Genomic DNA, 72,089 nt, shown 5'->3' with positions numbered 1-72,089 from the left:
CACAAAAATGTAGGTTTTTCTGAATTTATCCGAAAATATGGGAAATTATCGGATATTATTCAGATATAAACCCAAATTCATACCACCTTTGATATAAACATGATAAATAATGAATAAATTTTGAAAATAAACTTGAAAATTCGAAATTGCGGTCAAAATGACCAAAATACCCCTGATGACCTTGAAATTAGGGTTTTCTGAAAGAATTTTTGTAAATTTTGGAATTTTGAAAATCAAATGAAATAAATCAAATATAATATGATAAAATATGATGATATGCATGAAATTTTGGAGAATTAGAAATTGAAATTTCGAAATTCAGGTCAAAATGACCAAAATACCCCCGATAACAAGACTATGGCCTTGAAACCTGGGTTTTCTGAAATAAATTTTGTAAAATTGAAAAATATGAAATCCAAATGACATTGAAATTAATCCTAATATGATTATACATGCTCATGTACATGATAAAAACCCTAAAATGGCAAAAATATCATAAAATATCGAATTTAACTTGATTTTCGCTTGATGTTCGCTTTTGAATTTAAAGATAAACTAACACATGGAGCAAATGAACTTGGAATTAAGCCAAATTTAGCATAGACACCTAGAATATCCCTAAAAACAGAATGGAGCTCAAAATTTCTTTTTTTTTGTATTTTTAAATATGGAAATTCAAGTAAAAACCCTAAATTTTGTGATTTTTGCCTAAAATGTTGATTCTAAAGGGGATTTAGGATATCAAACTTCCATAAAAATTTCCAAAATTTTATGGAGTGACATAGAACAGTAAGAAAAGGATTTTTGCCTTTTACACTTTCTGGTTTTGACCTATAGTCAGAGCTGTATAGTTTCGGCAAGTCGGGTCGGAATTCGGCGACTCTAGGATTTAGGGGAAACAGACAGGTTTCGGTAGAAAACATAGGAAAAATGGCAGACAGATGGGAAAAAATCTGAAATTGTGGGAAAATGTCCCTAACAAACATAGGAAGATTTACTATTTTTACAGAATTGGGATTCCGTTTATGGTTTAGAAATGTGCACACTGTTATCAGAGACCCAAATCTCTGGTTTTTCGGGATATTGAAATCTGTCAGACAGAAAATAAAATTTCGGGAAAAATAGTGAAACAGTTCCAAAAATTCCCCAATTTTGAGAAATGACAGAAAAACATGTTAGGAACAACTTTCATGTCGAAAGTTTTTGCGGAAGGGCTATGGATTGGGTGGAGTTGGTGCATTAGGGTCTGTCTATACCCTAATAAAGGAAAATCGAGATTTTCCCAGGGAGTTGGGAAATCCGATTTTTTACAGAGGTCAAAACTACTTGTAAAAACCTAAAAATTTCTAGATCACTAGTAGATTCAATTATGAATCTACTGTGATTTTTGTAGAATGATCCGGATCTCCCACAAGGGTAGTACCGGAGATTCTTGTCTGCTAAAGCACAAACTAGAATTTCAGAGAAACAGAAAACCCGAACAAATTCAAATTTTGGCAAAAGATCATAGACAAATAATAACATCTATCATAAAATTTTCAATATTTTGGAATGAAAATCTTTACATGAAATCATAACTGGACTACATGCCTAAATGAAAAACCTATAAACTAACAAGATATGCATTAATGAACTAATGAAATATACCTAATGAAATAAATCAAAAGCAATACCTAAATTATACCATTTATATGAAAACAAAACAAAGGAAAAGCATGGAGGCAAAATATTGATTTGATATAGCCATTGAAATGAGGGGTTCAATCCATTGGCTGGATGAATCCTCTCATTTATGTATGCATTATCATGAAAAGTAAAAGAAAAAAAAAACAAGCAAACTCTCATTGTTTCCTATCATCTAGCATCACCAAAAGGGTCTTATTTCGATAGATTATAAAGAGGCAAACCATACGGCACGTGGAATGATAGACACAAACATGAATAGGCCTTACCTTGGGAGCAGTTGCAGCTATGGAGACCTGGAACGCTGGTTGGCGTCTGCAAGTGTTGGAACGGTTGCTGAAACTTTTGCTGATGAAGATTTGAAATCTTGGACTTGAAGGGGCTGCAAGAGGGATCTGGGCGTGAGAATGGCAATAGGGCGGCACTGTTGGTGAGCTGGAGCGATGGTAGCAATGGCTGCTGTGGGAGCCTTTGGAAGAGGTGGCACCGACTGGAGCTATGGCTTGAGGGAGGCTGCTGCACCAATGAAAGAGGGAGCTTCCTTGGAGGTTCTTGTTGAAGATGTGGCCTGAAGAGGGTCTGCTTCAAAGGAGATGGCTGTGAAGGTCTTGCTGTTGGGCGTGGATCTTCAAAGGGGAAGCTGGCTGGGCGTGGAGGAGGAGGCCTGCAATTGGAGATGACCGGAGGTGGCTGGCAGTGGTGGTGTTGAAAGGCTGCTGTTGGTACTCCCCTTGTGGTAGCTGTATGGTGGTAGGTGGCTGTAGAGAGGTTGGAAGGCTGTTGTGGCTGTAGCAGCCAAGGAGAGAAGAAGATAGCTAAAGGGAGAGAGAGAGAGAAAAAGAGAGGCGTGAGATGAGATTTCTTGGCAGTCGTATGGCTCTTTTTTCTTTTTGCATGGAACTTAGGTTTTGATTTTCATCAAAACCTAAGTTTCTATTATTATCTAAAGAGCCATACGTGAATGGCTATGGCTCTGGAAAAAGAAGGAAGAAAGGAAGTGAAGAAGGAAAGAAAGAAGGAAGAAGAAAAGGAAGAAAAAGAAAGAAAGGGAAAAAGAAAGGAAAGAAAGAAAAGGAGGGAAAAAGGAAAAGGGAAAGAAAAAATGAGAAAAAAATGGAAAGTGGGGCTGGAGGCTAGGGTGACCACCTTGTGGGTCCCACCTCTCTAAAATGCAAAATAAATAAATAAATAAAATGAACAAATAAAAGAAAATTGAAAGGAATAAAAGTTTTTTTTTTTAATAAAACAGAAATGTAAATGAGTGGGTCATCTCAGAGCGGGTCCAAAATCTACTTTTGAAATTTATTTTGATGATTAGAGGGGTAAAATAGTCTTTTCAGAAAATTTCCATGCGAAACGAGCTATTTTTGGTAGTTTTTAAAACGAGCTCGGATTTTGAAGTTCAATACCCCATCGCGAAGCAAATCCAGTGTAGAATTTAAAAACTTGATTTTGAAAGAAATCCATATTGTTTTTCTCAAGAAAATATTTCCAAACAAAACGAGCTATTTTTGGCAGTTTTTGAAACGAGCTCGGATTTTAAAGTTCAATACCCCATCGCGAAGCAAATCCAGTGTAGAATTCAAAAATTTGAGTTTGAAATAAATCCAGATTATTTTTCTTGAGAAAATATTTCCAAATTTAGACTCTTGGGGGTAAAAATGTCAATTTTGAAAAACCCGAGGTTTGAAATTGATTTCTGAAAACTTTTAAAACTCAATCTGGATTGAAATTTATAAAACTGGAGTTCTGGACTTCGAAAAAGAAATGAAATGTGATGAAATGTTATGAAATGCTAAGAAATGATATGAAATGATGAGAAATGACATGCGAAATGCAGACCATGAATGAAGAATTTTAGATGTTAGACCTCGATTAGCAGCTGTACCAGTTTAAAAAGCATTAAAATTGATAAAATTTGCAAAATAGCTCGAGAAATGGTTTTCGGGACTCTACTGAATCAGAGTGACACTAAAAATTGGGGTTCGAGCTGGATTGAACTGATATGAGCTAGATTGAGCTGGGTTTTAGAGTTTCAGAGCTCAAATGAACTCACCAGACACTGATTCAACTGACCTTTTCAACTAAATTTTCAAGAAAAACTGTCATTTTTAAAGAAATGGTATAGAATGGTCACTGGAGCGAAGTGAATTACGAATATGAACTGGGTTTGAGCTAAAACAAAGGTTAGTAATACTGACATGAACTGAAATCAAAGCTCAAACACTGGCTCGACTGACTGAACTCAGCTCAGTTTCAGCTGAAAGAGCTGAAATGGACTAAAATGGGCTCTTGGACACTTGGAAATGGTTTTGAACTGAAACTGGAGCGTTTGAACTCCTGGTGAGCTCAAGTTAGACTTTGGGGAATATGACTGACTGAGAATGACTGACTCGGAGACAATTGGCTTGGATTTGAGCAAGAAATAAGCTCATTTTTTAGGAAATGATCCCATTTTGACAGGAATGATCAGAAATGAAAATGACTTTCTCACTGTGAGCTCAAATGAATTTGAAATGACTGATATTCTAAATGTTCTTAACTAACCAATGAGCTTAGTTGACTCCGACTGACTGGGGTTCGGGATGACCTAGGGGTAAAATGGTAATTTTCCTAATGAAAATGGGTAAAATGGTAATTTTCTGAAACTAACTCAGGGTTTGACTCCTACACTGACCTAACAGGGTTGGCATAGCACGAGGAGGGTTATTTGAGAATGGATGTGGAAAATTTGGGGTGTTTACAGATGCCCCTCTTTGCTACTAAGTCGGCTTGAAGACGAGCTTAGTGGCAAAGAAAAATACACCAAATTTTGGCCATAAAAATGCCCCAGTTTGAAGGATCTGACTGGGTATGAAGAAATTAGCCCTGATGAAAATGGTAGATATGAAGTGAAGAATAAAGAAGAAAATTTTACTTCAAAAGGAAGTGAGATTCAAGTTTTGCCCTTAACCTGGATGGGACGAAAAATACATCCTATAGAAACGAAGCTCAGGTTTGACCCTTAATCTGACCGGGGAATGAAATACCTCATCAAAGGAGGCTCAGGTTTGTACCCTTATCCTGATTGGGAGGAAAATGAAATACCTCATCAAAGGAGGCTCAGGTTTGTACCCTTATCCTGATTGGGAGGAAAATGAAATACCTCATCAAAGGAGGCTCAGGTTTGTACCCTTATCCTGATTGGGCGGAAAATGAATGGAATCCTCGAAGGAAGAAACCATGATGGAACCTTCGGATTTCCGCACAATGAGTCTGATAGGGGTTTTGCAAAAGGATGAAATTGGGGTCCCTAAAGCTTGAAAAGGGGTTTGATTTTGGGCGCCTCATTGCTGAGACTAAATAACTTTTGAAATTGGTGACCTTTTGCGAGAAAATGATTGGTGGCTTAACCTCAAGCCGAAATTGGACTGTCTATGGTGGGACAGTGGGGGCACAGGAAAGTGTGCGAATCTGAGAGCCCATGCGCTCAGATTATACCAATAGAAGGGAAGGAATCTTGAAAACTCCTGTTATCAAGTCCTTAAAAGGGATAACAACTGATGTCAGGATCCGCCAAAGATGAACCTCAAGCTCTTGCTTCACGCCAGGATAGCTAGAAAATATTGTCAAAATGTTGAAAATTATTGTTGATTCAAAATAATTTAAAATGATGCACATTGTTTTGAAAATATTCCCTCTTTTCTACTTGAAGTATTACCTTCGACTGGGCTTAACTTCGTAGAATCAAGATTCGAATTCAAATTTCTTGCAATTGACTTTCTTTCAAGGAGGCTATCAATTTCCTTGATATGAATAGAAAAGAGATTATTCTTGATATTGTGAAAGCACTTGGTGAAGGAATATTGATAATAGAATTTCACAAATTTTAAAAAAGATTCTTGACAGATTCGGCAGTCTGATATCCTGGGATTCTTTTCTCATGATGATCTTTCTGCCCACTTTTTTTTTCTTTTGGCAGAATTAGAGCTCTCTTAGGCTTTTGTGGATTTTATTACATCATCCTTCATTTTGGAGATGTCCTGACTTTTCTCTCTTTTTTTTTTGGAAGGGTACGTCACAAACTCCTTCATCTTGGAGATGTTTTGATCTTTCTTTTCTCTCAGGGATTATATTGACAGTTATTGGCTCTTTGCTTGAAAATCTCTTGATGATAGCGGAAATTAAATATCTTTTAGGGTTTGTCGGGAGGCTCATCGCAGTCGCCTTCATCTTGACGGTGCTCTGAACTTTCCCTGGAATGATCTGTCACAAACTCCGTCATCTTGGAGATGATTCAAATCTTCTTTGGCCCCGGGGGTCTACTCGCCTAATTTGCCTTCATCTTGATGACAATTGAGAGATCCTTTTTTGCAGATATTTAATTGCAGCTTAGGTGATTGAGGAGATATAGGGATTTAATGGATTTTTCTGTATCACCTAGGATATTTCGACTGCTTTATTTTCCAAGAATGATCTTTAAAAATGTGCCATTGACTGCGATCAATACCGATCACTTATGGCTTTGCAACAACATTGAATTTCCTTTTGCTGGCCATATCGAGGATTTATTCTTCATCCTTTTGGTTGGCCAATAGAAAGAATTTGAATTTTGAATCCTTTTTCACGAAAGCTTTGACCTTTCGGAAATAATACTGAAGGTATTCTGAGGTAATGTTTTTGTGCAATAAAGATTTTGAAATCAACAAATATTTAATGACAAATTGGCAAAATTTTCTTGAAATCCTTTGTGAAAGCGAGCATTTGAAGCACAACGCAACACATCCATGACCGAAATTTTCTTCTCCTTTCCCCAAAGGAGAAGATTCAGAAATGGGAAATAGAAATTACTCCTCTCTTCCTTGAAGAGGAGGTGTTTGCAAAACGAACTTTTGAAGAGAAATTAAGCTTTCGTCAAAACTTCCTAACATTAGGCTTCTCTTATGGAAAGGGGGTCAGTAATGGTGAGGTCAGTGAATTGGTCATGAAGGAACGAGTCCATCACACTCTCCCCGAAAAGAGGGTCCTTCACGATGAAATGGCCTAGTATGAAATTGTGGTCACAAGGAAAGCGAACTTCCGTCGAAGCTCTCCCTGAACTAAGGGTTCCTTGTATGAAATTGGAATTTTGTTTTGCAAACGGTTCACATAGACACGAGTCCCTTCAAACTCTCCCTGAAAAGGGGCTAGGTGAACAAAGGATAGCGAGCGAAAATAACGAGCTCCCTTGAACTCTCCCTATACAAAGGGTCTCTTGCAAGAGGAAATGACTGAAATGGGTATTGGGTGACCAAAAGGGTCGAAATTGGAAATTTGAAATTTTGAAATTTTGAAAATTTGAAATTTGATATTTGAAATTGGAAATTGGAAGTTTGGAATTTGGAAATTGGAAATTGGAAATTGGAAATTGGAAATTGGAAATTGGAAATTGGAAATTGGAAATTGATTGACCCGAAGGTCGAAATTGGAAATTAATTGACCCGAAGGTCGAAATTGGAATTTTGGAGATTGAAAAATTGGGAATTGGAAATTTGAAATCTGAAATTTGGTATTTGAAATTAGAAATTGAGTGACCCAAAGGTCAAAATTAGAGATTTGGAAATTGGGTGGCCCGAGGGCCGAATTGGTAATTGGATGGCCTGAGAGCCGACATTGGTGATTGGATGGCCTGAGGGCAGACATTAGAATTTGATTGACCAGAAGGTCAAAGTTGGGATTGGAAATTGAAAATTTGGAAATTGGATGACCTGGAAGTCGAAATTGAGAATTGGCAATTGGTTGACATGGAGGTTGAAATTGGAAATTGGTTTACTCGAAACAATATGGGTTCACTAGGAATTCAGCCTAAGAATGACATTGGTTCTATTGAGAACGACATTGGTTCACTGGGAACAACATGGGTTCAATAGGGATTCAGCCTAAGAACTATCAATTCCATAGAAATTTAACCTAGGGATCACATCGGTTCAGCAGAAGTTCAACCTACGAACTATCAATTCCATAGGGATTTAACCTAAGGACCATAGTTTAAGAAGAAAGGATTCAACTTGTGAGCTTTGAATGGACCAGATGCTAAACTGGGTTTTGAGGGAAGATTCGAATCGGAATTCAAATCTTCAAGGAAAAACTAAATTAATTGGGTTTTGAAAGAAAATTCAAGTCGGAACTTGGATCTTCTAGACCCATTACTAAATTGTAGAAAAGTTTGAGTAGGAGTTCAAACCTTTAAAGGAAAGCCAAGCGAATTAGATTTGGAAGAAAATTCAAGTCGGAACTCTAATTTTCTAAACCGATTCCAGGCATTTGAATTGGATTTGGAAGAAAATTTGAGTCGGAACTCTAATTTTCTAGACCAATTCAGAAGGAAAAGAAAACTTGGGTCGGAACTCGAATCTTCGAAGGAAAACTAGATCCATTGTGGAAGGAAAAGAAATTCGAGTCGGAACTCGAATCCTGAAGGAAAAGTAGATCACTTTGGAAGGAAAAGAAATTCAAGTCGGAACTCGAATCCTGAAGAAAAGGTAGATTAATTAGAAGGAAAGAAAATTCGAGTCGGAACTCGAATCTCGAAGGAAAACTAGACCGGTTAGAAGGAAAGGAAATTCGAGTCGGAACTCAAATCCCAAAGGAAAACTAGACTAATTAGAAGGAAAGAAAATTCGAGTCAGAACTCGAATCTTGAAGGAAAACTAGACCGGTTAGAAGGAAAGGAAATTCGAGTCGAAACTCAAATCCCAAAGAAAACTAGACTAGCATGGATTAGGTTTGAAAACATTAACCAGTAAACCAGATTTAGCAAGTTTGACCAATAAAAATTGGATTTTGAAAGATGTACCAGTGTGAAGACCGGATTTTGGAAATGAACCAGTATAAGTACTGGATTTTAAAAATGGATCAGTACGAATACTGTTTTTGGAAGAATTACCAGCACGAACACTGGTTTTTGAAAATCTTACCAGCACGAACACTAGATTTTGAAAATTTACCAGCACGAACACTAGATTTAGAAAATTTTACCAGCACAAACACTGGTTTTTGAAAATCTTACCAGCACGAACACTGGATTTTTGAAAATTTACCCAACTGATTCTGATGAGAGATTTTCAATCTTCATCCTCACGATGACTTAGACAACTGTCGGGGTCTTAGGATTTATCCCTTATCCTAAATGGGTAATTCAAGTTTATCCCTTAACCTGAAGGGGAAATGAATATGATGCATATGTATGCGAATGAATGCATGCAAATGCAAATGAATGCAAATGTATGCAAATGAATGCAAAATGATGTAAATGGATGCACATGCATGCAAAATGAGAGATTTGTTTGATCCTACCTGCATACAAGATGTTTTGAAAACAATTTTCAAAATAATGCCCCAGTGTAACTGGGAAAGAAGAATTTGACCATTGTTGAAGAAAGTATATTGAGGAATTACAAAGGATGGAATAGAGGATTTAAGTATAGAAAATTTTTAAATGTTAAGCATTGATGGGGTCTGATAATTCCACACCATCGGCATTGATGAGCAGATATGAATTGCGGGGTAATGTTTCCTCGACAACATAGGGCCCTTCCTAATTCAGCGACCATTTGCCACCCGGGCGGTGCTTGAGATAGGTCGTTGATCTGATCACTAGATCATTGACTCAAAATTTTCTTTCAATGACGGATTTTGCATATTGTTTGGCTATCCTTCGACTGTAACGCCCCAAATTCATCACAAAATTTTGAACCATTTTTTTTTGTTGAAACACACGATAGATTTGGGCTCGTTACAAACAAATAACTGAACAAACCATCATATTGAAAATTCAAGTTCATAGTTTAGGAATCAGTAGAATAAGTCTCAAAACATAACAAAACAGCCCCAAAACCAAATCCCTAGAGCAACACACTCGTCGAGCCTTGTCCAACGCCTCGCCATCAATCAAAACCTGTAACATTTTCAACGGAGAGGTTAGCCTCTCAAAGTACGATAGTAAAGATCAAAGCATATGAAAACATGGCATTAGAGAAATCATTTGTACGTATATAAATATGTTCAATTGCAAATTCATTTTTTTTCCATGTTGTCCCTGGTCCACAAAAGTTAGGGTTGACCATTAGTCAAAAGCCAAGCCATCAATTCCAATAGTCACATACAGAGGACCGCGGTACCCACGGCCGTTGCTCCCACTAGGGCGATCAAATGACCGGGAGGTCCCATAGTGAGCCTTTCAAATTGAGCTCAGTCAGTAGGGCTAGTCACCGGGCTTCCCCGTGTAACTATCCAGGTCCCCCTAGGACAACCGGGCTGGGTGGACCGAGGAGACGCCTTGCTCTCCCAATACAACAAAAATCCCGGAGCCTGGTACCACCTACCCTCTCCGTAGGCAAATAGAAATCCTGACTTATTATACTCCCTCAGGAGGAGTTTCACTTCCCCATTTAGGGTACACGACATATGTACAACTTGGTCCAGGGTACAAGGAATAAGGTGTTTTCACAAACACAAGAGATTTATATTCCCTTTTTTTTTTCGTGCACTTTATCCAAACACCCCCATACAAATAGCCATTGAGATTTTGTTTCAAACTTACTACTTTTATATCTGAACCAGAATGAAACTCTTTCAAATATACAAAACCTGTACCAGAGATTGAAAAACATCAACTTTGGTCATTTTAACATAGACTCGTCAACAACCCAGTCAATCGGTCATAAATAAAAAAAATTGCACCTTTCAAAAACCTTTTTAACAGTTTAAATCTGTCCTAAACAGGATATCTCTTGATAGACTTCTAAAAAGACTATTTTTGCTGAAAATTAGAACTCAGACCCATTCAATATCACTGAGGGACCTGTTAACGGACGTCTCGATGATTCCAGAATGCTAATACATGCCTAAAAATTCCATCGGATCACGGAGATTTGCATGTCACAAGTTGACCCATGTTATATTCCTGTTTATACATGTCTGGCAAAAACCAGTATGTCATTAACCATGTATGACCAGAATCTGGTATGTAATCATGTTATCAATGCCCTGCCATGCTACATCATCTACCACCACATGTGATTGATATAATACCAAACCATCTAATAAGATAATACAAGGTATTGGTATTCACTAATGCACTATTGGTTTTTTTATAACTCACGGCTACACAAGAAATTTATACTCATAAAAAAAAAACGTTATGTCATAATCTGTCTAAACTAGATATCTCTTGGTAACCTCAAAAAAAAAGGCTATACAGATACTTTATTTGTTTTCTGAAATTTAGAAATTTCATTCTTCACTCAGTTTCGTATTCAAGTTTTCATCGAAAACTATATACACATATATAAAACTTGAATCTGGTCCGAAATCATGAAATCAAGCCACTGTTGTGTTAACCATCCACCATCATATATTAGTTACACAGTACTAAGCCATTCCACAACGTTGATAAAATGCTTGCCTTCCCTAATATGTAATAATAATAATATCTATATTTAATACATGTTTGCAACCACTCCTCTGTACAGATTTGCATTATTAGAATACCTACATGACGTCAAACAAGGTAGTCTAACTACACCTAACATCAAACCAAGGTCTTATGTTCTTATTATTTTTTTTTCTATGTTTATGGACATCTGTACCAATGTAGACATATGTGTACAAAGTCACCAACATACTGGAAACACCCACTAGCATCTGGTCCAGTATCCATTAAAGTGTAAGTTCAGATTTCTATTTTTCATTCTTTTGAAAACCAAATGTTTTAAATGAAGATTTAAATTTTCTCAAAAAAAAGAACTCTTGTTCGTATACATGCTACACATAATCATAAACCTCAATCTAAACTGCCGTACCTTATTTTTTTTCTTCCAGATCGAGCTCCGGTTCTTCGATTCCCTATGCAAGAAGATGGCGCACAACCCGTTTCGTTGCACCAGCTCCTCTGTTGATCTCAGATTCTTTTTTTATTTTTCCTCTCTCCTTTCTTTAAAAGCTTGATTGAGGATGAAATTTATTTCCCTTCTCTCCTTTTTTTTCTGTTTCCACGTTACATCCTTTTCACCACTTTCTCTCTCTTCCTTTATGATCACCTTTCCTTTACTTTGTTAATTCTATGAGTCAACCCCATCTTCCAGCCACCTCCTTTCCTTATGCTAGCCATCAATAAAATCTTATTTCATAAAATTTATTGTTGTAAAGAATATAAAATTTCTCTTGTTCTTAACTATAATAGCTCCCTTCCTAAATGTATTTTTTTCAAAACGTGTGCTACTTACCTCCTTAAAATTCAACCTTCTATATTCACCTCCTTAAATTAGGTTTCATTCAATCACTAACCAAATCCAGATTTAATTACTTATTTTTAATGGATCAAACAAGGAAGGAAAGGAATTTACTATTCCAATCATACTGGCCAGAATTATTATCATTATACATATATATATATAGGTATATTTATTACACCCATAAACCTTAAAGATGATTTTACCCCCCCCAATGGTCGATCCATGTAAAAATATATATATATATATATAAATATATATATACATGTGAAAATTCCTAATATGGTTTATGTGAGTTTTACCTCTATCGAGATTCGAACTCCGAGCCTCACCTTTGCTTGTCTCGGTGGTCCACCAAATGGTTGCATCCACTCTTGCTGATAAAACTTCCTTATTAATATAATTAACTTAATTGAGATATAAGCTCACCAAGTCAAGGTCTAGCTCCATGCCTTAACTATCCTCTCAACATCTCGTCGTAACGATTACGCCTCTGCTAAACAATGTACATAAGAACTTAATATTGACAATTAAATTCATAATAAAAATAAAGAAAACCACAATGAACATCGGGTTTTTACATCCTACCCCCCTAAAAAAAAAGTTCGCCCTCGAAATTTGTTACGTACCTCATGCTTTAAACAATTGGGGGTATTTGCTCTTCATGGCATCCTCTGGCTCCCAAGTACACTCAGTCAATCCATGATACTGCCACTCTATCTTAACCAAAGGTACGACCCTTGTGCGCAATACTTGCTCCTTTCTATCTACTATTCGCACCGGTTTTTCATCTATGGATAGGTTCTCCTGAAGTTCCAATTGACCATGTTCGATAATGTGAGAAGGGTCCGGTACATACTTCTTAAGCATGGACACATGAAATACGTTATGTACATGCGAAAATTGTGGTGGTAATGCAATCCGATAGGCTACTTCACCAAACCTTTCTAAAATCTCAAACGGCCCGATAAACCTTGGACTTAACTTCCCTTTCTTTCCGAATCTGAATATACTTTTTGTTGGGGAGACCTTTACAAATACATGGTCTCCAACACTAAAGCTGAGCTCTCTTCGCCTTTGATCTGCGTAACTCTTTTGTCGGCTCTGTGCTGCAAGTAACCTTTTCCTTACCAACTGCACTTGGTCTGTATAGTGTTGTAATACTAAGGGGTTTTCTATTTTACTGTCGCCCAATTCAGTCCAACAAGCAGGTGACCTACAAGGTCTGCCATACAGAGCTTCGAAAGGTGACATTCTTATGCTAGCATGATAACTGTTGTTATATGCAAATTCAGCCAATTTAATGTGCTTATCCCAGTCTCCTTTTCCCTCAAGGGCGCATGCTCTCAACATATCTTCCAGAGTTTGAATGGTTCTTTCAGATTGTTCATCTGTTTGCGGGTGAAATGCAGTGCTCAATTTTAATTTTGTACCCAAAGCCCTTTGCAACTGCTCCCAAAATCGTGAAGTGAACCTCGGATCTCGGTCTGAGATAATAGATTTCGGCACTCCATGGAGTTGCACCACCTCTTCCATATACAAATCCGCCAAACTTGCCAGTGTTTGGGTCATCCTTATAGGGAGAAAATGTGATGACTTGGTTAACCGATCGACTACTACCCATATTGCATCATGTTGACGTTTAGTGCGAGGCAAACCCACCACAAAGTCCATGGTGATATCTTCCCATTTCCACTGTGGAATATCTATTCTTTGCAAAAGGCCTCCCGGCCTTTGGTGTTCTGCCTTCACCTGTTGGCACACTAGACACTTTGCGACATACTCTGCTACCTCTCTTTTCATGCCGGGCCACCAAAAATTCCTCTTGATATTTTGATACATCTTAGTACTTCCTCGATGTATAGTGAACTTAGTCTTATGGGCTTCATCTAGAAGATACCTCTTAGTTTCTTCGTCGGTCGAGACCCACAATCTCTAGTTGAACCAGATAGAACCATCATCATCATCTTGCAAATAAGGAGAGTCCTTCTTCCTACATTCTTCTACCATCTTGGCGTGTTGCGGATCTTCGTTTTGTTTTGCGATGATTCTGTCCAATAATTCATCTCGGATCAGTGCGGTCATAGTCACTTTTCCTTCAATGTTTTGGAACGGCTCCCATTGAGCTACTTCTTCCATCAGTTTCCAAGTTTGCATTAAAATTCCGCAAGCTTTAGCCTTTCTGCTCAGAGCATCCGCCACAACATTTGCTTTTCCCGGGTGGTAGGAAATATTAAATTCATAGTCTTTCAAATACTCTAGCCACCTTCTTTGTCGCATGTTGAGCTCTTTTTGTGAAAATAAATATTTTAAGGACTTATGGTCTGTGAAGACCTCAAACTCTCCTCCATACAAATAATGCCTCCATAACTTTAGAGCAAATACTATCGCACCCAATTCTAGATCATGGGTCGGATAATTCCGTTCATGTGGTTTTAGTTGCCTTGATGCATAAGCGACTACCTTTCCGTTTTGCATCAATACTGCACCATAACCAGTTCCTGATGCATCTGTGTATACCTCAAATCCTTTTGTTCCTGAAGGGAGTGTTAATACAGGTGCTGATGTGAGTTTCTCCTTTAGTGTCTGAAAACTTTTCTGACATTCTTCACTCCAGACGAATTTAACTCATTTTCTTAGCAACTTTGTCATGGGTAAGGCTATTCTGGAGAAGTCTTGAATAAATCTTCTATAGTAGCCAGCTAACCCCAAAAAGCTTCGGATCTCAAACACAGTAGTAGGTTGCTTCCATTGTTGTACAGCCTCCACCTTGCTAGGGTCTACTGCCACACCATCCTTCGATATAGTGTGACCCAAAAAGCTCACTTTACTCAGCCAGAACTCGCACTTGGAGAATTTGGCATACAATTGATTCTTTCTCAACTTTTGCAGAACCATTCTCAGATGCTCCTTATGTTCTTCCTCATTCTTGGAATACACCAATATGTCATCTATAAACACTATAACAAACCAATCTAAATAATCAATAAATACTCTGTTCATTAAATCCATAAATGCAGCAGGTGCATTCGTTAATCCAAATGGCATCACACGGAATTCATAATGGCCATATCTAGTACGGAAGGTTGTCTTCTGAATATCATCTTCTTTTACCAACAACTGGTGATAACCTGATCTCAAGTCAATCTTTGAGAACACCTTAGCTTCTTTGAGTTGATCGAATAGATCTTCGATCCTGGGAAGTGGATACTTATTTTTAATCGTTACTTGGTTAAGCATTCTATAATCTATGCAAAGGCGCATAGACCCATCTTTCTTCTTCACAAATAATACAGGCGCTCCCCAAGGTGACACACTTAGTCGTATGAAGCCTTTGTCTAATAGCTCCTGAATTTGTTTCTTTAGCTCTTCCAGTTCAGCTGGCGCCATACGGTAAGGTGCCCTGGATATTGGTGTTGTTCCGGGTAACACTTCTATTCTAAACTCTACTTCTCTCTTTGGAGGTAATCCAGGTAGATCTTCTAGAAATACCTCGGAAAATTCTCCCACCACTTCTATTTTACTCAAGTCGATCTCCTTATCAAAAGTCACACCAATACTAACTAAGAATGCGGTACATCCACTATTTATATATTTTTCTGCCTTGACAGTTGAGATTACCATTCCATTGTCCAGTCTTCTCCCCATAGCTTGGTACTCAACCGGCTTTGCATTAACTGTAGATAGGATGACCTTCTTCCTTCTACAATCGATGTTTGCATAATGGTGGTATAACCAATCCATTCCGAGGATTACATCATACCCTACCATCTCCATAATTACTAATTGTGCCCGTAAATGGTGTCCCTGTATTTCCACATCAACATCTGGGAGATAGTATTGACAAGCATCTCTATGACCCAAGGGAGTTAGGACATTTAGTGTGTATGGCATTCTTTGTTCCTTGATCTCTAAGTTTTTTGCAAAACAACTGGCTATAAATGAATGTGTAGCCCCAGAATAAAAAAGAACACGAGCTAAGTGTGAGTTTACAGGGCATGTACCTTCTACTAGCTCATTCCCCTTAAGTTCCTCCACCGTGGTGGCATAGACCCGGCCTTTCACTTTATTCTCTGTTGGTCGCCCTCCTGTTGGTTTCTTTTTTTCTGCTTCTTGCTTCTTAGGACATTCCTTGATGAAATGTCTCATTTCTCCACAGAAGAGGCACACTCCTATCTCACGGTAGCACGGCTTGCCTGGATGTGATCTTTTGCATGTCGAGCATAGCTCAGCGGCTTTGTTTGCTGTAGAGTCTGCTTTATTTTTCTTGAACGGCCTCATGGATCACTTCTGTGTTTGAAATTCACTTCTTCTTTTGAAGCCATTTTGGTCTTTGCCCCTCTTTTGGGATTTGAGCCAATCCTCTTCCAATTTTGTCGCCATAGTGATTGCGTCGTCTACGTTTCGCGGTCGACTACTCATGACACGACTTCTCAATCCATCACGAAGTCCCCGAACAAACTTGTTAGCCCTTGCCTCCTCGGTTGTATATGTATTTGGGCAATATCTTTCCAGGCTTCTAAATTTGGCAGCATATTCTTCGATGTTCAATCCTCCTTGTTGCAGATCTAAGAACTCCTGCATCTTCCTTTCTTTAATGTGAGTTGGGTAGAAAGCGTTGTTAAATGCTTCCTTGAACTCGGCCCAAGTCGCCCGTACATTAGCAAATTTCACTGCCTTCACCGTACGCCACCATCGGTCAGCGTCACCTTTCAGGAGGTAGGTCCCAAAGTTGACCTTGCTCCCTTCAGGTACACTCAACACCTCAAATACTCGTTCTACTCGGTACAACCACTCTTCAGCAGCATCACCTGTCATTTCTCCTTTAAACATTGGTGGGTTCATGCTCATGAATTGTTTATAAGTGACAGCTCTAGCTTCACATGGCAGAGTTGTTCGAGGTGTAGCAGATCTTCCTTCCATGCTAGTTCCTATTACAGTTTGCATGAACGTCGCCATTGTGTGCAATGTGTTCATGATGAAAGCTTGTTGTTGGGCAGAATCTTGTGGTGGTGGTTGCGATGGTCCTTGTTCGTCACTCCGGTGGCCTCGGGAATTTCGCTTCCCAGTAGTTGACATGGTATGAGCTCCTCTCGTGCGAACCATCTATACAATTATATTACGCAGGAGTTTGTTATACTTGATGCATTATGACATAGAAACTGTACAAAACCAACTTTCCATTATTAGTCCCATGCTCCCGATCCTATTTGGTGCAAGGGTCCAAGCACTTTCAAAGTTGATTGATAGTTTTTTTTTTTTTTTTTGAAAATTGTCTATCAATAAATTTAGTAATAATTACCTGATAGGTGGATGTCGAACAATTCCTGACGGTGTGTTAGCTCGTAGGTTGCTCTGATACCAACATTGTAACGCCCCAAATTCATCACAAAATTTTGAACCATTTTTTTTTGTTGAAACACACGATAGATTTAGGCTCGTTACAAACAAATAACTGAACAAACCATCATATTGAAAATTCAAGTTCATAGTTTAGGAATCAGTAGAATAAGTCTCAAAACATAACAAAACAGCCCCAAAACCAAATCCCTAGAGCAACACACTCGTCGAGCCTTGTCCAACGCCTCGCCATCAATCAAAACCTGTAACATTTTCAACGGAGAGGTTAGCCTCTCAAAGTACGATAGTAAAGATCAAAGCATATGAAAACATGGCATTAGAGAAATCATTTGTACGTATATAAATATGTTCAATTGCAAATTCATTTTTTTTCCATGTTGTCCCTGGTCCACAAAAGTTAGGGTTGACCATTAGTCAAAAGCCAAGCCATCAATTCCAATAGTCACATACAGAGGACCGCGGTACCCACGGCCGTTGCTCCCACTAGGGCGATCAAATGACCGGGAGGTCCCATAGTGAGCCTTTCAAATTGAGCTCAGTCAGTAGGGCTAGTCACCGGGCTTCCCCGTGTAACTATTCAGGTCCCCCTAGGACAACCGGGCTGGGTGGACCGAGGAGACGCCTTGCTCTCTCAATACAACAAAAATCCCGGAGCCTGGTACCACCTACCCTCTCCGTAGGCAAACAGAAATCCTGACTTATTATACTCCCTCAGGAGGAGTTTCACTTCCCCATTTAGGGTACACGACATATGTACAACTTGGTCCAGGGTACAAGGAATAAGGTGTTTTCACAAACACAAGAGATTTATATTCCCTTTTTTTTTTCGTGCACTTTATCCAAACACCCCCATACAAATAGCCATTGAGATTTTGTTTCAAACTTACTACTTTTATATCTGAACCAGAATGAAACTCTTTCAAATATACAAAACCTGTACCAGAGATTGAAAAACATCAACTTTGGTCATTTTAACATAGACTCGTCAACAACCCAGTCAATCGGTCATAAATAAAAAAAATTGCACCTTTCAAAAACCTTTTTAACAGTTTAAATCTGTCCTAAACAGGATATCTCTTGATAGACTTCTAAAAAGACTATTTTTGCTGAAAATTAGAACTCAGACCCATTCAATATCACTGAGGGACCTGTTAACGGACGTCTCGATGATTCCAGAATGCTAATACATGCCTAAAAATTCCATCGGATCACGGAGATTTGCATGTCACAAGTTGACCCAAGTTATATTCCTGTTTATACAGTCTGGCAAAAACCAGTATGTCATTAACCATGTATGACCAGAATCTGGTATGTAATCATGTTATCAATGCCCTGCCATGCTACATCATCTACCACCACATGTGATTGATATAATACCAAACCATCTAATAAGATAATACAAGGTATTGGTATTCACTAATGCACTATTGGTTTTTTTATAACTCACGGCTACACAAGAAATTTATACTCAAAAAAAAAAAACGTTATGTCATAATCTGTCTAAACTAGATATCTCTTGGTAACCTCAAAAAAAAAGGCTATACAGACACTTTATTTGTTTTCTGAAATTTAGAAATTTCATTCTTCACTCAGTTTCGTATTCAAGTTTTCATCGAAAACTATATACACATATATAAAACTTGAATCTGGTCCGAAATCATGAAATCAAGCCACTGTTGTGTTAACTATCCACCATCATATATTAGTTACACAGTACTAAGCCCTTCCACAACGTTGATAAAATGCTTGCCTTCCCTAATATGTAATAATAATAATATCTATATTTAATACATGTTTGCAACCACTCCTCTGTACAGATTTGCATTATTAGAATACCTACATGACGTCAAACAAGGTAGTCTAACTACACCTAACATCAAACCAAGGTCTTATGTTATTATTTTTTTTTCTATGTTTATGGACATCTGTACCAATGTAGACATATGTGTACAAAGTCACCAACATACTGGAAACACCCACTAGCATCTGGTCCAGTATCCATTAAAGTGTAAGTTCAGATTTCTATTTTTCATTCTTTTGAAAACCAAATGTTTTAAATGAAGATTTAAATTTTCTCAAAAAAAAGAACTCTTGTTCGTATACATGCTACACATAATCATAAACCTCAATCTAAACTGCCGTACCTTATTTTTTTTCTTCCAGATCGAGCTCCGGTTCTTCGATTCCCTATGCAAGAAGATGGCGCACAACCCGTTTCGTTGCACCAGCTCCTCTGTTGATCTCAGATTCTTTTTTTTTTTTTCCTCTCTCCTTTCTTTAAAAGCTTGATTGAGGATGAAATTTATTTCCCTTCTCTCCTTTTTTTTCTGTTTCCACGTTACATCCTTTTCACCACTTTCTCTCTCTTCCTTTATGATCACCTTTCCTTTACTTTGTTAATTCTATGAGTCAACCCCATCTTCCAGCCACCTCCTTTCCTTATGCTAGCCATCAATAAAATCTTATTTCATAAAATTTATTGTTGTAAAGAATATAAAATTTCTCTTGTTCTTAACTATAATAGCTCCCTTCCTAAATGTATTTTTTTCAAAACGTGTGCTACTTACCTCCTTAAAATTCAACCTTCTATATTCACCTCCTTAAATTAGGTTTCATTCAATCACTAACCAAATCCAGATTTAATTACTTATTTTTAATGGATCAAACAAGGAAGGAAAGGAATTTACTATTCCAATCATACTGGCCAGAATTATTATCATTATACATATATATATAGGTATATTTATTACACCCATAAACCTTAAAGATGATTTTACCCCCCCCAATGGTCGATCCATGTAAAAAAAATATATATATATATAAATATATATATACATGTGAAAATTCCTAATATGGTTTATGTGAGTTTTACCTCTATCGAGATTCGAACTCCGAGCCTCACCTTTGCTTGTCTCGGTGGTCCACCAAATGGTTGCATCCACTCTTGCTGATAAAACTTCCTTATTAATATAATTAACTTAATTGAGATATAAGCTCACCAAGTCAAGGTCTAGCTCCATGCCTTAACTATCCTCTCAACATCTCGTCGTAACGATTACGCCTCTGCTAAACAATGTACATAAGAACTTAATATTGACAATTAAATTCATAATAAAAATAAAGAAAACCACAATGAACATCGGGTTTTTACATCGACGATATGATTGAGCGTGCTCTGCTGCTCTGAGTCTTCTTTCATCTAGCAAATCAAGTTGTACTAGCCGTTGTTGCTGATACTGATCAAGAGGTAATTCGAGAAGTGATGCAAATTTCAGAGCAGGTTTCTGAACATATAGAGGCAATACTACTTCGGTTCCGTAGACAAGTTCTGACGGAGTAGCATTAGTTGGAGTTCGAATGGTGGTTCTATACGCCCACAATACATCATGAATCTTCTCATGCCAGTCATGGCCTGTTTCCAAAGTTCGCTCCAGGATTCGAATCAAAATCTTATTGGTGGCATCTGCTTGGCCATTCCCTTGAGGATAATAAGGAACAGAGAAATGATGATGGATTCTGAACTTCGAACAGAAAGTCCTCATTCTCTCATTCTTGAAATGACTGTCATTATCTAACACAATATCATGTGGTATGCCAAAATGACATAGGATATTCTTGTGGATGAATGAGACCACATGTCGACCTTCTACTGTGCGTAGAGTGACTGCTTCTACCCATTTAGTAAAATATTCTGTTGCGGTAAGAAAATATTTGTGGCCATTTGAAGCAGAAGGAGTAATGAGGCCTACAACATCAAAAGCCCACATAGAAAATGGCCATGGCGAAACAACAGATTGCAAATATGTCGTTGGCGCATGAATAGAAGGTGCATGCATCTGGCATTGAACGCACTTCTTCACAAAATGATAGCAATCTTGTTGCATGGTTCTCCAGTAATATCCTGCTCGAATGATTTGTTTGACAAGAGTTTGGTAGCTAACGTGACCACCACAAATGCCTTCATGTGCTTCTTGCACAACTTCTTTGGCTTCTTCTTCATCCAAAGATATGAAATATTCAGAATTGAATCCACGACGATAAAGGATGTTGGCAAGAATAAAATATCGAGCAGACATGCGCTGAATTGCTCCTCTCTTTCTTTGAGAGCTCTGAAGGAAATTCGCCAGTTTCAATGAAATTCTTGATGTCATGATACCAGGGCTTCTTCTTTTGCTCAGCTTGGTTTATCTGCTCTACTGGGACGAAAGCAGGTTGATCAAGTCTGCCAATTTCAAAGGAGCAACAAGATTCTCCGCTCTTGAAAGACATGATGGATCCCAGATTGGCTAAACTGTCTGCAACTTGATTGAAGTCTCTCTTGATATGGAAAAGTTGGAATTCTTCGAAATTGCTGGCAAGAGCTGAGACGATCTTTTGATAAGGAAGTAATTTCTGATCCTTCACTTGCCATTCAGCTAAGACTTGATTGACGACGAGCAAAGAGTCTCCATAAGCATGCACTCTTTTAACATTGAAGTCTTGTAGAATTTTCAGACCTTGTATCAAAGCTTCATACTCGGCCATATTATGAGTGCACTGAAAATCTAATTTGAGAGAAAAGGGGATCATTTCCTTCTCAGGTGTGATCAACAGAGTCCCGATTCCTATGCCTGCCATATTCTTGGAACCGTCAAAGAATAAATTCCAAATTGGAGATTGTTGAACATTGCAGATCCGCTCATCGGGGAAATTATCCTCGGCTTTAACATCCTTTGCTAGAGGGAAATCTGTCAATTGATCTGCAATTGCTTGACCTTTAATAGATTGCTGGGAGACATACTCCAGATCATATTGCATCAATAGGACTTGCCATTTGGCAATCCGTCCGCTGACAAATGGTTGCTCTAGGATGTACTTGAGAGGATTTAATTTGGATAGAATCTTGACTTCAGATGCCAATAGATAGTGTCTCAATTTCTGACACATCCAAACTAGAGCTAGACATGTCTTCTCTATTTGAGAGTATTTCTTCTCATAATCAATGAAGGTTTTGCTCACATAGTAAATGACATGCTCTATCAGACTGCCTTCTTCATATTGCGCCAAGAATCGGCCACAAGCCAATTGATTAACTGAAATGTATAGCAGTAGGGGTTTCCCCAATTCTGGCGGCTTTAACACAGGAGAATTGAGCAAATATTTCTTGATGCGTTCGAACGATTGCTGACACTCTGGTCCCCATTCGAATTTCACTCCTTTTCTGAGCAAATGATTGAAAGACTCACATCTCATGGCCAAATTGGATATGAATCGCCGAATTGATTGCATACGTCCCTGAAGGCTACGCAATTCTTTCAGATTAGTCGGGGGAGACATGTCAATGATAGCTTTGGCCTTAGCGGGATCAACTTCTATCCCTTTTTTGCTGACTAGAAAGCCCAACAGTTTGCCAGATTCGACTCCAAAAACACATTTTTGTGGATTGAGTCTTAGCTTGTAAAGAATGAGCCGCTTGAAAACTTGATTGAGAGCTTCGATGTGATCTTCCTCTTCTTTGGACTTTACCAGAATATCATCGACATAGGCATCCATGATTTTGTGCATCTGATCATGGAAAATGACGACCATAGCACGCTGATAAGTGACTCCAGCATTCTTAAGCCCAAATGGCATGACTGTATAACAAAAAGTGCCCCATGGAGTAGTGAAAGACGTCTTGGACTGATTACGAGCGGCCAACTTGATCTGATTATATCCGGAATATCCGTTCATAAAAGAGAACATAGCATGACCTGTTGTGCTATCAATCAAAAGATCAATATTAGGAAGTGGATAATCATCCTTAGGAGTCGCTTTATTAAGATCTCTGAAGTCGATGCAAATTTGAACTTTACCATTTTTCTTAGGAACAACAACAATATTTGCTAGCCAATCTGGATAGTCAATGGTTCGAATGAACCCTGCTTTGAGTAGGTCTTCCGGACCTTCCTTAACTTGTTGTTCCACTCGAGGATCCATCTTTCTTAGTTTCTGCTTAACCGGCTTGACATCTGGTTTTAGGATGAGACGATGCTCAACCAATTTGGTATCTAGATCTGGCATGTCCTCATACGTCCACGCGAACACTTCTTCATGTTGCTTGAGAAAATGGGTGAGCCCTTCTTTCTCTTCCGGGCACAAACTGCTGCCAATCTTGAGAATTTTAGGATCGTCTTCTGATCCAATATTGATATCCTCAGTTGGATCCTGAACTAAGGATGATGGCTCATCTTATTTCTGAATTGCTGCAAATTCTGGTAATTCTTGAAGAGCTGAATCAAATTCTGCAGTTTCTTCTGACAGCTTTGTAATCTGACTACATTCTGCTCTTATTTTAACCTGATGAATCACTGTTGGCTTCGAGAAGGCCTCTGGATTAAGAACAAGCTTCTTGATAGATCGGGAAGACATTCTAAAAATTAAAGAATAAATCGATTCAGGGAAATCGCCCATCATAACACAAACTGCTTTTATTGAAAAAACAATTGGAAAAATAAAAGAGCAGAATAATGGCAATTTTGTAAAGATTTGATAATGAGAAGTAAAGAGACAAATGGCATCCAGACAGACAAAGGAAATTTGCAACTTTATTTAAAGATTGAATTGATGACAACGGTTGAAATGAAATGGGATATCATCCCAAATGTGGAAACAAAAGAATAGAAATGAAAAGACAAGTAGATGCCCTTAGTGGGTTTCTTTGACAAAAATAGTGCCCTTCTGAGATCTTCTGCCATTAAAGCCCAATTCGGCCCTCTGAGGATAGTGCTGAGAAATTACTGGCTCGAGACGACCATTCCCATTTTTTCCCAGGCCTTGAAAAGGCTGATAACCATGCTTTACTAACAGATCTAATCCCTTTTTGGCCTTCATAAATTGGGAGAACAATGGATGATCTTTGAATGTGCTATAGTCAATTCGTCCTCCAATCTTGAAAAATTGTGGGCCTTTCCATCGAGTCATGGCCACTGTATATGCTGGCTGTTCAGCCGTCTGCAGTATTCCAGAATTTTCTTCAAAGCTGACCTCATCAATGCCCCTAATGCTAGGGATATCAGTAGTGAAAGTGGGCCTAGGAACCATGGGTTGTGCAAGCCTCTGTTTTGGATCCTCGCCCAAGACTGTTGTGATCATTCCACCTTTTGACCATTTGACACACTGATGCAGAGTAGATGGCACAACGTTTGTATTGTGAATCCACGGTCTCTCGAGAAGCAAATTATAGGTGGGTGGCACATTGACCACATGAAAAAGGACAGAGTGGACTGAATAGTCAATGAAAATTTCCAAGAAAATTTTTCCTTTCACCGTTTGGCCATGATTATCGAACCCGTAGATGGTGATTGGGTCCGGGATGTATTCCTCCTCTTTGATGCCCAAAGCTTTGGCTGTCATCTCCAGGCATATATTGAGGTTGCTGCCTCCATCTATCATCACGTGAGGAACCGTCATTCCTCGGGCTCGAATCACAACATACAAAGCATTGTTGTGAAATACATGACGCTTGGGAAGATCTTCATCCGAGAAAGTTATCAGAGCATTTGTCATGGCCTCATTGACTATCTGGGCCATGTCTTCAGGAGTTATGCTCGGTTTCACTTTGATTTTCCGCAACAGATCATTCAACACCTGCTGGTGTTTGGTGGAAGCTTGCGCTAAGTCCAAAATTGAGACATTGGATAATGCAGTTATCGACTTTGGTGTGGATGTCTCACTTTTCTCCGGGGCGCGCTTAATAAAGTGCTTGGGGAGCCATGGCATTCTTTTAGCCACCTCAGGAGATACCCCAGCGGGTTTATCAGATACTTTCATTTTACCAAAAGCTGCAATGAGATCCATTTTGTGAGCTTTGGACTGAGCTTGCTGCAGTACAAGGACCTGATGTTGGACTTGCATATCCTTTTTAGAGCATGGCCTGATATGCTCCTGTGGCTGAAAAGGCTGTTCAGAAATGACTGTTGTAGAATGATGGGGAAAGGGTTTCTTCAGAATATCCATATTTTCATCTTCGGCACCCTCTACCAGAAGATTCTTGTCGATGAGATCCTGAATGATATTTTTGAGAATAAAGCAGTTCTCAGTATTATGTCCCACCATTCTATGAAATTTATAAAATTGATCTTTGTATTTTCCCATGGGAACGGGGGGATCGACCAGCTTCGGCAGTTTGACCATCTCCTTGGTCAACATATATTCGAGCATCGTCTCAAGTGATTGGTCTAGTGGAGTAAATTTCCTGTCATAACTCCACCCTTCATGCTTTACTTTTTCTCGAGGCTTTGGTCCCTACTCTAGTTGAAGTGGCTTATTGTATTGAGGCACTGACTTGCCTTTCTGATCGTTCTTGTTGGAACTTCCTGCCCCATAACAGAAATCTTTGTTCTGCCCCTTACGGTGGTTCCAATTATTATTTCTGACAGAATGAGTGAAGTGAGTCTTTTTCTTCTGCTCAGTTTGGCCGTTGTTCTTAGTGAAGGTGAAACCTTCATAGAAACCATTTTCCATACTCAACTCGAGCCATTCGGCTCGCTTTGTTAGATCAATGAATGTCCTCGATGGTGCAGTAGAAATGAGACCTCTTAGAGGCTATGAGAAGTTACTCAGAATTAGGGACAGAGCATGTCCCTCTGATATGGGGTCCCTCATCTTGTTGCAAGCTGACCTCCAACGGTGAATGAAATCTCGGGCCTTCTCATTTTCTCTCTGTTTGAGGCCACATAGGTGCCTTGACATTGAAGAGGAATCGCTCGATGAACATATTCACCACTTTGTCAAATTCTTTCAGCTCGATAGGATTGACATGTTCTGAATACCATTTTGCTGTTGTTCCCTCCAGACTGCGAGGGAAACAAAGGAAAAGTGCCCAGTTGTCTAGCTTGAATTTGGAGCATTCAGCGAAGAACATGGCGAGATGAGCTTTAGGATCGCCAGAACCATCAAATTTGATAAACTTTCTGAGGAGATTCTCGAGATTATTGTCCCCATCCAAACCATCATAGAAGTCTTCGCTGGTGAAGACTTTCTTGCCCTTGTCGCGGGCCTGCAGGTCTCGAAGCATTCTAACCATATCTTTGAACTGCGGCTGGTCAGAGTCATTGACAGACTGCTCTTTGAATTTGTGGGCTGACCCCTACCCCTGGGTAGATTTGCGGAATGCCTAATGAGTCTCAAACTCTTTATCTGAATCCTCTGTTGATCCCTCTTCATCAGTTGTATCAATATTCTGGGTAGGCTTTTTAGATATCTTCGCGGCTTTCTTGACTGCTCGACCTTTTGTCTTTTGCTTTACCTGTATTTTCTTTGTACTGGCTTCAGCTTGCTCTGCCATCATCTTGGTCATCATCTTCTTGAACATGGCATACATCTAAGGATCAATGCCATCCTCAATCTGCTGCCCTTGATTTTTGCCTGAACGCGGGGAATCCATCTCTTCGTTTGAAGTTGTTGAATACGCGATCCCCTCGACTGATGCAATTTTCTGTCCTGACCTTGTTTGAACCATTAAATGTCATGAATGCTCTCTGCAAGGCAAAATTTAGGGTTAGTCTTTCGAAAGAGATTTTGACTGGAAGAAAGATATTTACCGAGAATTTTGGTAGACAATTGAAAGAATATCCCATTACTAGGGATTGAGTCGTCGCTGGGATTACGATAATTGCGTTGTCATTCCTTTGCAAAGAAAATAAACAACTGAAAATCATGCCTTGTTACCCAGGCGAGGTCGTCAAACCATGAATTGAAGAATTTGCAAGATTTTTATTTATTGAAAGAAAAACATGATTGCATCAATAATAAACTTGGGAAAAAGGGGGCGGACAAACAATTTGCCACCACTCTTTATAACTAGCAGAGATACGAGGACCGGGAAAAAGCAGAAGAGTAACAAAAGAGTCCCAGCCATATCTGGCAGAATGGTATGTCCCAGACCACTGTGCTGATGTAAGGTCGAACTCTGGCACGACTCCTGATAGCAGCCTTATCTCTATGTGCTTCCGTCTCTGAGAAAACTGTCGAACACACCGCTCCAGATGATAGTAAGCACAGAAGAATGGACCAAGCAACTTGAATCTCTTGCCATATGCATAGGTGTATCTGGGAGGCGATAATTCTCGATCAAAATAGTCCCATACCACTTCTTCTTCCTGCAGATAATCGATCATCAATCGATACCGCGCAACTGGAAGAAGCTCCTTGCCGTTGTATCTGAACGAACTAGCTCTGGTCGGCACATGCTAAAGGAACCAAGACTGAAGAGCATAGGTACATCCCTCGACTAGGATGGACTCTCCAAGTGTGAAGCGGGTCAGACCTCTATATAAAAAACCAAGCGCGGCCATGGCTATCAAAAGACGGCTGGTCTGTCGACTTCCCCATCTTCTCAAAAGCTGAACTATCCTGACATCCACATAGTTATGTCCGTCTGGAAAGAAATAAAGTCCCACAGTGCACAAAACCATCGCATGCTGAATTTTCTCTCGAGCTGTTCTGGACAGCGAGCTGACTTCTGCGAATTCTCCATACTGTCGGTAGATCTCGATCAGGCTCACGTACTCATTCTCATTTTCTTCAATCAGTGGCCAAGACTTGCGCCCTGTCATGCGAGCTACGACATCTTTGGGGTCCAGACCCTTGACATTGATCAGAAATTGCTGCTCTAATGGATCTCCAGGCTGACCGGCTGGCTCAGGCAGTCCCATAATCTCTGAAAATTCATCCATCAGTAGTGTCATCTCGCCCCACGGGAACCAGAACGTGCAAGTGCGCGGATTCCACCACTCTGCCAGTGCATGAATCAGATTGTCGTTGACTATCAACTTTCCCACTGCAGATGCCAATTCCAACCCGCAATCGCTCAAGTGGTCCGAAAACATAAGAGAGAAGTTTTTGAACCAGACATAGTACCACCGGGGGAAGAAGGGTCCGGTGCTGAGAGCTCGATGCTCGGGAAGACTTTGTCGCACTTCGTAGGAGATGTGACCCTCAGGAAAAACGAAGTCGAGCTGACTGGATGCCATTGGACTGAAAGATAGGAAAATTGGAATTTAGACATTGGAAAAATACAAGAATTTTGAAAATTGTAGGCAGGATAAAAAGCTAGAAATTCAAAGTCCAGAGGAACGAAAGAATGGTAAATAACCTGGAGTTTTGAAAAAAAAGGTGGATAATTTGAAAAACTCATCCAGGGTTTTTGAGAAAAAGGAGATATTTCATAAAAGATAGAAAATGAGGTATTTTAGAAAATTGTTCGGTATTTTGGAAAAATTGGGAAAAATATGAGAAAATAAGGCGAAAATGAATATCATACATTCAATTACAAACAATTATGCACATACAACAATCCCTAAGAAGCCAACTCTAAATGCATTGATTTTGAAAGAGCTTTAGGACCCTAATCCTGACTCTAGGCTCAGATCCACTGTGTCCAATCCAGTTATGCCGATATACTCGAGCCGAGGCTCAATGTACGTGGCATATAAATTCATCTCCGGTTCTAGGCTTGTGTTTTCCCAACATCCTTGAGCGCCTGCCGATATACATTGGATTATGACCCTTGGTACGTGGCAGGGGGGCGTTAGCCCAAATAAGTGGCCCAGTTGTGAGGCTCTGTCCCGAACTATGGTTCTGGAAGAGAGCCCAGCAACGTGAAGACCGGGTAGACATAGGTGGGGTGGTTTTTGAAATATGATCACATGCAGACAAACAGAGGGCTCTAAGTCCTAAAGAGATAGAATTTTGAATTTTTTTGAAGAAGCAAACATTGTTTTCATACAAGTCCTAGATTGAGGAGTGTTGTATTTCAGACCTAAGTCTATATGAGCATGCATAATTCTCCTCAATATGGTCCTACCAAACCATGCATAATCTATATGTAATCCATGTCAGCTGGGTTCAAGTCTAGGCTCCTACGTTCACATGATATCAGAAATTAAAAGCTGACAGTTCATAGAGCACGATTTTGATAATTAAGCTAAGTCAAAGCACATAATTGATCAGACGAAGACAGGTCCCATCACGGTCGCCAAACCTGTTATCATCGCAAAATTTTTCCCCTCCCTTGCGAGAGAGAAATGAATTTCGCGAGTCAAACTCGACCAAAGTTTTGAAAATGGTTTTTGAAAATTAACTCGCCTCCGTTTTGAAAATTTGCGGGAAAATTCCGTGGAATGGGATCTACCTGTCGGTACGGGGTTCAACCGTTCCTGGCGCCTTTACCAGGGGTAATTGAACCAAGGACCAATTATGTGCTTTAACTTGACTCAAATATCTAAATTATGCTCTATTTTCCTAGAATGCACAGAGAATCAGACTTGTGCTATGAAATTTTGAAAATAATGCAAGTTTGAGAAACATGATGTTTGCTTTGGAAAATTGAAATATGTTGAAAAATGATTGGAAAAGTGCTTGAAATTGGGATTCCTGGGAAAATCATTGAAGTTCATTGGAAATAAGAAATTTGTATTGGAAAGTGATTTCTCAGGAAAACTTGAACTTTGAAAAATCGATTTTGAGATTTGGAATTGCTTTTATGAAAAAATGGATTTGAGAATCTTGAGAAAATCAGAAAATTCATTGGAAAATAATTTTTGAAATGGAAAATGGATTCTCAAGAAAATGGGAACTCTTAGAAAATCGATTTATGAAAACTTGGGATTTTGAAATTTGAGAATTTGAAAACATTGGAAAATATATTGATTTGAATTTGGGAAATGCTTTAAAATGTCATTTGAAAATTTAGAATTCTGAGAAAATCTAATCCTGAGAAACTTGGAAACTCTTGAGAAAACTGATTTTTTTTTAAATTGAAATTGGAAAATGAGTTTGAAAATAATGCAATTTGAATGAAAAGAATGAATGAATATGAATTTGAAGGGGAATTTCGATTGAGGAATTGGGAAATCCTTTTGAAGTTTTGAGAAATGCAGTGCATTTTTGAAGTTAGCCTAAATGTGTAGGCTGAATGTGGCTAATATGAAGATCATAAATCTTGGTTTTCTTCGTATTCTGACTATGGCCATAAATACGAATCCCACCGAGTTTATAAACTCCATAAAAGCTTGTGAATGTGCCATTCGTGTAAATCATAGTGGATTTGAAATAAATGCACATGAATCATACATCAAATATCGAAATTTGCATAAATTAAACTATATGCAATGCAGCCCTATTCTAAGCAAAAAAGTAACTCTTATTCCAAATTATTACATTTGAGGTTACATTGAATTGAAATAAAAAAAATAAAAGCTAAATCTTCTTCCTGAATGTTCCTGCAAAACTAGAAAACAAGGTTAGCACAAAAATGTAGGTTTTTCTGAATTTATCTGAAAATATGGGAAATTATCAGATATTATTCAGATATAAACCCAAATTCATACCCCCTTTGATATAAACATGATAAATAAAGAATAAATTTCGAAAATAAACTTGAAAATTCGAAATTATAGTCAAAATGACCAAAATACCCCTGATGACCTTGAAATTAGGGTTTTCTGAAAGAATTTTTGTAATTTTTTGAATTTTGAAAATCAAATGAAATAAATCAAATATAATATGATAAAATATGATGATATGCATGAAATTTTGGAGAATTAGAAATTGAAATTTCGAAATTTAGGTCAAAATGACCAAAATACCCCCGATAACAAGACTATGGCCTTGAAACCAGGGTTTTCTGAAATAAATTTTGTAAAATTGAAAAATATGAAATGCAAATGACATTGAAATTAATCCTAATATGATTATACATGCTCATGTACATGATAAAAACCCTAAAATGGCGAAAATATCATAAAATATCGAATTTAACTTGATTTTTGCTTGATTTTCGCTTTTGAATTTAAAGATAAACTAACACATGGAGCAAATGAACTTGGAATTAAGCCAAATTTAGCATGGACACCTAGAATATCCCTAAAAATAGAATGGAGCTCAAAATCTATTTTTTTGTATTTTTAAATATAAAAATTCAAGTAAAACCCCTAAATTTTGTGATTTTTGCCTAAAATGTTGATTCTAAAGGGGATTTAGGATATCAAACTTCCATTAAAATTTCCCAAATTTTATGGGGTGACATAGGACAGTAAGGAAAATATTTTTTCCTTTTATATTTTCTGGTTTTGACCTATAGTCAAAGCTGTACAAGTCCGGCAAGTCAGGTCGGAATCCGGCGACTCAAGGATTTAGGGGAAACAGACAGGTTTCGGTAGAAAACATAGGAAAAATGGCAGACAGATGGGAAAAAAGCTGAAATTATGGGAAAATGTCCCTGACAAACATAGAAATATTTACTATTTTTACAGAATTGGGATTCAGGTTACGGTTTAGAAATGTGCATACTGTTATCAGAGACCTGAATCTCTGGTTTTTCGGGATATTGAAATCTGTCAGACAGAAAATAAAATTTCGGGAAAAATACTGAAACAGTTCCACAAATTCCCAAATTTTGAGAAATGACAGAAAAACATGTTAGAAACAACTTTCATGTTGAAAGTGTTTGCGGAAGGGCTATGGATTGGGTGGACTTGGTGCATTAAGGTCTGTCTATACCCTGATAAAGGAAAATCGAGATTTTCCCAAAGAGTTGGGAAATCTGATTTTTTACAGAGATCAAAACTACTTGTAAAAACCTAAAAATTTCCAGATCACTAGAAGATTCAATTATGAATCCACTGTGATTTTTGTAGGATGATCCAGATCTCCCACAAGGGTAGTACCGGAGGTTCTTGTCTGCTAAAGCATAAACTGGAATTTTAGAGAAACAGAAAACCCGATTTAGGGTTTGATTAGTTTAGATGGGTTCCAAAACCCGAAAAAATTCAAATTTTTGGCAAAAGATCATAGACAAATAATAACATCTATCATATAATTTTCAATATTTTGTAATGAAAATCTTTACATGAAATCATAACTGGACTACATGCCTAAATGAAAACCTATAAACTAACAAGATATGCATTAATGAACTAATGAAATATACCTAATGAAATAAATCAAAAGCAATACCTAAATTATACCATTTATATGAAAACAAAACAAAGGAAAAGCATGGAGGCAAAATATTGATTTGATATAGCCATTGAAATGAGGGGTTCAATCCATTGGCTGGATGAATCCTCTCATTTATGTATGCATTATCATGAAAAGTAAAAGAAAAAAAAAAACAAGCAAACTCTCATTGTTTCCTATCATCTAGCATCACCAAAAGGGTCTTATTTCGATAGATTATAAAGAGGCAAACCATACGGCACGTGGAATGATAGACACAAACATGAATAGGCCTTACCTTGGGAGCAGTTGCAGCTATGGAGACCTGAAACGCTGGTTGGCGTCTGCAAGTGTTGGAACGGGTGCTGAAACTTTTGCTGATGAAGATTTGAAATCTTGGACTTGAAGGGGCTGCAAGAGGGATCTGGGCGTGAGAATGGCAATAGGGCGGCACTGTTGGTGAGCTGGAGCGATGGCAGCAATGGCTGCTGTGGGAGCCTTTGGAAGAGGTGGCACCGGCTGGAGCTATGGCTTGAGGGAGGCTGCTGCACCAATGAAAGAGGGAGCTTCCTTGGAGGTTCTTGTTGAAGATGTGGCCTGAAGAGGGTCTGCTTCAAAGGAGATGGCTGTGAAGGTCTTGCTGCTGGGCGTGGATCTTCAAAGGGGAAGCTGGCTGGGCATGGAGGAGGAGGCCTGCAGTTGGAGATGACCAAAGCTGGCTGGCAGTGGTGGTGTTGAAAGGCTGCTGTTGGTACTCCCCTTGTGGTGGCTGTATGGTGGTAGGTGGCTGTAGAGAGGTTGGAAGGCTGTTGTGGCTGTAGCAGCCAAGGAGAGAAGAAGATAGCTAAAGGGAGAGAGAGAGAGAGAAAAAGAGAGGCGTGAGATGGGATTTCTTGGCATCCGTATGGCTCTTTTTTCTTTTTCTATGGAACTTAGGTTTTGATTTTCATCAAAACCTAAGTTTCTATTATTATCTAAAGAGCCATAGGTGAATGGCTATGGCTCTGGAAAAAGAAGGAAGAAAGGAAGTGAAGAAGGAAAGAAAGAAGGAAGAAGAAAAGGAAGAAAAAGAAAGAAAGGGAAAAAGAAAGGAAAGAAAGAAAAGGAGGGAAAAAGGAAAAGGGAAAGAAAAAATGAGAAAAAAACGGAAAGTGGGGCTGGAGGCTAGGGTGACCACCTTGTGGGTCCCACCTCTCTAAAATGCAAAATAAATAAATAAATAAAATGAACAAATAAAAGAAAATTGAAAGGAATAAAAGATTTTTTTTTTAATAAAACAGAAATGTAAATGAGTGGGTCATCTTAGAGCGGGTCCAAAATCTACTTTTGAAATTTATTTTGATGATTAGAGGGGTAAAATAGTCTTTTCAGAAAATTTCCATGCGAAACGAGCTATTTTTGGCAGTTTTTAAAACGAGCTTGGATTTTGAAGTTCAATACCCCATCGAGAAGCAAATCCAGTGTAGAATTTAAAAATTTGATTTTGAAAGAAATCCAGATTGTTTTTCTCAAGAAAATATTTCCAAACAAAACGAGCCATTTTTGGTAGTTTTTGAAACGAGCTCGGATTTTAAAGTTCGATACCCCATCACGAAGCAAATCTAGTGTAGAATTCAAAAATTTGAGTTTGAAATAAATCCAGATTATTTTTCTTGAGAAAATATTTCCAAATTTAGACTCTTGGGGGTAAAAATGTCAATTTTGAAAAACCTGAGGTTTGAAATTGATTTATGAAAACTTTTAAAACTCAATCTGGATTGAAATTTATAAAACTGGAGTTCTGGACTTCGAAAATGAAATGAAATGTGATGAAATGTGATGAAATGTTATGAAATGCTAAGAAATGATATGAAATGATGAGAAATGACATGCGAAATGCAGACCATGAATGAAGAATTTTAGATGTTAGACCCCGATTGGCAGCTGTACTAGTTTAAAAAGCATTAAAATTGATAAAATTTGCAAAATAGCTCAAGAAATGGTTTTCGGGACTCTACTGGGTCAGAGTGACACTGAAAATTGGGGTTCGAGCTGGATTGAACTGATATGAGCTAGATTGAGCTGGGTTTTAGAGTTTCAGAACTCAAATAAACTCACCAGACACTGACTCAACTGACCTTTTCAACTAAATTTTCAAGAAAAACTGTCATTTTTAAAGAAATGGTACAGAATGGTCACTGGAGCGAAGTGAATTACGAATCTGAACTGGGTTTGAGCTAAAACAAAGGTCAGTAATACTGACATGAACTAAAATCAAAGCTCAAACACTGGCTCGACTGACTGAACTCAGCTCAGTTTCAGCTGAAAGAGCTGAAATGGACTAAAATGGGCTCTTGGACACTTGGAAATGGTTTTGAACTGAAACTGGAGCGTTTGAACTCCTGGTGAGCTCAAGTTAGACTTTGGGGAATACGACTGACTGAGAATGACTGACTTAGAGACAATTGGCTTGGATTTGAGCAAGAAATAAGCTCATTTTTAGGAAATGATCCCATTTTGGCAGGAATGATCAGAAATGAAAATGACTTTCTCACTGTGAGCTCAAATGAATTTGAAATGACTGATATTCTAAATGTTCTAAACTAACCAATGAGCTTAGTTGACTCCGACTGACTGGGGTTTGGGATGACCTAGGGGTAAAATGGTAATTTTCCTAATGAAAATGGGTAAAATGGTAATTTTTTGAAACTAACTCAGGGTTTGACTTCTACACTGACCTAACAGGGTTGGCATAGCACGAGGAGGGTTATTTGAGAATGGATGTGGAAAATTTGGGGTGTTTACAACCCTGTCACCCATTCTATATCTAAATAAATACATTGACGTTAGTATGACCACATTTTGCTGCGATTTTATACAAGCATATACTACAACACCTACTGCTAAAACCATTTTTACAATACCCAGTTGCCTCCCATTTTAACACTATAACACATCTTGTCACTAACCCACTTACCTCCATCCCTACACTCCATTCACATTTTTACACCATTACTTGTGCATTACTAATAACACCCCACCTCACAGCACAGGCATGCACCTCTTGCCAGCTGTACCCGGGCATGTTATCACCCCTTTCAGTCACATTTTGTATATCCACATTTTTATATCTTCACAGTCACTCTTACACATGAGCTTTACTGCATTTCCTCTAAGTTTGGAAGTAGAATTCAACTGTTGTAACTAAAATACTGTGTGGACTAATACTGAGTGTTAAACGTTAGCACAGAATATGTTGGCCTTCGGCAGTCAGTATGCGCGTTAGTAAGTTAGTGAATGTTAGCATCAATGAGTCGGTGTCAGTAGAAGATGTCAGCATCGTGTAAGGTAGCTCACCTATGTAGTATATGTTGTTAGTATTATGTATTGGTTCTTGTAAATGTTTATAACTTACATTTTCAGTAATGATACTGATAGGGTATAACATGCACAGTATAAACAAAACTGAATAGTGAAAAGGGTTGGTGTATCAGCAGCATGTCGATAGTAACTCAGTTAGCTTTCGTTAGCATGTCATATGGTGTTGTTTGTGTCAGTATGATGTGTGATGATGTCTACACCCGCGGGTAGGTGGTTAAGACAACCAATATTAGCAGTAAATATGTGTCAGCATTAACAGTCAATAGCTTATTGAAAATTAGCAGTGGGTGTTATTATGGTGTTGATTAGCAGTGTGTATGTTAGCAATGGGCATATATCAATATATCATGTTAGGGTACGATCGGCAGTAGCTGAGAGTGTTAGGTAGCTTTTTATAGTTACTATTTTATATTCCAGTTTTACATCTAAGTCTTGCAGCTAAGTTTAACTTTTTTTTTTTTTTTACATTTGAGTTTTACCATGTTTTGCTGATTGTAGAGTAATGGTTCTCAATGCCCAGTCTCTCTCGTCAACTGCTGATTTTCCATAATAAGTGTTTTACTTTCCTCAATCATTGAACATCTATAGTAATAATTTCAGCCTTTTATAGCATATATTAACACTGGTTCTAGCATATGTTCTGTCCCCGGTATTTACACTATCGCAGGTATCATGATATACACCTTCCCTATTGGTTTGGCATATGTTGTCATACCCAAATTTTCATAGAGCTAGGGTGTCATTCATGTATTCTAAATGTATATTCCCTCAGTTAGCCCTTAGATAGGTGTGTATATATTAATACCTTAGCATGATGTGTCTTTTCTATATTTGGATATTACTAATTTGAATTTTGCAGGAGATGGGTGAGATATGCTTATTTCATTTGGGAATTAGAAACTTTGTAATTTCAAACTTGGTAAAATCTGTAATAACTAGGTGATCAATGAGAATTTACATTTCCTGTATTAGATTAGAATGTATGAGCATTATAAACATCATGGATTGCTTGTTCCATATCATTTTGCTGTCTCTCTTATTTCTCAAATGCTCACAAAATGGCAACACGAATGGCACGTGCACCATTTCGTAAGAGGTAAATTAATCCTAAGTTGATGATTTACATCAACGGCCATAGTCGGGATGTAAACAAAACTTAGGATTTTTATCTTTTACAAAATAACACTGGATCCATTTTCAAAAAAAAAATCATCATATTTTCCTTAAATATTTTCTTCTTTTATCAGAATTTAACTTAAAATTAACACAAAATATATACCAATGGCCATAGTCAAGGTATATTGAGAGTTCATTTCATTTTAAATTCTATAAAAGCACCAAATGTATTTCATTCTTCTCTTGAATTTAAATACAGATTGTTGTATAATACATTCAATGACCATAGTCAAGGATGTATTATATCTTCAATCTTATTTTAATTCATCTAAAGAATGAAATAGCTTTTCAAAAATCCAAATTCAAATTCTTCAAATTCATTCATCATTTAGGATAGAACTGCATCATGTCTTCAAAAATTTCTTTTCCAAAATCCAAGTGACGTAAATATCTTCCTCAATCTATCTTGAGTCCTTATCAAATCTGAGTCATCCTTTCATCTTTCAAAATTCTATTTTATTTTTCAATCTCAAAGTTCAATTTAACTTTGAGATTTCAAAGTCATTTTTTATATTCAAATTCAAATCAGATTTCAAAGTTCAATTTGACTTTGAAATTCCAATCCATTTTATATTCAAAATTCCAATCAAACTCAAAGTTCAATTTAACTTTGAGATTTTTGATTCATCTTCTAAATTCCAAATTCAAACTTCAAAATTCAAGGTCTAATTTGACTTAGAAATTCATTTGTATATTCAAGATTCAAATTCTAAATTTCATTTTTTTAAAAAAGTTCAATTCAAACTTGAAAGTTTATCTTCTGAATTTAACAACTCCAAATCCATTTTAGGATCCAGGATTCAACATTCATATTGGATCTCAGGCTTCAGATCCAATTCTACTTTAGGATCTAGAATCCAATTTTACTTTGGATCTTAGACTTCAGATCCAATTCCATCTTAGGGTCCAGAGTCCAATTCTACATTGGATCTCAGACTTCAGATCCAAATCTATCTTAGGATCCATAACCCAATTCTATATCGGATCTCAGATCTTAAATCCACCCTAAGATCCAATTCCACTTCAAAATCTGGATTTAAAATCCAAGTCCATTTTCATATCTCATTTGAACTCCCTAAATCCATTTCTATTTTTAAATACATTTGATTCTCTCAGATCCATTCTAAGATTCAAATTCAATATCACTTCAAAACTTCATCTTTTTCTCCTAAATCCATGATTAAATTCAAAGTCCATTTCTGACTTTGAAACTTCATTTCCTTTCATTTCAAAGCTTTAAATCATTCTTTCTCGAAGTCAAGATTTATTTTTCCAACTCTGATTTGCTTCAAAAACTTAGAACTTCTCTGATCTATCTCAAGTTCTAAGTCAGATTTAATCATTTCTTCACTCCCTTATCAAATTCATCTCAGAAGCACTTGGATATTTCCAAATCATTTTTTCAAAAAGAGCATACATCCCCGCATTACACAAGCATGATTCTTTGTGCATTTAGATCTTTAGGATAAATTCTTAGATGATATTTAGGCAAAGCAAAAGGCATAGATTCGATCCTTGGTTTGATTACCCCTGGTAAAGGCGCCAGGAACGGTTGAACCTCGTACCGACGAGCGAATCCCGTCTCCCCATTTTCCCGCAAATATTTTCAAAACGGAGGCGAGTTAAATTTCTAAATATTTTCAAATTAAGGTCAAGTGAGACCGCGCAAAAGAGTTTCTCTTCTCTTTTTCTTTCTTTTCTTTTCTCTTCTCTCTCTCTTTTCTGTCTTTTTATTTCTTCTCCCTTCAAAAAGGAGGAAAATATAGGTCAGAAAAGGAAAAGAGAAGGAAGAGAGAGAAACCACAAGAGAGGAAAAATTTTGCGATGATCACAATGGGCTTCGGGCATTTTCGCTCGAATTTGTGCAGCCTTCGCAGAGCGATTTCGAAATGCATCTCTCGCCCACTTATCGCACATTTCATCCCAATAATCTCTCCTGATAGTAATAGGGCCATGGCCTTTCCACTGTAGTGGATCATCTATTACGCCAGATGCTTTTTTTTTTGCAGTCTTCATAGTGTGCAGCATGTCTGCAAATCGATTGGCAGCCACCTTCTGCCACACCTTTCTTGCATCATTTTCTTCTACCGTAGTTGCGAAGCGATTCGAAGCCTACAAATATTTTCAGAAAGTTAGTAGACATTACTTAAAAAAATTAAATATGAAACACATTAACTATGAGGAACAATTGTATACCGTGAATGAGGACCACAATCTGTCTAACACCTCCTTTGGGTACTCTTTCCATTGAGCAACCGGTCCTAGTAGATGTTGAAGAAGTGAATTCCTAATCTCCCGTACTACTTCTTGTGGCTCAAACCTCATGCTGCACATGAATTGTTACACAGTAAATATCAATATAAAATATTTATAAGATATGCAATAATTGAAAATGAAATACTTACGATCGGTTATCGATATACACTATTCGAATGAGTCTTCTTGTGCCAGACTGAGAAGACCATGCTTCCTGTGTTGGCTCCTGACTTGTGTGATCAACTAGTGTAGGTGGGTCGTGTATAGGCGAAACATCATCTGTAAAAAAATACGTTAGAAGTTCTCAGAATGCGCATTTGAACTAATCAAGCATCCAATTAGTTAATCAATATACCTATCACAGGAGCCCGTGAAGATGAAGGTTGGGCCTGGCTACTACTGGATGAGCGACCACTGTAACCTCCACGAACCATATTCTAACAAATAACATATGTCATACAATACAATCAAATAATTCACATCAAGTATTACAATACATTCAAGTCATTCGCATCAAGTATTACAATAATTCAAATCATTCATATCAGGTACTGCAATGCATTCAAGTCATTCACATCAAGCATTGCAATGCATTCAAATCATTCGCATCAAGTATTATAATGCATTCAAATAATTCAAATCATTCACATCAAGTATTGCAATAATTCAAATCATTCATTGCATAAATTACAATACATTCAAATAATTTAAATCATTCACATCAAGTATTGCAATGCATTCGAATCATTCGTTGCATAAATTACAATACATTCAAATACTTCAAATCATTCACATCAAGTATTGCAATGCATTCGAATCATTCGTATCAAGTATTACAATACATTCAAATACTTCAAATCATTCACATCAAGTATTGCAATGCATTCGAATCATTCGTATCAAGTATTACAATACATTCAAATAATTCAAATCATTCACATCAAGTATTACAATGCATTCAAATAATTCGTATCAAGTATTACAATACATTCAAATAAAATTTTTAATCATTCACATCAAGTGTTGCAATACAACTCATGCATTCACATCAAGTATTACAATACATTCAATTAATTCAAATCATTTACATTAAGTATTGCAATGCATTCGAATCATTCGTATCAAGTATTACAATACATTCAGATAAAATTTTTAATCATTCACACCAAGTATTGCAATACAACTCATTCATTCGCATCAAGTATTACAATACATTTAAATAATTCAAATCATTCACATCAAGTACTGCAATGCATTTAAATAGAGGTTTGTAGTACAAGATTTTGCTCACTAGCTTGATAATTCTTCCTCGTCACCAGTTTGACTTTCTTCTTCTTCTTCTTCTTCATTGTTTGCCCATCCACTTGGTACATCATTTGGATCACATTCCTCTATGAATGTTTCATCGGCCAATGGAGATATGACATGCATATCATGCGCAACATCGTGACCATAAGCGAAGTCATAGACATCATCTGATTGATAGTAATCACTGTCTTCAACTAACTCATCTTCCTATAACTGATCATACTCGGGGTATAGTTTAGACTTCACCTTGCAAACTGCCCACCATTCATTTCTATCTGACTTTTTTATACTCGGATATGAAGTATAATAAACTTGTTGAGCTTGCGAGGCTAATATGAATGGTTCATATGTTCCAAACCTGGATTTATGATTCACCTCCACAATGCCTAAAGCTTTGTCGAGTTTTGTTGCAGTTGGATCAAACCAATGACACTTGAATAAAGTTACCCTGTTATTTATGCCTAAGTAAGTCAACTCCATTATTTCCTCTATAACACTGTAGTAATCATGTTCATTTTCACCGTAGCTACTACCCTTGACACACACACCACTATTTATCTTTGATTTGTTTATACCGTAATCTTTTGTATGGAATCGATAACAATTTACGATGTACCCATTGTAGTATTGCACAACTTTGGTCGGACCATTTTCTAAATCACATATTTCTTGATCTTTAACATCACCATGGCGGACCTACGCACAGACATAAACAATGATTGTGATCATGATCAATTAAGTAACTTAGTGTTGTTTATAAATACAAAATTTATGTTAGCTTCTTTACCAACTGTTTCAACCACTCCACAAACTTAGTTTCACGTTCTTTTTATACTTTTGCATCAGTGAGATGTGAAACTTCTCTTTGCAACTCTAGATCAAATCGTCTGCAAACCACAAATACTTATATTACCGAGCCATGTATCCACATATAGAACATAAAAGGATTTATAATTGTATTGCATCTACATATACTTACTCGATGTATGGGTTAATCGCTGAGCAATTAAAAAGAATATAGATGTGTGTTGCGTCTTGCTCTCGATCTGTCAATAGCCTTGATCGGCAACTACCAAATGCATGAACAAGTGGTTGAAATATCGACAGCTTGTCAGCTACAATTACTTGTTCTCTATTATCGTTACGGGGCAGACATGTGTAACGTGTTGGAATATGAGGTTCGAAGTACATAGATGAGAAATTTGAAATCTCTTCTAAAGTGTACGCCTCACAAATAGAGCCTTCTACTCTTGCTTTATTACGAACCTTTTTTTTTAGGTCGAACATGCATCTGACAAGAATATACATTTCAAATTTTAAATATCTGTCATTAAAGAGACAAATATAAAAAAAACATATACCTTTCAAATAAGTACATCCATCGATATTGCACAGGGCCACCAACCCTTAGTTCATATGGCAGATGTATGATCAAATGTTCCATAACATCGAAAAATGTTGGGGGAAATATCTTTTCTAGAAGACAAACAGTGGTGATGACAAAGTCCTCGAGATTCTTTATATCTGATACTACGACCTCTGATGCGCACAATGTTCTGAAAAATACGCTCAACTTAGACAATACCCCCCATATAGGTTTGTCTAACATATCATGGAATGCTAGGGGTATCAATCGTTGCATAAAGATATGACAATCATGGCTCTTCAACCCATATAACTGTCCATCGTCAATCTTCACAGCCCGAGCAATGTTAGAGACATATCCATCTGGAAATCTCAGTTGTCTCAACTATTGATATACATGTTTTATTTGATCAGGTCCGAGCACGTACTTTGCCTTTGGTTTCAGTACTTTGCCATTATACTCTTTGAGTTCCAATTCTGGTCTTTTACATATTAATTTTAAATCCATACGGGCCTTCGGATTATCCCTTGTTTTTCCTTTAACATTCATTATTGTATTGAACACATTATCAAACACATTTTTCTCCATATGCATCACATCCAAATTATGTCATATCAATAGGGTCGGCCAATACGGTAGTTCCCAAAAAATAGATTTCTTTGTCCAATTGTAATCCTTCCCAAATCCACGAAAGGGTGTAGGACATCGGGCATCTGTTAATACATATGGAAAATATCGCAAGCTTCTTAGAATTTCTATGCCAGACAATCTTGAGGATGAACCTTCCGTTTCAGTTGTGCCCGCTTTAAACACATTCTTTTGTCGTCGGAATGGATGGTCGTTGGGTAGAAATCAACGATGGCACTCAAACCAGAAAGGCTTCTTTTCATGCCTCAATCTAAAAGCTTTGGATTCCTCCATGCAGTACGGACAAGCCAACCTCCCATGTGTGCTCCAACCAGATAGCATACCATATGCAGGAAAGTCACTGATTGTCCATAGAACAGCGGCCTTCATGTTGAAAGTTTGTTTTTTGTGGGCATCATACGTGGTAACACCGTCATCCCACAGTACTTTTAGTTCATCAATCAATGGCCTTAGATATACATCAAGATTTTGGTCAGGTGAAGTCGGACCAGGGATCAACAGAGACAAGAAAAGATTTGGACGTTTCATACACAAGCTTGGTGGAAGATTATATGGAGTTACAAATACAGGCCAGCATGAGTATAGAGTTGATCTACCCCCAAATGGATTAAATTCATCTGTACATAGACCGAGTCTAACATTTCGCACTTCCGTTGCGAAGTTCTGATGAGTACGATCAAAGTGCTTCCAAGCTTCAGCGTCAATAGGATGCGTGATCTTGTTTTCATCGTGTCAAACTTTATTTGCATGCCATCTCATGTGTTTAGCTGTCCTTGAAGACATATACAATCATTGCAATCTAGGAGTGATAGGAAACTAGCAGAGCGACTTGTATGAAACTTCTTTTGATCTCGTGCTACCATTGCCTCTTGTCTTTGGCTTGAACCGAGGATGCCCACATGACGGACATGATATGTTGTTTTTCTGCTCCTTGAAATACAACATGCAATGATTTGGACAAGCATCAATCTTTTTGTAACCCATACCTAGAGCGTTGACCATAACTTTTGCACGATAGAAATTTTGTGGCAATTTCTTATCTTTGGGCAGCATACTCTTCACAATCATGCACAAACGGTCAAAACATGATTGACTCAAATTATACTCGGACTTCAAATTCATTAGTTGAAGAACTGCAAACAAGATAGTGTGACTCTCACAACCGTTCCAAAGTGGCTCATCAGCATCTCTAAGTAAATCATAAAATCTACTAGCTGTATCGTTTGGTGATTCTTCATATACGGCAGTTCTTACATCACTAGAACTCATAGCAGAACCCAGTTTTGTTCCTGTGGCATCAAATATCAAATTCGTATATGGATTATCGTGCACCACATTCACCCGTGCATTAAAATCATTTCTAAATTCTTCTTCATGAAACGTCTAGTTCTGATAATCACTCACAAAACCCTTCCTGTATAGGTGATGTCTAACGCTATGAGGTTCTACAAATCGATTATTCTTACAAATCTTGCAAGGACCTAATCTGACTTGTGGGATCCACTATACTGACACTTGCTGTTGCAAATTCAATAAAACTATCAACACCATCCATATATTTATGCGATAACTCATTATCCACTATCCTATGGTACATCCATTCATGATTTGCAGTCATTTTTTTATGATGTTACGAATAATAGCCTAACGAATTAAAGGAGAACAATCAGAATGCTACGATGAAGAACATATCAAATTTATCATGCAATATATGATGTCATACAATAACAAGAATTTTGATGCATGCATTGATAACTTAATATTTTCATGTGCAAACTATTAATGACACGATACAATCATTTGAAACATGCTTTCATTATACAATTTCACATGGAAGTCATAATCAAATTGAAAGTTACATGCAAGCATGGATACAATTACATCAAACATTGCAATACTGTGTAATCATTCATATCAAACAAATGGAAAACATGTACCTGTAGCAAACACACTTCAATATCTCACTAATTACAACCATGCCTAGCATGGACTCCGTACTCCAAAAATAAGAACACTTCAATATTCATACATTAAAATCATGCTCAACATGATCTCCGAACTCCAACAAAGCAACCCTAAATATCAACAACTAAGTGAGTGTGTGAACAATAAAGTGTTACATCTAATAAATTAAATAACATGTGATACGCTTGCATCACTTACTCACCATGAATATTTACCCGATTTGCATTATTTTTGACACTTACTTACCAGAGGTGGCTGAGCACGAGCTGGTTCCGTTGAAAAATTTGCACAAAAAAACACTGTTTTAAAATGAAGTCACCACGAAAAAAAAAACAGTTCTGGCAAGGAGTCGACTCCCCTGCTGTTCCGGCAGTGGGTCGACCCCCTTACAGAACATAGGAGGTTAACCCCCTTACGAAACGTAGGGAGTTAACTGACCCCCTGTTCGGGCAGAGGGTCGACCCCCAGCCTTTCCGCCAGTGAGTTGACCCCCTGCCGGAACAGCAGGGGGTCGCCCCCCTGCCTGAGCAGGAAAGGCTTGACCCCCTGGCTGTTACGGCAGGTGGTTAAACTCCCTGCCGGAAAGGCAGGGGGTTAACCCCCTGCTGTTCCGGCAGGGGGTTAACCCTGTGAACACCCCAAAATTTTCAAAATCTTTTAAATATTCCCTTCTTGCCCCTAAATTCTTTTGAGCAAATGAGTCATTTTTAAATCTAAATTCCAGTTCATTTCTCAAGTTTTACTGAAATTAAATTCATTTTATATATCTAACTTGATTTCGGATCCAGATCCATTGTCAAGATCCAAATCTGAGTCTCGTTGTCCAACTTTTAAATTAAAATTACAGAAATACCAAAAATAGTTTTTAAATAGCTCGGACAGTCCCTCCGACCGCCGTTTGGATCCATCGAACTGTGTTTCTTAATTCGAGGTTTAAAACTCGAACATTTTCTCAAAACCTGGGTCCAAACCCATTCTTCTGATGAAATTTCCCCAAAATAGTCTGAAATTCTCAGAAAAATACTTTTGTAAATATTTCTCAAAAAAATACAAAAAAAATAGTGTTTAATCTTTGTTTTCTCGTAAAATCTTAGATTTTTATTCTAAAAATACAAAAATATGGCAAAACAACACACACAAAAAAAAGGAAAAAAATACAAATATATATAATAGAAAAGAAACAAAAATCGGCTTTTGAAAAACCTCCTTTTGAAAACCCCTTCTAAAACCATTTTTTTGAAAACACTTTTTGAAAAGGACCACCATTTTGAAAATTCTTTAAAAACGGAGTCTCACCCTTTGATAAAAAGCTTTTTAACAAAACTTTTTAGGGTTACAGGAACCCTCTCTCTCTCTCTCGCATACTCTCGGCCATCTAGAAGCCTCTTCCTCCCCTTTGCCGACCTCCCTTCTTCCACTTCTCAAAACCTCTAAGCCCTCCATTGCACGAACCCTTTTCTTCCTCCACCCATCTCTAACCAACACGATTCCCGAATCATCTTCTCCATCTTCAAAAGGGGCACGGAAGGCCTCTTTTCGGGGACCACTTCCTCACCTCCCCATTTTCTCCTTCACCATCCGCCTTCACCCCTCCCCTTTCCTGTACATAACCCTCTCTTTTCTTCACGCATCAACCGCGTTTCACCCCCGCAACCCTCTTCTTCCAGCATCAGACCCGTTTTCACCCTACCACCGCACCTTCTCCTCTCAATCCACCCTTCTCACCTCCCGGGGACCGATTGAAGCAAAGAGACAGAGGTCCGATAGCAGAGCGCCATTCTTCATCTATCATCCACAACCCTTCGGCCACTAGTTCTACGCTTCCCCGATCGTGAAGAAGGTATAGTTTAGCAAACAACCAACAGGAAGAATCATCCTCTTGGATCTCAAGCTCAATCGATTCAAGCCTAGAGCAGAAGAACAATCTTTCAGCAAGGCGTCTCCTCTGTAATCGCCGGAAAGTAACCTAATCCTCTGCAAAAACCTGGTAAGAATCACGCTATATTCTCTTTGTTATTTCTGATTTTTCCATTTTTTTTAGTGCGTCTGTCTTACCCCTTTTTTTTTTGTTAGAGCACTATTGTGGTATCGGCTTGCATGTAGCGAATTCCGATCCCCACATATCGTGCGACATCAACGGAATCTTCAGATTCCTACATCTTCTTTTGCAATTTTTCTTCAGTTTTGGGATTTCTTGTTTTCACTATGCAACTTTCTGATATTTCTGCAATAGATGATGTGAAGATACTGATCGTTTCTTGCGATTCATGTCTTCTAAAAGGGGTATATGTGCCATTCTTGAGTTAAAATTGCTAAATCATTTTGACAATCTATATCTTCTGAAGGCATGCTTCCTTGTGTCTCCTTTCTTCTGCAGTTTTAGGTTTTTGCATTTTACATCTTTCTTTAGCTTTACATTTCCTTTACTATTCATTGGAAGCATATGGCACATCATCGATTTGACTATGGCAGTCTTGACACTACATATATACATTAGTATCACTGTCTACTAAGGCTGCAATGTATCTCACGGCCTTTCCTTTTTTTTTTTTATGGATCATTGCTCAATCCCCTAGATTCATTACCGCTTGTCATCATTTATGTTGCATCATGTGAATCTCTTTTTGGATCTTATTTCTGGCAACCATTTTGATTCGTTCTGACCATTTGATGCCACCCTATGTGTTTTAATGTTTGTCGTGTATTCATCGTCGCTTCATGCTTTCCGATGGGAAACTTATATCCTTAAATGTTGCGGGACAGAATCCATCATGACAGTGTGCTATTGAAAGGGTCACATTATTTGGACATTCCTTTCAGCTGAAGGTTGCTCTTGTTTAATCTGTAAATCACAGAGTGGATGTCAAGCCTGGGGCCTTGTTCCCCCGATAGGGATCAAGTGATCAATTCTTGGAAATTACAGAGGTAATGTTGATCTGGGTATCATTTGCACCAGTCAGTGTTGAAAGAGTGGTTAAATGACATTGTGAATCATGTGCATGATGATCGTTGGAAATTCTGCTGAACAGAGGCTTTCTCCCTAGCCATTCAACTACATTGCTGTGTATCACGGTTCAGTAGTATTATTGGGTGCTATCGGTACATTGAACCCATACAACCTCTCCACAGTAGTATCCACTGTGCTACCCATTCCAGCTCCTTAGATGAGCACAACCTTTTGCTTCTTCGTTTTTTTTTTTATTATTATTATTTCATTTCAGCTAAATTCTCTTATAGATCCATACCATTTAGCAGCATACATTTCACTCTCCCCACAGCACCATCATACCCATATTGTTGTAAATATGATTCAATTGCCTAGAGTAATGTCTGCCACGGTAAGTTGGACAAATGGTGGTCAGTTGCTGTCCCAAATGGGGATCATATGGCTGGCATCGATGGGGACTTCATCTCCACCTCAAGCAGGTGCACCGATTCTCAAAGGGGTTTGTTTTATTAAAGCTACAAAGCATCTAATGGGAAAATTTCTTGACTCATTCACTGTTAATTCATTTAGTACATCACCTTGCATGATATAGTAACCACCTCCATTTTGGCGTTCAGGTTCCTTTGCACTTGCATGGGCACTCATTTGTTTTAATTATTGCAGGAAAAGCCCACCAGAAATTTGTCAGTATGTGTTGCTGAAAGGTCCAATGGGTGATCTTCTGCTTGTCAATCGAAAAGTTTGTTGCAGGACACACACACAAGCAAGTCTGTTTTGTATATTTTTAAACTTTATTTAAGACTTGTATTGCAACAGATATCCATAAACATTTATTTTCAATATACATATTTACACAGCATTTCCTTTGCAGCACCTCGTCAGGACTCTCTTTCCTCTCTTTAGTTTCACCTGTGGCATTAGACATTGTCTATCACTCACAGCATAGCATCATTGCATTTTTTTTACTGCATATTAGCCCAGAATTTCATTTTATGTGGGCTGTGTTCCGACATTTTTCCATTTTGGCCCTACTGGTCATAAGCATCTTACCCATAGTTTCTCGGTGTACAAACCTACAGGTTCTTCATTATCGTCAACAATATATATATATATATATATATATATATATATATATATATATATATATATATTGTGCATAAAACCAAATTGATTCTCCAAAGAAAACGAGAAGGATATTTATAGGCTTGCAAAGATGAGAGATAGGAAATCGAAGGATTTGGGTATGGTTAGATGTATCAAAGATGAAACGCAAAGGGTTTTAGTCAAAGATGAGGAGATTAAGGAGAGATGGAAAGATTATTTTGATAAGCTATTTAATGATAGTCATGCTCAAGATCTTGGAGACTTCTCCATTCCTTTTCATGAGATAAATCGTGACTTCATGCGCAAGATTCAAAAGAAAGAAATTGCAGAGGCTTTGAAGAAAATGAAATCAAGAAGGGCAGTTGGCCCAGATGGTATACCTATCGAGGCTTGGAAATGCTTGGGAGAGAAAGGTTTAGAATGGTTGACAAATCTTTTTAACTTGATTTGGCGAACAAATAAGATGCCTAATGAGTGGAGGAAGAGTACTTTGGTGCCTTTATATAAGAATAAGGGTGATATACAAGATTGCACAAACTATCGTGGTATAAAACTCATGAGTCATACTATGAAACTTTGGGAGAGGGTGATTGAGTCTAGGTTGAGGAAGGTTGTCATGATATCGGAGAATCAATTTGGTTTTATGCCTGGAAGATCAACTATGGAAGCTATACATCTTCTTAGACAACTTATTGAAAGATATAGAGAGAGGAACAAAGATTTGCATATGGTTTTTATTGATTTAGAGAAGGCATACGATAGAGTACCTAGGGACGTTCTCTGGTGGACAATGATGAAGAAAGGTGTTTCTCTCAAGTACATTAGTATAATTAAAGATATGTATGAAGGAGTAGTAACCAATGTCCGCACTTGTGGAGGGGTGACAACCAATTTCCCGATAACGGTTGGGTTACATCAAGGATCTGCTTTAAGCCCTTTCCTATTTGCAATAGTGATGGATGAGCTTACGAGATCAATTCAAGAAAATGTACCGTGGTGTATGTTGTTTGCTGATGATATTGTTTTGATTGATGAGTCTAGAGCTGGGGTTAATGCTAAGTTAGAATTATGGAGACAGACATTGGAAGCTAGAGGTTTTAAGTTGAGTAAGAGTAAGACTGAATATATGGAATGTCGGTTTAGTAAGCAACGAAATAGTGATGGGAGTGTAGTGAAGCTTGGTGAGCAAGATATACCGGTGAATGATTATTTCAAATATTTGGGATCCATCATTCAAAAGTATGGAGAAATTGATGGAGATGTAAATCATAGGATAAAGGTTGGGTGGATGAAATGGAAAAGTGCTACTGGAGTGCTGTGCGATCGTAGAATGCCATTGCGGTTGAAGGGAAAGTTTTATAGGACGACTATTAGACCCGCTTTACTATATGGTACGGAATGTTGGGCTGCCAAGAGACATCATATTCAAAAAATGAGTGTAGCTGAGATGCGGATGCTTAGATGGATGTGTGGAAATACAATAAAAGATAAGATTCGGAACGAAGAGATACGTAAGAAGGTAGGTGTTGCACCCATTGAAAATAAGATGCGAGAGAATCGTTTACGGTGGTTTGGACATATTCGGCGAAGGCCTAATGATGCTCCAGTTAGAAGGTTGGAGAAATGGGAAAATATATTAGTTAAAAGAGGTCGGGGTAGGCCTAGGAAGACTTGGATGGAGATGATAGGAAAGGATATGAATGCTTTGAACCTCACCGAGGACATGGCGTTGGATAGAAATGATTGGAGGAAAAGGATTCATGTGGAAGACCCAAAATGAATTTCTTTTTTGGTTCATATCGCTGACCCCAATTGTTTTGGGATGAAGGCGTAGTTGTTGTTGTTGTTGTATATATATTGTGCAATTATGCTTGCTCCATTTCTTTGGAACTCCTTATGTGAAAGTTGTTGATTCTCAGGAAGGCCGACTGCCTACAAAGGGGTAGATTTCCTATCATTTTACTCTAGGCTTCCTACGTGTTTACATAAACTGGACTGTTAATTTCTGCAACACCAATCGCAGCATCTTGACATTCCGTTTGTCACTCATGTACTACCCGTCCACTACCTTTTGTTTATACCTGCCACAATATGTTAGCTTCTGCACATTGGTCTCTAGTTTTCATCATCTGTCATAATAGTATATGCATATGGATTATTATATTTCTGCATCTCCCTCAGAGCCTGTTTATAGCTCCTTGCTAGTGTGTTATTCATATATCACCTTCCTGCATATATGCCATATTCTCGGATCCACCACCACTTTCACAACCGCAACCTTTCAAACCAGACATGAACCTCCTTTACGCCACTGTCGCACACACTTCAATTTCCATCCGTTGTCAGCCATTGTCTTCACCCACACAGCGAGCATACTCCACCATGGATCCAGCATGAAAGGATTGCAGTGCTATTCCAAATTGCAAGACATAGAGAGCACCCCATGGCCCTTACAACTTCTCTGATGAAGGAAAGGATTTTGTGTTTACAACAAAAGGCTGTCAGATGGACCTACAATAGTGCAAATTATGGAGTACCCTGGTGGCTAAAATGTTGCGTCAGTGGCTGGGCTTGGTTCCAACAAGGAAATCCTAAGAATTAGGTGATAATGTTGCAAATATTCATGGCGCAGCTGGAGGGTTAATTGGCGCCAGTCTTACTCAACTTTCAACTCCACTTCAACTTCACATACAACAAAGATTTTCGTCTGTTCAGCTACCCTCATTTCACAACCCACTTTCATCTTCAGCACACACACTCACCTCCAACACTTTCATAACACCTATAAGCACGACTTCCTTCACAAGCACATGCCACCACTATACAGCATAGTGGTTGTTGACACTTTTCCAGCAAACTAGCAGCCTTCAGCCCCGCTGCTGCACTGCCTTTACAGCTCCTAGCTCCTCCAACTATCCCTCTGCATAATTAGAGTACCACCTACAGGTTGGTCCAACACATATATAGCAGCATTGCAGTGACATCTCCCATCATTATGTCTGAAGTTTCAACTATGACATCTCTTATGATATACATCTCTTGCCTATGCTATACTCTGTTTTGCAGGGAATGAGTGAGAAAATATTGGTTTCCTTCCTGAAATTAGAGATTTATCCTTTCAATTGCAATTCAAAAATTGTAATAGCTGGGCATTAATAAGAGTCTTTCCATTCCAACTTTAGATTAGTATATATGAGCATTGTAAATATCATAAGTTACTTATTTTCATGTTTTTATCTTTTTTTTTCAAAATCTCATAAATGGGAACACGAATGGCACGTGCACCATTTCGTAAGAGGTAAATCAATTCTAAGTTGATGATTTACATTAATGGCCATAGTCAGGATGTAAACAAGACTTAGGATTTTTATCTTTTACGAAATAACACTGGATCCACACTGGATCCGTTTTCAAAATTCATCATATTTTCCTTAAAATTTTCTCCTTTTATTAGAATTTAACTTAAAATTAACTCAAAATATATACCAATGGCCATTGTCAGGGTATATTGAGAGTTCATTTCATTTTAAATTCTATAAAAGCACCAAATGTATTTCATTCTCTTCTTGAATCTAAATACAAATTATTATATAATACATTCAATGACCATAGTCAAGGATGTATTATATCTTCAATCTTATTTTAATTCATCTAAAGAATGAAATAGCTTTTCAAAATTCTTCAAATTCATTCATCATTTAGGATAGAACAACATCATATTTTCAAAATTCCTTTTTCAAAACTCCAAGTTATGTAAATATCTTCTTCGATCAATCTTCAATTCTTGTAAAATCCAATTCATCTTTAATTCTATTTCATTTTCAATCTCAAAGTTCAATTTAACTTTGAGATTACAAATTCATTTTTTATTCAAAACTCCAATCAAATTCAAAATTCAATTTTACTTTGAGATTCTTGATTCATCTTCTAAATTCCAAAAATTCACGTTTTCAAATTCGAAGTCCAAATTGACTTTGAAATTCATTTATATATTCAGAGTTCAAATCAAAAAATTGGATCCAGATTTCCAAGTACAAATCTCCATTCCTTGGATCTCAGATTATAGATCCAAAATCCACCTTAGAATCCAGAACCCAATTCTATTTTGGATCTCAGATTTCAGGTCCAAATCTATGTTTGGATCCAGAATCCAATTCTATTTTGGATCTCAGACTTTAGATCCAATTCCATTTTAGGATCCAAAATCCAACTTCACATTAGATCTTAGACTTCAGATCCAATTCCATTTTAGGATCCAGAATCCGATTTCACTTTGGATCTCAGGCTTCAGATCCAATTCTATTTTAGGATCCAGAATCCAATTCCACTTTGGATCTCAGACTCCAGATTTAATTCCATTTTAGGATCTAGAATCTAATTCCACTTTGGATCTCGGATTTCAGATCCAAATCCATCTTAAGATCCAGACTTCGGATTTGAATTCCAGATTTCAAATCAAATTCTATTTTCAAAATTCCAACTTTCAAATCCAATTCTATTTTTTTCAAAAATTCCAACTTTCAAATCCAAATCCACTTCATTTCCAGATTTCAAATCTAAATCCATTTTTTTTCAGATCTCATCCGAACTTCCTAAATCCATTTCTATTTCTAATATCATTTGGATCTCTCAAGTCCATTCTGATTTCAAAATTGAAATTCAAATTCCATTTCAAATATTCATTTCCTTTCCTAAATCTAAGTTTAGAATCCAAATTCAAAGTCCATTTCTGGCTTTGAAACTTCATTTCCTTTCATTTCAAATTTCAAATCGTTCTTTCTCAAAATCAAGATTTATTTCTTTTAAACTCTAAATTATTTCGAAGACTTAGAATTTTCTCTGATCTATCTCAAAGATCTAAGTTAGATTCAAACCATTTCTTCACTCCCTTACCAATTTCATCTCAGAATACTTGGAAATTTTCAAAACATCTTTCAAAAAAGCATACATCCTTGCATTTGCACAAGCATGATTCTTTGTGCATTTAGATTTAGAATAAATTCTTAGATAATGTTTAGGCAAAGCAAAAGGCATAGAATCGATCCTTGGTTCGATTACCCCTGGTAAAGGCGCTAGGAATGGTCGAACCTCGTACCGACGAGCGAATCCCGTCTCTCCATTTTTCCGCAATATATTTCAAAACGGAGGCGAGTTAAATTTCTAAATATTTTCAAATTAAGGTCAAGTGAAACCCCGCAAAAGAGTTCCTCTTCTCTCTTTCTTTATTTCTTTTCTCTTCTCTCTTCTTTTTCTGTCTTTTATTTTTCTCCCTTCAAAAAGGAGGAAAATAGAGGTTAGAAAAGGAAAAGAGAAGGAAGAGAGAGAAACCACAAGAGAGGAAAATTTTTGCGATGATCACAATTTTGGCGACCGTGATGGGACCCATCTTCGTCCGGTTGAATCTATGCCTTTGCTTTGCTTTATATTATCTAAGTCTTTATTCTTCTATGTCAGCTTCATTTTTTTCATGCAAACCTTAGGAGCTTAGACTTTGTCCTAAAGCTGACATAATTGCATATAGGATCTAAGCATGGTTTGGTAGGACTATATTGAGGAGATTATTCCATGTTCACATTTGACTTAGGTCTTAAATACAACTCTCCTCAATTCTAGGGATTGAATTCAAACAATGTATGCAAGTGTATGCTTCTTTTCATTTAAATCTATCTCTTTAGGACTTGCATTAGAGCCTTCTGGTTTTATCTGCATGTTGATCATGTTTTTGAAAATATCCCTACCTATATTGTCCCGGTCTTCACGTTGCTGGGCTGTCTCACTGAACCATAGTTCGGGAGAGAGCCTCATAACTGGACCACTTATTTGGGTTCGCGCCCCCCTACCACGTACCTAAGTGCCATAGTCCTAGGTATATCGGTAGGTGCTCAAGGATGTTGGGAAGCCTTTACCTTAGAACCGGAGAGATATCTTATATGTCACGTACTTCGAGCTTCGGCTTGAGTATATCGGCATACCTTGATTGGAATCAGATGATCTAAATCTTAGAGTTAGGATTAAGGTTCTATCAGCCATTTCAAATATTGTATATAGAGTCAGCTTTAGGGAGTGCTATTTGTACGTCCTTGTTTGTATATCTGTGATTGTTTGATATTTTATATCTTCCTTATATTTTCCAAAACCCTGGGTATATATTATTTCTTCTTTGTTTTTAAAACCCAGGTGTATTTTTTCTTTATTCTTCTGATTTCTTTAAATTCTTTGATCCTGCCTGCAAATTCTTCAATTTTTTCTTTTATATCCTCTTTCAAATTCCTTTTTCTCCTTACCCTCTTTTGTGATAAAATAAAATTTTTGTCAGGATATGTCCCTTTCAAAATTAAATATTTGTTCATATTTTTATCCTTTTCACAGAAAAACAGTGCGGTTGTCACAAATTTTGGAGACAACCCGATCCCTCGTAATGGGATATTTTCATTATCAGACTTTGATTTCTTCCTTTATCATAATTTTCCTCCAAAAATTTCCTAAATACCCCATTTTATCCTATAGAGAGAGCATTGATATCTCATCATGGTTCAGACAAGGACTGGAAAGGAAACAGTCCCACAACAAAGCGACAGTGAAGGAGAAGAAATGAACTCCATCAAGTCGTCCAAGAATCAGGGCCAAGAAGCAGAAAGCAATGTTGATTCAGCTACATACAAGTTGTTTCAGAAAGTAATGGCAAAAATGATGTCTGAACAGGCTGAGGAAGACCCTGAGAAGATGTCTTCTAAAAGCAAAGCCAAGGGAAAAGTCAGCAAGAAGCAAGTTCAGTATGACAGCACTTCAGAGTCAGCAGAGGAAGACTCAGAGGGAGAGCAACCGACATATTATCACAATCCCTTGTATCGGCCCAAGAAAGTCAATGAGGGGCACGAGTCAGCAAACAAAAACCAAGTTTCAGATCCTAGCAGAAGATCTGATGCATGTGCAAATGAGAGAGATGACTCGTGCAATCAAAGACTTATAAACCCAGAACAAAGGCAAAAAAATCTACACCGGTGCAGATTTTTATGACGGCCTAGAAGGAGATGACAACTGGGAAGATCTTCCTCGTAAATTCATAAAGTTTGATGGGACCGGCAACCCCAAGGCTCATCTGGCTACATTTTTCGCCGAGTGCAACCGATTCAGGAAGAACAATAGGGCTTTATTCCTATGCTTTCCACGCAGTCTGAAGGGAGTTGCAGCAAGATGGTATGCCGACCACATCAACCCGATTGAGCTACGAGACTTTGACAAAGTCATCAACCTGTTTATCGAAAGGTTTCTCTTCAATACTGAGGCTCCACCTACCCTCAACCATCTTTTCAACCTAAAGCAAAATGACAATGAGAAGGCAAAAGATTTCATTCATAGATGGAGATCTACTTGCAACAGGATGAAGGATCCGATATCAGAAGGGCATGCACTCTCAATAATTTTAAACAATTTCTCTTAACCTCTGAAGGGTCTGATCTCTACTTCTCCGTCTAAATCTTTCATCAAGTTAATAGAGCGAGTCGAATGGCTCGAAATGGGATTAGAGAATGGAACCTATCATGGCCTCACCTTGGCAGGAGGCAGTCAGGACGTGAAAAAGAAAACCAACTTCGCCTTTTCTACTAGTTCCTCCAACAATAATGGCAAAAACAAAAGAGGTGGCAGAAAGAACCACACTGGCAGGTCATACATAGATGATTGCTCCGGTCAAAAGAATGAGATCAACAGGCAGAATAACATCACTCCCTCGAGCATCCAGTTAGAATCAAAGCCTCAAGGAAAACCAAAGCACGATGGTTGGGGATATGACCGTGAGTTTACCCCCTTAGAGCAATCGCTTGAGGAAGTTCTTGAGTATATGACAACAAAAGAGATGGTTAAACTTCCCAAGGTAGTAGATCCTCCTGTGACTATGGGAAGGTTCAAGGATCAATTCTGCAAATTTCATCGGGCGATGGGTCATGACATCGAGCACTGCTTTGTTTTCAAAAACATCGTCCAAGACTGCATTGATAAAAAGCTGTTGGTGGAAGATCAAGAAGAAGAGTAGCTACCCGTCCTGGCCTAGCTTCCCAAACCTTGCCAATATTTTCTGCTTTCTCTCTTTTTTTCAGTCACCTGAATAGAGACAACTCAGTCCCAGTCTTTTGTGACCCTTTGGTCAACAAACTTGTAAATATTTTAGTCATTGTTATCAATAATTCCTATCAATGAAATGCCAATTTTCTTCATATCTGTAAATATCAAATACTTCTATCCTTTGCCACGATGGGACATTTATTTTGAAAAAAATTGTATTTTTCCTATTCTTTTCAAAATAAGGGATAATCCCAAAACATCATCATGAGAGAAATGATATTACCTATGAGGGATTTTCAAAATCATAAAAATCTTGAGAATTTCGGCAAAAACTTCTTCATGATCACCAAAAGTTCAATATTTTAATCTAATCTTCTTCAAAATAAACTATCACATTGATTTTCCTTTTTCAAAATGGGTTTTTAAACCATCATCTTCAAAATTAACCCTCATGATGATCTCTTATGATTATTCCTTTTTAAGGATCAGCTTTTGCGCTAATCATTCTTCTCGTGGTTGATTTTCTTCTCAAAGTGATTTCTCAATTGTCTTTTAAAACATTCTCCTTTTGATTTAAAGATCCCACATGCAGGCAGGATCAAATAAATTTTCTTTTATTGTCTCAATTTTTATCAATTTTTTATTAATCTTTTGTCAATCTTGTCAATTTTTCACCTTTTACTAAAATTTTCATCAAATTTTATTTTGGTCAAATTCTATTCTTTCATATTACCCTTACAGGTTAAGGGATAAACCTGATGCCTCTTTTCCCATGAGGTATTCTTTTATTTCTTTCCTTCCCCTCAGGTTAAGGGATAAACCTGACCCTCGTTGTCCGAGGTGTTCCCATTCAGGATAAAGGATAATCCTGAAACCTCTCTTAGGAGCAATAATGCTACCTATGAGGATTCTTTTGTAAAAACAATTTTTCAATTTTCCTCAAATTTGTAAATATATATCAATTTTTCTTTTTAATTTTCCCTCAAAAAATTCTATTCTTTTATATGCTCTTTCAGGTTAAGGGATAAACCTGACCCTCGTTGTCCGAGGTATTTTGCCCTTTCAGGTTAAGGGATAAACCTAACCCTCATTGTCTGAGGTATTTTGCCCTTTCAAGTTAAGGGATAAACCTAACCTTCGTTGTCCGAGGTATTTTACCCTTTCAGGATAAGGGAAAAAAAACCTGACCCTTGTTGTCCGAGGTGTTCCCATTCAGGATAAGGGATAATCCTGAGACCCCTTGTAGGAGCGATAACGCTACCTATAAGGATTCTTTTGTAAATACAAGTTTTATCAATCTTTATTGATTTTCTAGATTTATATCAATTTTTCTTCGTTAAATTTAAATTTTATTCTTTTTTCCATTCAGGATAAGGGAAAATCCTGAGACCCCTTGTAGGAGCGATAACGCTACCTATGAGGATTCTTTTGTAAATACAAGTTTTATCAATCTTTATTGATTTTCTAGATTTATATCAATTTTCCTTCACTAAATTTGTCTTTCCCATTCAGGATAAGAGATAATCCTGAGACCTCTCGTAGGGACAATAATGTTACCTATGAGAATTCTTTTTGCAAATACAAGTTTCATCAAATTGATTTTCTAAATTTATTTTCTTAAATTCTATTCTTTTCCCTTTCAGGTTAAGGGATAAACCTGAACCCCGACATTCGAGGTATTCTTTCTCAGGATAAGGGATAATCCTGAGATCGCTCATAGGAGCAACAAATGCTACTTGTGAGAATTCTTTTACAAAGTAAATAAATTCCCTCAAAATTTTCTCCATTTTTTATCAATATTTCATCAAATTTTATTTTCCTTCTATCTATTTAAATTTTATTCTTTTTCTAGTTCAGGACAAGGGGTTAATCCTGAAAATTGGACCGCATACAGCCAAATGTGTTGGTCCATCTAAATCCTAGATCATAAATCATAAATCATAAATCATAAATCTTGTCATATCTCTTCTAAATTCAAGTCTGAAGTATATCCACAAAAATCTCCCCCTTCCCTTTCAGGTTAAGGGATAAACCTGAATCATTGTCTATTATATCCTAAATTCTCACCAAATGTCTATCAATTCATCAAATGTCTTTCATTATCAAGCCCTCGGGTTACCATGTTATCAATGTCTATCATCTTCAAGCCTTCGGGTCACAACTTCATCAAAGTATATCATTTTCAAGCCTTCGGGTCACAATTTTATCTATATCTCTCAAAATTTCAAGCCTTCGGGTCACAATCTCATTAATGTCTATCACTGTCAAGCCTTCGGGTTAAAAATTCATCCACGTATATCATTTTCAAGCCTTCGGGTTACAAATTCATCAATGTATATCAAGTTCAAACCTTCGGGTTACAATCTCGTCAAATATCCATAATTTTCAAACCTTTGGGTCACAACTCTATCAATGCCAATCATTTTACTATTTCAAGCAACAAAATCCTGCTTTCAAGCTGGTCGGACAATCAAATCCTGCTTTCGAGCTGGTCGGGCAAACAAATCCTGCTTTCGAGCTGGTCGAACAACAAATCCTGCTTTTGAGCTGGTCGGGCAAACAAATCCTGCTTTCGAGCTGGTCGGTCAACAAAATCCTGCTTTCGAGCTGGTCGGTCAATCAAATCCCGCTTTCGAGCTGGTCGATCAATCAAAATCCTGCTTTCGAGCTGATCAGTCAAAAAAATCCTGCTTTCGAGCTGGTCGGTTAATCAAATCCCGCTTTCGAACTGGTCGGTCAATCAAAATCCTGCTTTCGAGCTGGTCGGTCAAACAAATCCTGCTTCCGAGCTGGTCGGTCAAACAAATCCTGCTTTCGAGCTGGTCGGGCAAACAAATCCTACTTTCAAGCTGATACGTCCAAAAAAATCTTGCTTTCGAGCTGGTCGGGCAATCAAATCCTGCTTTTGAGCTGGTCGGTCAAACAAATCCTGCTTTCGAGCTGGTCGGTCAAACAAATCCTACTTTCGAGCTGGTCGGGCAATCAGAATCTTGCTTTCGAGCTGGTCGGTCAATCAAAATCCTGCTTTTAAGCTGGTCGGTCAAAACAAATCCTGCTTTCGAGCTGGTCGGTCAAACAAATACTGCTTTCGAGCTGGTCGGTCAAACAGATCCTGCTTTCGAGCTGGTCGGGCAATCAAAATCCTGCTTTCGAGCTGGTCGGTCAATCAAAATCCTGAAATTCTGCTTTCGAGCTGGTACTCCCAAAAATTCTGCTTTCGAGTTGGCCGAACAATCAAATTCCTGCTTTCGAGCTGGTACTTCCAAAAAAATCCTGCTTTCGAGCTGGTCGCTCAAAACAAAAATCTAAATATTCTTTCCTAAAAGTTTTAACTCAAGGTCTCATCAAAATCTATATTGAGTGATTATTTCACAAAGTATGCTTGAAAACCTTGCCAATTTGCTAAAAATATTTGTTAATTCCAATATTCTTATTGCACAAAAGAATCACCTCTGTTTACCTCTAGTATTTCTTTTCAAAAGGGTGAAACTTTTTGCGAAAAAGAGGTAAAATTCAAATCTTTTCCCTGTTGATCAACCAAAAGGATGAGAGAAATATCCTCGGTATGATTGGCGAAAGAAATATTCGATGATGTTGAAAAGCTAGAACCGAATTGATATTGATCATAGCTATGACGCATGTTTAAAGATAATTTTCTGGCAATCAGGCAGTGGAAATATCTTGAGCTACAAAAAGAATCCACTTAATCCATATCTTCTCATTCTAAAGCTGCAATCAAATATCTGCAAAAGGGATCTCTCAATTGTCGTCAAGATGAAGGCGAATAGGCGAGCAGACCCCCGGGGCCAAAGAAGATTTGGATCATCTCCGAGATGAAGGAGTTTGTGACAGATCCTTCCAGGGAAAGTTCAGATTATCGTCTAGATGAAGGCGAATGTGATGGACCTACCGACAAACCCTAAAAGATATTTGATTTCTGCTATCACCTAAAGACTTTTGAGCGAATATCATATATAATACCTGAGATAAAAGAAGGATCGGAGCATCTCCAAGATGAAGGAGCTTGTGACGTACCCTTCCCTGGAAAAGAGAGAAAAGTCAGAACACATCTAAATGAAGGATGATGTAAAAAGCCCAAAAAAGTTCAATGACTCAAAAAGAGTGCAAAAAGATCATCATGGGAAAACACCTAGATATCAAACTGCCAAAATTGCCAGAAGTCATCTTTTCTTATGCGAAATTCTTTTATTAATATCTTCTCACTACTTGTTTTTATGAAATTCAGAATATTTCTTCTCTTCTCATATCAAGGAAATGGATAACTTCCTTGAAGAAAATCATCAGCGCCAAAAACTTTGAATTTGACTCTTAAAACCAAGAAGTTAACCTCATTGGAGGAAATACTCTAGGTAAAAGGGGAAATATCTTTGCACACATGTACACATTTTCAAGCATTGAAGTCAACTATAAATTTATCTTATTGGCAAAATTTTCTAGATATTCTAAGAATGAAATAAATATTCAATATCCATTTTGGTGCAACCTAGCGTTGTTTATATCTTCCAGAAGAGTTACCCCATTCAGTTGAAGTATCTCTCCTGTCCCATCACGGTTTCTTCATCCAAAGATTCCGTATGGTCGTCCCCTTCAGGTTAAAGGTTAAGCCTAAACCTCGCCCCTCGAGGTATCTTTCTTTTTCAGGTTTTGGTTAAACCTGAATCTCGTTCCGACGAGTTTCCCTCGTTTCGATGAGGTGTTTTCTTCCAGTCCCATCATGGTTCTTCCCATCGAGGAATCCATGCTTTGTATATCCATTTAGGACAGGACCCCACTTGAGCTTCATCGCATGAGGCATTTTCCCAAAAAAATGTCCCATCAAGGTCATCATATATTCCATTCCCCATCCAAATTATCTCGACATATCTTCGTCCCATCCAGGTTAAGGGCTAAACCTGAGTCATTCCAAAAAGTTGATCTTGTCTCACCCGTAACACTTGATCAAAATTCTTATCTTTCACAATCTCTGGGATCTTTACCCAAAGTCCCATCCCGATTTCCTCATCTTCTACTCAATCATATCATCTTCGAGGATTTCGTCTCCCCAAGCCATTCAGGATAAGACTTTAAGCCTGAAAAGACATAATTCTTCCACACCCAGTTCAAATCTGCCAACTGGGACATTTTTCAAAATTTGGAGTGTTATCTTTGCCACTAAGCTCGGCTTCTTACCGGCTTAGTAGCAAAGAGGGGCATCTGTGAACACCCCAAATTTTTCAAAATCTTTTAAATATTCCCTTCTTGCCCCTAAATTCATTTTTTGAGCAAATGAGTCATTTTTAAATCTAAATTCCAGTTCATTTCTCAAGTTTTACTGAAATTAAATTCATTTTATATATCTAACTTGATTTCAGATCCAGATCCATTGTCAAGATCCAAATCTGAGTCTCGTTGTTCAACTTTTAAATTAAAATTACAGAAATACCAAAAATAGTTTTTAAATAACTCGGACAGTCCCTCCGACCTCCGTTTGGATCCATCGAACTGTATTTCTCAATTCGAGGTTTAAAACTTGAACATTTTCTCAAAACCTGGGTCCAAACCCATTCTTCTGAAGAAATTTCCCCGAAATAGTCTGAAATTCTCAGAAAAATACTTTTGTAAATATTTCTCAGAAAAATACAAAAAAATTTAGTGTTTAATCTTTGTTTTCTCGTAAAATCTTAGATTTTTATTCTAAAAATACAAAAATATGGAAAAACAACACACAAAAAAAAAGGAAAAAAATACAAATATATATAATAGAAAAGAAACAAAAATCGGTTTTTGAAAAACCTCCTTTTGAAAACCCCTTCTAAAACCATTTTTTTGAAAACACTTTTTGAAAAGGACCACCATTTTGAAAATTCTTTAAAAACGGAGTCTCACCCTTTGATAAAATGCTTTTTAACAAAACTTTTTAGGGTTACAGGAACCCTCTCTCTCTCTCTCGCATACTCTCGGCCATCTGGAAGCCTCTTCCTCCCCTTTGCCGACCTCCCTTCTTCCACTTCTCAAAACCTCTAAGCCCTCCATCGCATGAACCCTTTTCTTCCTCCACCCATCTCTAACCAACGCGATTCCCGAATCATCTTCTCCATCTTCAAAAGGGGCACGAAAGGCCTCTTTTCGAAGACCGCTTCCTCACCTCACCATTTTCTCCTTCACCATCTACCTTCACCCCTCCCCTTTCCTGTACATAACCCTCTCTTTTCTTCACGCATCAACCGCGCTTCACCCCCGCACCCCTCTTCTTCCAGCATCAGACCCGTTTTCACCCTACCACCGCACCTTCTCCTCTCAATCCACCGCTTCTCACCTCTCGGGGACCGATTGAAGCAAAGAGACATAGGTCCGATAGCAGAGCGCCATTCTTCATCTATCATCCACAACCCTCCGGCCACTAGTTCTACGCTTCCCCGATCGTGAAGAAGGTATAGTTCAGCAAACAACCAACAGGAAGAATCATCCTCTTGGATCTCAAGCTCAATCAATTCAAGCCTAGAGCAGAAGAACAATCTTTCTGCAAGGCGTCTCCCCTGTAATCGCCGGAAAGTAACCTAATCCTCTGCAAAAACCTGGTAAGAATCACGCTATATTCTCTTTGTTATTTCTGATTTTTCCATTTTTTTTAGTGCGTCAGTCTTACCCTCCTTTTTTTTTCGTTAGAGCACTATTGTGGTATCAGCTTGCATGTAGCAAATTTCGATCCCCACATATCGTGCAACATCAACGGAATCTTCAGATTCCTACATCTTCTTTTGCAATTTTTCTTCAGTTTTGGGATTTCTTGTTTTCACTATGCAACTTTCTGATATTTCTGCAATAGATGATGTGAAGATACTTATCGTTTCTGCGATTCATGTCTTCTAAAAAGGGTATATGTGCCATTCTTGAGTTAAAATTGCTAAATCATTTTGACAATCAATATCTTCTGAAGGCATGCTTCCTTGTGTCTCCTTTCTCCTGCAGTTTTAGATTTTTGCATTTTACATATTTCTTTAGCTTTACATTTCCTTTACTATTCTTTGGAAGCATATGGCACAGCATCGATTTGACTATGGCAGTCTCGACACTACATATATACATTAGTATCACTGTCTACTAAGGCTGCAATGTATCTCACGGCCTTTCCTTTTTTTTTTTATGGATCATTGCTCAATCCCCTAGATTCATTACTGCTTTGTCATAATTTATGTTGCATCATGCGAATCTCTTTTTGGATATTATTTCTAGCAACCATTTTGATTCGTTCTGACCATCTGATGCCACCCTATGTGTTTTAATGTTTGTCATGTATTCATCGTCGCTTCATGCTTTCTGATGGGAAACTTATATCCTTAAATGTTGCAGGAAAGAATCCATCATGACAGTGTGCTATTGAAAGGGTCACATTATTTGGACATTCCTTTCAGCTGAAGGTTGCTCTTGTTTAATATGTAAATCACAGAGTGGATGTCAAGCCTAGGGCCTTGTTCCCCCGATAGGGATCAAGTGATCGATTCTTGGAAATTACAGAGGTAATTTTGATATGGGTATCATTTGCACCAGTCAGTTTTGAAAGAGTGGTTAAATGACATTGTGGATCATGTGCATGATGATCGTTGGAAATTCTGCTGAACATAGGCTTTCTCCCAGGCCATTCAACTACATTGTTGTGTATCACAGTTCAGTAGTATTATTGGGTGCTATCGGTACATTGAACCCATACAGCCTGTCCACAGTAGTATCCACTGTGCTACCCATTCCAGCTCCTTAGCTGAGCACAACCTTTTGCTTCTTCGTTTTTTATTATTATTATTATTTCATTTCAGCTAAATTCTCTTATAGATCCATACCATTTAGCAGCATACATTTCACTCTCCCCACAGCACCATCATACCCATATTGTTGTAAATATGATTCAATTGCCTAGAGTAATGTCTGCCACGGTAAGTTGGACAAATGGTGGTCAGTTGCTGTCCCAAATGGGGATCATATGGCTGGCATCGATGGGGACTTCATCTCCACCTCAAGCAGGTGCACCGATTCTCAAAGGGGTTTGTTTTTTTAAAGCTACAAATCATCTAATGGGAAAATTTCTTGACTCATTCATTGTTAATTCATTTAGTACACCACCTTGAATGATATAGTAACCACCTCCATTTTGGCGTTCAGGTTCCTCTGCACTTGCATGAGCACTCATTTGTTTTAATTATTGCAAGAAAAGCCCACCAGAAATTTTTCAGTATGTCCTGCTGAAAGGTCCAATGGGTGATCTCCTGCTTGTCAATCGAAAAGTTTGCGGCAGGACACACACACAAACAAGTCTGTTTTGTATAATTTTAAACTTTATTTTAGACTTGTATTGCAACAGATATCCATAAACATTTATTTTCAATATACATATTTACACGGCATTTCCTTTGCAGCACCTCGTCAGGACTCTCTTTCCTCTCTTTAGTTTCACCTGTGGCATTAGACATTGTCTATCACTCACAGCATAACATCATTGCATTTTTTTTTACTGCATATTAGCCCAGAATTTCATTTTATGTGGGCTGCGTTCCTACATTTTTCCATTTTGGCCCTACTGGTCATAAGCATCTTACCCACAGTTTCTCGGTGTACAAACCTACAGGTTCTTCATTATCGTCAACAATATGTATATATATATATATATATATGTATATATATATATATATTGTGCAATTATGCTTGCTCCATTTCTTTGGAACTCCTTATGTGAAAGTTGTTGATTCTCAAGAAGGCCGACTGCCTACAAAGGGGCAGATTTCCTATCGTTTTACTCTGGGCTTCCTACGTGTTTACATAAACTGGACTGTTAATTTCCGCAACGCCATTCGCAGCATCTTGACATTCCGTTTGTCACTCAGGTACTACCCGTCCGCTGCCTTTTGTTTATACCTGCCACAATATGTTAGCTTCAACACATTGGTCTCTAGTTTTCATCATCTGTCATAATAGTATATGCATATCGATTATTATATTTCTGCATCTCCCTCAGAGCCTGTTTATAGCTCCTTGCTAGTGTGTTATTCATATATCACCTTCCTGCATATATGCCATATTCTCGGATCCACCACCACTTTCACAACCGCAACCTTTCAAACCAGGCATGAACCACCTTTACGCCACTGTCGCACACACTTCAATTTCCATCCGTTGTCAGCCATTGTCTTCACCCACACAGCGAGCATACTCCACCATGGATCCAGCATGAAAGGATTGCAGTGCTATTCCAAATTGGAAGACATAGAGAGCACCCCATGGCCCTTACAACTTCTCGGATGAAGGAAAGGATTTTGTGTTTACAACGAAAGGCTGTTAGATGGACCTACAATAGTGCAAATTATGGAGTACCCTGGTGGCTAAAATGTTGCGTCAGTGGCTGGACTTGGTTCCAACAAGGAAATCCTAAGAATTAGGTGATAATGTTGCAAATATTCATGGCGCAGCTGGAGGGTTAATTGGCACTAGTCTTACTCAACTTTCAACTCCACTTCAACTTCACATACAACAAAGATTTTCGTTTGTTCAGCTACCCTCATTTCACAACCCACTTTCATCTTCAGCACACACACTCACCTCCAACACTTTCATAACACCTACTGTAAGCACGACTTCCTTCACAAGCACATGCCACCACTATGTAGCATAGTGGTTGTTGACACTTTTCCAGCAAACTAGCAACCTTCAGCCCCACTGCTGCACTGCCTTTACAGCTCCTAGCTCCTCCAACTATCCCTCTGCAGAATTAGAGTACCACCTACAGGTTGGTCCAACACATATATAGCAGCATTGCAGTGACATCTTATATGTATATAACTTAAGTGTAAGCATCCCATCATTCTGTCTGAAGTTTCAACTATGACATCTCTTATGATATACATCTCTTGCCTATGCTATACGCTGTTTTGCAGGGAATGAGTGAGAAAATATTGGTTTCCTTCCTGAAATTAGAGATTTATCCTTTCAATTGCAATTCAAAAATTGTAATAGCTGGGCATTAATAAGAGTCTTTCCATTTCCAACTTTAGATTAGTATATATGAGCATTGTAAATATCATAAGTTACTTATTTTCATGTCTTTATTTTTTTTTTTCAAAATCTCATAAATGGGAACACGAATGGCACGTGCACCATTTCGTAAGAGGTAAATCAATCCTAAGTTGATGATTTACATCAATGGCCATAGTCAAGAAATAAACAAGACTTAGGATTTTTATCTTTTACGAAATAACACTGGATCCGTTTTCAAAATTCATCATATTTTCCTTAAATATTTTCTCCTTTTATCAGAATTTAACTTAAAATTAACTCAAAATATATACCAATGGCCATAGTCAGGGTATATTGAGAGTTCATTTCATTTTAAATTCTATAAAAGCACCAAATGTATTTCATTCTTCTCTTGAATCTAAATATAGATTATTATATAATACATTCAATGACCATAGTTAAGGATGTATTATATCTTCAATCTTATTTTAATTCATTTAAAGAATGAAATAGCTTTTCAAAATCCAATTTCAAAATTCTTCAAATTCATTCATCATTTAGGATAGAACTGCATCATATTTTCAAAATTCCTTTTTCAAAACTCCAAGTGATGTAAATATCTTCTTCGATCAATCTTCAATTCTTGTAAAATCCAATTCATCTTTAATTCTATTTCATTTTTAATCTCAAAGTTCAATTTAACTTTGAGATTCCAAATTCATTTTTTATTCAAAACTCCAATCAAATTCAAAATTCAATTTTACTTTGAGATTCTTGATTCATCTTCTAAATTCCAAAAATTCACGTTTTCAAATTCGAAGTCCAAATTGACTTTGAAATTCATTTATATATTCAGAGTTCAAATAAAAAATTCCAAGTCCAAAGATAGATCCTAATCTCAACTTGGATCCAGATTTCCAAGTACAAATCTCCATTCTTTGGATCTCAGATTATAGATCCAAAATCCATCTTAGGATCCAGAACCCAATTCTATTTTGGATCTCAGATTTCATGTCCAAATCCATGTTAAGATCCAGAATCCAATTCTGTTTTGGATCTCAGACTTCAGATCCAATTCTATTTTAGGATCCAGAATCCAACTTCACATTAGATCTTAGACTTTAGATCCAATTCCATTTTAGGATCCAGAATCCGATTTCACTTTGGATCTCAGGCTTCAGATCCAATTCCATTTTAGGATCCAGAATCCAATTCCACTTTGGATCTCAGACTCCAGATCCAATTCCATTTTAGGATCTAGAATCCAATTTCACTTTGGATCTCGGATTTCAGATCCAAATCCATCTTAAGATCCAGACTTCGGATTTGAATTCCAGATTTCAAATCAAATTCTATTTTCAAAATTCCAACTTTCAAATCCAATTCTATTTTTTTCAAAAATTCCAACTTTCAAATCCAAATCCACTTTATTTCCAAATTTCAAATCTAAATCCATTTTTTTCCAGATCTCATCCGAACTTCCTAAATCCATTTCTATTTCTAATATCATTTGGATCTCTCAAGTCCATTCTGATTTCAAAATTGAAATTCAAATTCCATTTCAAATATTCCTTTCCTTTCCTAAATCTAAGTTTAGAATCCAAATTCAAAGTCCATTTCTGGCTTTGAAACTTCATTTCCTTTCATTTCAAATTTCAAATCATTCTTTCTCAAAATCAAGATTTATTTCTTTCAAACTCTAAATTATTTCGAAGACTTAGAATTTTCTCTGATCTATCTCAAAGATCTAAGTTAGATTCAAACCATTACTTCACTCCCTTACCAAGTTCATCTCAGAATACTTGGAAATTTTCAAAACATCTTTCAAAAAAGCATACATCCTTGCATTTGCACAAGCATGATTCTTTGTGCATTTAGATTTAGAATAAATTCTTAGATAATGTTTAGGCAAAGCAAAAGGCATAGATTCGATCCTTGGTTCGATTACCCTTGGTAAAGGCGCTAGGAACGGTCGAACCTCGTACCGACGAGCGAATCCCGTCTCCCATTTTTCCCGCAATACATTTCAAAACAGAGGCGAGTTAAATTTCTAAATATTTTCAAATTAAGGTCAAGTGAAACCCCGTAAAAGAGTTCCTCTTCTCTCTTTCTTTCTTTCTTTTCTCTTCTCTCTTCTTTTTCTGTCTTTTATTTTTCTCTCTTCAAAAAGGAGGAAAATAGAGGTTAGAAAAGGAAGAGAGAAGGAAGAGAGAGAAACCACAAGAGAGGAAAAATTTTGTGATGATCACAAACCCTATGTCGGAAAATGCATGGGGTTAACCCCCTGTCGGAAAATGCAGGGGGTTAACCCCCTGCTGGAAACAGGAGGGAGTTAACCCCCGCATTTTTGGGCAGGGGGTTAACCCCCTGCGTTTCCGGCAAGGGGTCGACCCCCGGCCGAAACAGCAGGGGGTTAACCCCCTGACTTTCCGGCAGGGAGTCAACCCCCTGCCGGAAAACGCGGGGGGGGGGGTCCTTTACCTTTCTCCGGGCGGCGGACCGTGGGACCGGCGAACTGCGGGAGTGGGACCGGCGAACGGCGGGAGCTGCGAAAGAAGAAAAGGAAAAGCTGTCTGGGATTAGGGTTATTCAAAACTTAGCGACGAATTTAATCCGCCGCTAAGCCCACGTAAATCAAATTTACGAAACCAGCAACGGATGATACGTCGTCGCAAAGTCCGTCGCTACTTAGCGATGGACTAAAGTTTGTCGCAAGAGTCATCGGTAAATCGTGCGGACGTAACGACAAAATAGTATGTCGCAAAATCCATCGCAAACTAGCGACGGACTGGGCGACGGACTATATTCTGTCGCTGGTTTTATATGCTTCATGGATTATAGCGACGGATGTTTTTCGCTCGTTAATCCATCGCTAACTAGCGACGGAAATATTCCGTCGCTACCGTCCGTCGCTAACAATGTGTTTTCTTGTAGTGGATTGAGAACGAGCTTCTTGATTGCTCGGGAAGACATTCTGAAATTTTGGATAAGAAATTGGATTCAGGAAAACTCGTCTATCATACGACAAACAATCATTTGAAAAGAATCATGCATAAAATAACATTTGAATTATAAAATGAGGATATAGAGAAGGAAGATAGATGACACCTAGATAAACAAAGAAACTTGACATTTTATTGATTTGACTTGATAAAAAAAACTAAGACATTTATTTTGAAAGGAATAGAAAAAAAATGCAACAACGATTCTCAATATGCCCCTTTAACAAAAACAGTCTTCTTTTGCTGACTTTCACCGGAGAATCCTAGTCTTGCTCTGTGGGGATGATGCTTCTGGATTATTGTCTCGATGCGACCATCTTCATTTTTGCCCAGTCCCTTGAAGGGTTGATAACCATGTTTCAGAAGTAAATCAAATCTCTTTCTTGCTTTCCTGAACTGTGAGAACAATGGATGATCTTTGATAGTGTTGTAATTGACACGACCTCCAATCTTGAAGAATTTGGGACCTCTCCATCGGATCATGGCTATGGTGTGCAGAGCTAATTCTGAGGATGTCTGGAGTATTTCCCGACTTTCTCTGAGACTGATTTATTCACTCTCATGGGTTGCGGGAGCCTTTCTTCTGGGTCCTCTCCCAATATTGTTGTAATCATTCCACCTTTGGACTATTTTACACATTGATAAAGGGTGGAAGGTGCCGCATTCGCATTATGGATCCATGTCCTTCCGAGCAATAGATTGTAGGTGGGTGGCACATTGACCACATGAAAGAGGATGGAATGCACTAAGTAATTGATGAATACCTCCAGGAATATCTTGCCTTTCGTTGTTTGACCATGATTGTCAAACCCATAGATAGTGATAGGATCTGGAATATATTCTTCTTCCTTAATGCCTAGCGCCTTTGCTGTCATTTTAGGACATATATTGAGGTTGCTGCCTCCATCAACTAGTACATGGGGTACTGTCATTCCTCTTACTCAAACGACGATGTACAGAGCATTATTATGAAAGGAATGAGGCTTTGGAAGGTCCTCATCCGAGAAGGTGATTGGCACATTAGTCATGGCTGAATTCACAATTTGTGCCATGTCTTCAGGTGTGGTACTGGGTTTAACTTTAATCTACCTAAGCAAATCATCCAGTACTTGTTGATGCTTGCAGGAACTCTTGGCTAAGTCCAAAATTGAGACATTGGATAGAGCAGTCAAAGGCTTTTGATTTTCCTTTTCCGGCATAGGCTTGATGAACTGATTAAGGAAATCAGGAATTGCTTTTAACTTGGGGGATGACTTTGCAGGGTCTTCAGACACTTTCATCTTACCAAGTGCTGAGATTATGTCCATTTTCTTGGAAGTTGGAGTTGTTTGTCGTAACACTGACACTTGATGTTGCATCTGGAGGTCTTGAACAGAACATGGTTTGATGTGCTCGTGAGGTAAAAATGGTTGTTCTGATATCATTGATGTGGTGTGTGCAGGAAAGGGCTGATTGAGAATATTCATTTTCTCTTCTTCTTCTACCAATAATTTTTTGTCAATAAGATCTTGCACAATGTTCTTGAGAACGAAGCAGTTCTCAGTGCTGTGTCCAACTGTCCTCTGGAACTTGCAAAATTGGTCTTTCCACTTCCTCATAGGCACAGGGGGATTAGCCAATCTAGGCAACTTGACCATCTCTTTTGACAACATATACTCAAGCACATCTTTGAGTGATTGGTCGAGAGGAGTAAATTTTTTGTCGTAACTCCATCCTTCATGTTTAACTTTTTCACGCAGTTTTGGCCCTTGATCCTGCTGAGAAGGCTTGCTGTATTGAGGAGCAGACTTCATTTTATGATCTTCTTTATTGTTAGAATTGCCTGCATCGTAGCAATAATCTTTCTTCTGCCCTTTATACTGATTTCGGCTATTGTTGTTGTTGTTGTTGGCAGAGAAGGTGAAGTGAGCTTTCTTCTTTTGTTCACCTTGGGGGTTATTCTTGGAAAAAGTGAAGCCTTTATAGACTCCGTTCTCTACGCTCAGCTCGAGCCATTCTGCTTGCTCAGTTAATTCAATGAAGGTCCTGGATGGTGCGGTGGAGATCAATCCTCTCAGAGGTTGAGAAAAGTTGTTGAGGATTAGGGACAAGGCTTGCCTTTCTGAAATGGGATCTCTCATTTTGTTGCAGACTGACCTCCATCTGTGAATGAAATCCCATGCTTTCTCATTCTCGTTCTGCCTCAAATTGCAGAGATGGCTTAGTGTCGGGAGCGCCTCTGTGTTGAACAAGAAGCGTTCAATAAACAAGTTCACAACTTTATCGAACTCCTTGAGCTCGATAGGATTGATATGCTCAGCATACCATTTAGCTACAACTCCTTCCAAGCTGCGAGGGAAACATAAGAATAGTGCTCTGTTATCTCTCTTGAATCTTGAGCACTCTACGAAGAATGTGGCGAGATGAGCTTTCGGGTCGCCAGAACCGTCGAACTTGATGAATTTTCGGGGAAGGTTTTTGAGATCATCATCCCCTTCGAGGCTGTCATAAAAGTCCTCGTTGTTGAAGACTTTCTTGCCCTTGTCGCGGGCTTGGAGATCTTTAACCACTCTGGCCATTTCCCTGAATTGTGTCTGTAGGGGTTCTTTAGTGACCTGACTCTTTGGTTTGCAGTTTCTCCTTTGTTCTCGGCCACGTTTCTG

Source organism: Nuphar pumila, chromosome 1 (genome assembly GCF_984573655.1).
Source record: "Nuphar pumila chromosome 1, dmNupPumi1.hap1.1, whole genome shotgun sequence".
Lineage (NCBI taxonomy): Eukaryota > Viridiplantae > Streptophyta > Magnoliopsida > Nymphaeales > Nymphaeaceae > Nuphar > Nuphar pumila.
This window is presented reverse-complemented; position numbering follows the sequence as displayed.